The sequence below is a fragment of the Nelumbo lutea genome, chromosome 6 (assembly GCF_056320005.1).
Source record: "Nelumbo lutea isolate HS-2025 chromosome 6, American lotus-T2T, whole genome shotgun sequence".
Taxonomy (NCBI): Eukaryota; Viridiplantae; Streptophyta; class Magnoliopsida; order Proteales; family Nelumbonaceae; genus Nelumbo; species Nelumbo lutea.
In genome coordinates, this window is record NC_142689.1 from 25,978,115 (window position 1) to 26,039,062 (window position 60,948).

General features: G+C 37.9%; 3 protein-coding genes across 4 annotated transcripts; 2 read left to right on the plus strand and 1 right to left on the minus strand.

Annotated features, from left to right (window-relative positions):
- The first annotated feature begins 9,420 nt into the window (after positions 1-9,420).
- LOC148848058 (sulfate transporter 3.1-like) lies at positions 9,421-17,492 on the plus strand. Its single transcript, XM_088952578.1, has 12 exons — positions 9,421-10,082; positions 10,200-10,407; positions 10,778-10,949; positions 11,593-11,658; positions 12,678-12,791; positions 13,052-13,168; positions 13,655-13,781; positions 15,824-16,110; positions 16,269-16,459; positions 16,561-16,646; positions 16,766-16,842; positions 16,956-17,492. Exons 1-12 carry the CDS (start codon positions 9,749-9,751, stop codon positions 17,121-17,123), a joined length of 1,947 nt encoding a protein of 648 aa, XP_088808704.1. The 5' UTR covers positions 9,421-9,748; the 3' UTR covers positions 17,124-17,492.
- Positions 17,493-24,278: 6,786 nt separating this feature from the next.
- On the minus strand, positions 24,279-46,229 carry TPR3 (Tetratricopeptide repeat (TPR)-like superfamily protein). Its single transcript, XM_088950282.1, has 8 exons — positions 45,967-46,229; positions 27,129-27,222; positions 27,000-27,050; positions 26,735-26,908; positions 26,356-26,535; positions 26,018-26,137; positions 25,124-25,257; positions 24,279-24,797 (listed from the first exon to the last, which is right to left on the minus strand). The coding sequence occupies exons 1-8, from the start codon at positions 46,119-46,121 to the stop codon at positions 24,719-24,721; spliced, it is 987 nt and encodes a 328-aa protein (XP_088806408.1). The 5' UTR covers positions 46,122-46,229; the 3' UTR covers positions 24,279-24,718.
- A 12,197-nt stretch (positions 46,230-58,426) lies between these two features.
- On the plus strand, positions 58,427-60,494 carry LOC148848060 (leucine-rich repeat extensin-like protein 6). Of its 2 annotated transcripts, none has more exons than XM_088951935.1 (2): positions 58,427-59,887; positions 59,985-60,494. In XM_088951935.1, exon 1 carries the CDS (start codon positions 58,721-58,723, stop codon positions 59,849-59,851), a length of 1,131 nt encoding a protein of 376 aa, XP_088808061.1. In that variant the 5' UTR covers positions 58,427-58,720; the 3' UTR covers positions 59,852-59,887; positions 59,985-60,494. The 2 variants fall into 2 exon arrangements, with proteins under 2 accessions (XP_088808061.1, XP_088808062.1); XM_088951936.1 differs by having other exon boundaries at positions 58,427-59,850; positions 59,985-60,462.
- Positions 60,495-60,948: the final 454 nt, after the last annotated feature.

The following is a 60,948-nucleotide window of genomic DNA, read 5'->3' on the forward strand; positions in this document are numbered from 1 at the left end:
GGGCCATAGGCATAGTGGTGTCCTTCTTAAGTTGACAATGAAGCCTGTCCACTGTCCATTGTCCATTGTCCATTACATTGACGGTTTAAACTGGTGGAGCGGATTAGAATCAATTGAATACTTTTCATAATTCTGCTTGTGAGATTGATTAATACATTATAACTCAAACTCTTGTTAATTATCATATATATAGATAATGGGGAACTTGCTAGTGAAAGAGGATAATCAGATAGGAATAATTGAATGTATTACTGATTGATCAGGGGTTTAAATATAAGGATGTTAGTTTATAGGATAAGTACAATAGTTAAGACAATTCTATCTGAGGTAGAGTTAGAGATGATCTATGACTCTACAGGACAATCACCTTAGAGGATAACCATTATCAAGAATTACAGGCCATGCAAGGATATAGGATAATACATGCGAAGGTGACGTGAGTACGTGGGGTTTTAACTTTGCTAAACAGCTATCAATTAACTGACTGATTCTCATTTGCTTCAGATGGGGATTGATATTAGGTTGGCTCCACTGAGAATACATCTGCTCTCTCTCTCTTTCTCTATTATATATAGATGGATAGAATTTGGAATATTTGCTCCAACTCCACAGAATTCAAATGAGTAGACACTCTAGAAACTCGAAGTTCTAAAAATTGTGAAAATGGAATCCTATATAAAATCTGGATAAATTGTTAAAAAACAGCACTAGATTGAAAGAAAATTTTGATAAACTTGATGCGTAGAGGTAGAGGGGCCTGTTTGAGTGATGAATAGGAACCCCCATTAATTAAAATAAATATTTGATAAAAATTCTTTTGAACCACTGATCTTATATCTTCTATTGGGGGAATGGGATCTTCTGTCCAATCTTTGCAATGCAGCATAAAATTGGATTGGTTAAAGACACTTAAGTAGAAAATGACACCTAGCTATCATTAGGTATTGAGGTAAAAAAATTGATACTTTCAACCTGGAAACGTTTGCAATTGGGCAATTGAAAATTCCAGCATTCAAACGTTCTAGCTAGTAGTAACAGTAGTAGCCCATCTATCAATTATTCAATCCAGCTAACACAAGCAACCAAGTTTTTAATTTGGAGTTTTCAATAATAATCTGAATTCTCAAATGAAATGGATAGAGACACTTGTGTCTACATGTAAAAAGGTTTCCTCTAGAAAACTAATTAATTAATTAATTATAACAAGTTGATGGACATAATTAAATGAGCTACCTAATATCAGGAGAAAACAAATTCAAGCCTCTTTTTCTTGGATTTCCACATGTGTGTACATGTAAATAGATTGAATCGAATTCAGATAGGGGTATAAGAATCCCAGCAGATATCCAGATTTGATTTGATATGCAGTGAATATTTAAAATGTAGATTTGAATTCGATTCATTTACGTAATTGTATATCCATTTTGAATTAATTATTGGATTCATTCATATTCTCTCCCCTCCTTCCTTCTTTCTTCTTTTTGTTTTAATAAATTTATTTTACTATAAAAAAGTAATTCCAAATAAAAATACTGAGATAAATTTACAAAATTAAACATCAAACGAAAAATATACTATGAGTGAAAAGAAAAGGGGACATGCATGTAATGAGAACATGTATATAACTTATAAGTAGAAAGTAGAAACCAAGGTTTAAAAAATCAGACCGGAAGCAGAATCATTTTAGTTACTGATTTTTGGGTCAAATGGTCCGACCATCCGATTAAAAAAGGCTAAAACTGTTGCCAGGTCGATGGTTCGACTGCTTAAGTCAGTAATGATTAAATCAATGGTTTTTGGCCCAAGAAAAGTTTTAAGGTGAAATGGAATCGGTTGTCTAACTGATTTCCGAATCAACTGATCCGACCATCCGATCCTTTCCGATTTTCAAAATCATTCTACAAACTTTTGTACCGATATCCATATGTATTGAATCAAAACGATATCCCGACATAGCAATTCAATCGGGCTGGCACGGTACAGTGTGAATCACCCACTTTACAAGGTGCCCATCAATCGTTACTTGTCGTTGCTCTATCATCAGTAGGGGGCGAATAAGCCTTATGAGTTTTCCTAGTTTTGTCTTCAAGTATAAAGCTCGGTGGCGTGACGGTTCAACAGACGAAAAAAGAAATAAATAAATCACAAACACCGGGATGTGTCGCATCAGTTCTAAATCAGTCACAACCATTTAGTTGCAGGATCGATCAATTCATGGATTAGCAGCTGATACCAGACTCGATGAGACATTGAATCTTATCCATGTCTCTGCACCCCCGTTTCTACATATATGTCCGTAGGGGAGACGGAACTGATACTTGTGTTTTATTTGTTCCTTTGTCACCTCTCTTTTGTTCCCTTCTAGATTGACTATTCTTCAAATGTGGCCACCTTCAATTACTATATATACAGACATAACTGTGTTCTTCAATTAGTCAATATATGGGCTTCAGTCACCGATCAGGGACCAAGTCAGGAACTGATTCCGATATTCATGCTTCTCATCAATTCCATATTTCATCAGTAAATATATATATATCAGAAATAAATCCATATTTCAACTCAATCTCTGACGTGAAATGCTCTATTTTATATGTCCTAACAAGCATTTTTTTTAGCCCCAAACTACAAACTTTACTCCAAGTAAAGGAGAAGCCACCTTGAATTATATTAACCATCGTCAAAGGGAAATAAACAAAAACAAGGGAGGATATTTATGTAGCTCCCCTTACCCTAGAGCCGAAATGCAAAACTCTCTCCCTGGAGCACTCAACCCCACCCACAACAAAACGAAATAAAATAGAATAATTAACTAGCTATTGACTACCCCATATTATACGAAATCACACCCATTATTTGAAAGATTAAGGTCCAAAACACTTACTATAAGTAGACCCCCATACCCATACAAGGACCCATTAATTACATTAAACCCATTAAGAGGGACAAGAACCTGCATTTTCTCTCTCTCCCTTCTTTGAACCATCAACATCTACAACCACTGTCATCTTCCTTTCAATTTTCAGAATTGGACCACCCTCATCCCATTACCGGGCTTATAGCACTAATAAGATCTGCCAGTTAGTTGTTCGAGTTAATGGTTCAACCACTCAAGCATTAATTGTTTGAAAACAATGCCTTTTATATCACCATTTTTTAGCCAACTTTCATGGACACCCCTCAAGATAAAGAGCAGTGACCTTGTACCATGCCATTTGAATGGTTCCACTACAGAAAGATAAAAAATCTGCTGCAACTGTGATCGCATGCGACCTCCAATGAATGGCAAGCACACCATTATTGAAAAAAAAAAAAAAAAAATTCAGTTGATGTGATGCCTTAAACCGATGTGTTCATCATTCATTAGAGGTTACACGCGACCATGGTGCAAGCAGATTTTTCTCCAAAAAAGGGGTGGTACCATAAAAAAAAAAAAAAAAAAAAAAAAAAAAAAAAAAAAAGCTGATAACCACTTAACTGGTATTCATCCAAATTATCCAATTAATCTTTTCTTTTATAAAATCTATTACTAAATTAGGCCATATAATACTTGATAGCCATTTAGTTACCAATTTCCATCCCAGCGAGGTTTAGCTGAACCCTTTAGCTGTTCAGCGGGCTGTGGAACGTGGAACTAATGATAAGATTCTACATCAACATTAAATACATAGAGCCTACATTTTTTACAGTTGAGTTTATGAATTTATTACTGATGTAAAACCTCATCATTGGTTTCAGTCTGCTGAACAGAAAAAGAGTTCAGCTAATCCGAATTCTCTTCCTCACTAACTAGCAGAGAGAAAGGCTTCTCACAAGTCATGCATTTATAAATAGTAGTGAAGAATTCGTTTTTAACTTTTCTTCTAAATTTTGTGGTTTGAATTACTTTCTGCCACTGATAAGGATTTCCCGTTAGACCGAGAATGTAGGTTGATTCTCTACTGAAACAATGGACAAGTTAGATTAGCTACATCTCTCCATGCGCCGCCGACAAAGGAAGGTCCAACTAGCCAGGCCTTACTTGCTAGAGTTATAGCACATAGTGATCACCATTTGTACTCAATGTGGGTTTAATAACGTTCTGCTGCGGTTGAAGGTTCCCTATTATTAATTAGATGAACAATCTAGCTAGGTTGATTCCTCTGTTAGATGAAGGACAAACTAGCTAGCTAGCTAAATTAATCACGTCAGTATCGATATATTGAAGCCCTGGTTGGGAAGGTGAAACTGGCCAGGCCCAACTGGGCAGAAGAAATCCGAGTTCCCAGCTGATACATAGGTGTTTCTGCAGGTTGTGGAAACGATGAGCTTCCCTTCATCTGCATGTAAAAACTACTTGGGGCATGCAATAATAAGTTCAAATCGTCTAAGCATTTGGCGTATATAGCGACTTGACAGTAATACAAGTTAAAGACTGGAATGTGACACTTTAAACATACAAGCGGACTGGACTCTGTCACTCTGCTGGTTTTATTTGGTTTGGGTAGTCAATCAAGGCAACCAAGCTACCAGTTGATGAGTTGTTAATGGATCAGTGACCACTGACGGGACGAGACGTGACTTTGATGTATGGAAAATCATTGGCCGTCGTGTGGTGGCTCAGAAAAAAAAGATTGAGAGAGAGAGAGCCGCCTCCCTGCTGCCTGCTGAGCGGGACATCATGAATCCGGCCATGCATGCTCTAGCTAGCTTGGACAGTCAATCAGGGCATACGAGGCCATAAGCAGGCCACTAATTAGCTGAGCCGAACACGGCTCAATTTTGACACTCGGCCTAAACTAATGAGCTCAATCAAGGAGGTCCTACAACAAGCTGGCTTGGTCGAATAGACTAGACACCAGAGCCCGTTAGTCGTAATTAGTCTCAACTCTCAAGCGCCTATCATCTTGCCACCCGTATCTTATATTTCCAGCATTGGAATCCCCAGCAGATTTATTGCTTTGTCTTTTTTTAGGCCTTATCCTTGTCCCAATTATACGAGGTTCATCATATATATATATATATAAATATATTGTTTTTTGAAAAATAAAATAATTAATAAAATACTGGAGGGTGTAAGTGTAATATTAAATACAACTGGTAAATTGATACATAAGATTCGACAGCCTAGGCTGTCAATTGGGCTGCCCCAACACCTATAGGCTATAGTTTCACCCCTGCGATGGAATTTCCAGTTCCAGCACCAATTAATAATGTTTACAAGGAATATTAACCGATGTGTCATCGAGGGAAGTGCCCCTGTTATTTACAGCCCAAGCTGTTGAATTTAGATTGCCAAATATTCTTGCTCCCAACTTATTGTTATTTCATTGCTGATACTGGCCTGATACACCATGTCAGCCACGAAGACGTTTGTCCCATATGTCAGCATGATGTGAATTCATGTCGTGTTTAGCCCAGAATGGTCCAGCTCTGATAGAGAAATTCACTGACTTCACTAGTTGAGTCACCTTCAAATTTTCTTATTAGGTTAAGCCTCTTGAGTTACACAGCAGAAGCATGTCAGAACATTGATACCTGGAGTGGAACTTTGGAAACTAACAAGTAGGAAATGTGGAAATAATTTGGGTTTTCCAGTTTTAGCAGCCAAGGTCCCAAGGACCAAAAACCAGAAAATAACCAAATGGCCCTTCCTGACCAGTTAACTCTATTATGTTGTCCTCAAATTAATTTTATTCCGATTAACTGACCATGATGGCTGTGTAGACAAATGATAATATCAGTAATAAAATACATGTGCCCATAATTAGAGGTTGAAATGTTGAATTGTTGTATATATGTCCCATGTATTAAAAGACTTGGTGTGGGCCATCTTCAGGTAATTATAGCATTTGATCCGTTTTAGCAATTACAATGTTGAGGAACGGAGAATTAATATCAATCTAAAGTTTAAAGGTTCATGAAATGAAGTTCATCCAGAATTAATTGCTATATCTGTGCTGGATTTCTGGATATGTTCATTAACGTGAACTTTCTTCTTGTTTCCTTGAAATGGGTCTAACCCTCCCAGGTTGAGCTATTCATGAGTGGATACAATTTCTGAAGGATCAAATTCAAACGCAACCTCAAATCCAAACGCCCACAAGACAAAGAAAGTAAGACAACTTGGTGTTGGTGGGCTCGCCTGCTTGACCCAATTTTTGAAACTCTGATTTGCAATCTACATAGAACACAGTCAAGATCAAACTACTGTATTACTGTGTGCATTGCAAGAGCTGAGCTAACCATAAGCATGCCATTGCTTACTATTAACAACATTTAAATTTATGTATATAGCGTTGGGGAGTAAAGCCTGAGATTTCATCACCTTAATTATCTTAAGACAATGATTTTTGAAACGTGATTGTAGTGGACAAAGTCTCAACTTTGTTGGAGTTATAGGTGATAAAATGAGGTAATAGCTAGAGTGGCTGAACTAAGGCCCAGTTTGCTTCATGGGAATAGGGGTCTGGAATTAGAATTGGAATGGGCTATTCCGATTCCAATTGTTTGATTGGGCAGAATTGGAATCCTATTCTCATTCCTGCTGGAATGGCCATTCCCTGCCCCTCCCTTGGGAATGAAATCTCATTCCTGTTCAATTCTCATTCTCATTCCTGTTTGAACCAAATTCCAAAAGATTTAGATTCTGATTCTGGTTTCAGTTTTAACTGGGAACCAAATAGATCCTAAATGAAATTGTTAGGGTCCATTTGGTTCACAGTCGGAATCGAAATCGAAATCCTCCAGAATTGGAATCAGAATGGTCAATTCCCATAATCTGTTTGGTTTAGACAGGAATGGGAATGGGAATTAGAATCAGCAAGAATGGAATTTCATTCCCAAAGGAGGGGGAGGGAAGGGCTATTCCTTCAAATGTGGGAAAATCATTCAAGAAGGAATGGGAATAGGACTCTAATTCCACCCAACCAAACAATTGGAATCAAATAGCCTTTTCGATTCTGATTCTAGACCCCTATTCCTGCAAACCAAACAGGGCCTTAGTTTTTCTTTAGTGAACAAAGTTATTAAGGAAGTTGTGAACTCAATAAGTGATGAAATGAAATTGGACTAATCAATATAACTTCAATATTTTATTATGGGTTCAATTATGATATTGGAATCATGGTTCAAAGTATCGATACACCTCTATGTATCAACTGAGGTGTATTGACACTTTGAACAATACTCCCCCCTCCCCCTTTTTCTTTTTTTTCTTTTTAAGTTTTAGTTTTAAATATAATTTTATATATTATTTTAAAAAATGAATGGGTTCCCAAAACTACCTATAAACAGATTTATCAGAAACCAAAAGATACAATACAATACATCCCATACAGAACAATCGTATTGAAATTTTGATCATTACTTGTAACCACTGAAAGGATATAATAAAAGTCGCAACCAATCAGGTGGCATTTATCAAAATTCACCCATCTGTTGATTGCTCATCAAGTTCCTTTTGGTATTGTGTTTTTCAAGCAGAATGGATTTTTACCTTTATTATTTAATTATTTTATTCATTAAAAGACAAAACAATATATATAAATCATTTAATTCAGCTACTTCAACAATTACTAGACAACTCTTAAGATGGTTTGATCACATATAGAGAACTAGTGAGAGGGAATGATTTATGGTATAAGTTGAAGGGTTTAGAAGAGCTAAAGGCAAACCAAAAATGAGATAGTGCAATAAAAAATCATTTAAAGGCCCATAATTTAAGAATGGATATGGCACCGAATAGAGCAACATGGCATAACAGGATTCATGTAGCCTACCTCACATGATTGGGACAAGGCTTGATAGAATTGAGGTCAAGCCGCTTTGAGCTGACAAGTGTGAGAATGTGCATTCAAGTCTGAGAGTTCCATTTTAGAAGAAAAAAAAATGGAGGTAATCATGTTGGTATCCAATATACCCTCCCAAAAGATTCCATATATGGTTGGAGCAACATTGAATGATGGTTTTTTTAACTTTCTAGATGAGTTACTCCATATATCTTTAATTCGAAAAAAAAAAAGGAATATAATAACCGAAAATATATGATTTGATTTCGAAAGTGAAGATAGTGTAGAAAACTATTTGAACTAATTTTCCTTATTTCTAAAGTTATGCCCACTAAGTCCTATAAACCCCATTCGTGTTCAATATGCTACAAATTATGAAAAAAAAAGCTAAAAGAAAAAGAATGTTTATCTATATTCCTTCTATCTACTAATAGGAAAGAAACTTGGTCTTTTAGAATTATATGTTGTCCATTATTCAAACAGATAAATGATTAATTAAATTAAAGTATAAAGGTAAAAAAGTATATTTATCTTCATAAAGCATTGCAAAAAGTAAAGGAAAAAATAAAAGAAAAAGCTACTTAAGATTTTGTGCAATCCTCCAAAATAATAATGGCATTCAATAGAATGCTATTCAATGCTTGAAAAGCCATTTTAGGAGTAACTGGGGTAGAGATGTGGGAACAGTTTGTTGGTAGGAGCAAGGTTTAAAGTAGCAATATGATTATTTAAAGGGAGTTTTGAGAAATATTTTTTAATAAATAAAATATACAAATATTATAGTTTTATGAGATTTTTGAAAAGAAAACTAAGAAAATGTAAATATAGAAGGATCAAAATCAAAATATCCATACACCCCTTACTTATGCCATATCTAGGTGTATCGATACCTTCAACCTTGGGTAGGATATCAAAACACCCTTTATTGCGAGTGAAAATTTAGAAATATACCCATACCAATAGTTTTCAAAAAAAAATTAAAAGACTAATTTTATCTTTTATTTTTTCTTATTGGCCTATAGGAAGGAGAAGATCAGATGATGAGGAGAAGAAGAATAGCCCATGGAATTAAGAAGAGCACATAGAGAAAGCATGGTTAATGTGTGGTCGTCCTCCAAATCCCAACCATTCCGTGGAATATTTGCATACTTAGGTGGCGTCAGGTAAAAAGGAAGGAAAATCATTAAATACATCAATAATTTTTATTTTTATTTGAAAATCTCCTTTTATTATATCATAAATAAAGCTAGGAGGCAACAATAATACAGAGAAGACTGTTTTTCAAGATTCTCGCTGAACTATAACGACCAATCAGAACTTACCAGGTGGTCAGGGGTGCATTTCAATTAATCCAAGGATGCTGGGCCAATCACCATTCGCCACGTCGCACATAAAATGTGGGGCCTGAAGCCACGAATCTGACGTGTTATATCATGATTGGCCCTGTATTATAACGAAACTGTAGAGTATTTGAACTAGACCCCTGATATTTAATGTACGTAAACCTGATTGGTCCATTGTTTCTTTTTACCACACGTGTCTTCTCAAAGTATCAGCCTCAGCCCATTCATTCGGAGGACCCACAACGCACTTAGATTAGATTAAACCCCCACCACTTCTCTATATAAACCCCAATTCCTCTCCCCCTCGGTCTCGCTCCACCCCTCCCTCCCTCCGGCGGATTTCTCCACCTTGGGCCGCCACCGCCTCCTTCAATTCTGCTCCTAGTTTGGCAGAATAGATCGATAGAACTCTTCTCTATACTTTCTGCTATCGTAGAAGGTAGAACAAGAAGACCACACCACAGCCATAAGCCATCACATTTGGAACCACTCTACTTTACGAGCCTTTTTTCTACATTTAGTGCAAATCGTCAACCTCTCCGACCGGCCGAGAAAAGAGAGCCACTAAGTTTGGCAACACCGCCTCTAAATTTTGTAGCAATAAACGTCAGAGCCCCAGTGTAACTTGGCCCAGAAATGGGTAACGCCGACTACGTATTCCCCTCGAGCGGCGACTGTGGGCATCGCGTGGCGATACCACCGTCACAGCCATTTTACAAATCACTGAAGAAATCCTTGAAGGAGACCTTTTTTCCCGACGACCCAGTTCGGCAATTCAAGAACCAACCACCCTCTCGGAAGTTCATATTGGGCTTGCAGTACTTCCTACCCATTCTCGAATGGGCTCCTCGCTACACTTTCCAGTACTTCAAAGCCGACCTTATCGCCGGGATTACTATCACCAGCCTCGCTATCCCCCAGGGGATAAGCTATGCCAAGCTAGCCAACTTACCACCGATCCTTGGCCTATGTGAGTATTCGAATGTCGGGGAACGAAGATAATTCATAATCTTAAGTAACAGAAAAAGTTTATTAATATTGTTACTATTATTCTTAAAATTAAGTTTTGTCATCATGAGCAATGCAGACTCGAGCTTTGTCCCGCCGTTGGTGTACGCCATGATGGGGAGTTCCAGGGATTTGGCCGTGGGGACTGTAGCTGTTGCATCACTCCTTACGGCTTCTATGTTGGGGAAGGAGGTGAATGCTAATGAGCATCCGACGCTTTATCTTCACCTTGCTTTCACGGCTACATTCTTCGCCGGAGCTCTACAAGCTACCTTGGGAATCTTAAGGTTGGTATGATGAAATAAGATGAGAAACTTGGAATGCGAAGAGGGTCCCTATTCCCATATCCAACATTTCAGTTGATATCTGGTTCTTCCACTGTAGGCCGGTTTGATACAGACTTAAGAAAGTAAAACATATATAGATCAATGTTACGCTTTCTGTCAAAGCTAGCTCTCTCTGGGTGGGCTGGTGGAGTGGATAAGGTTTTCTTAGGTTTTTTCATTTTGCATGTTTAACTAACGACACTGGTAGCTAAAAAGACATGAGTTGGGAAAAGAAATGGATAGATATTGACTCCAAAAACAATGATGAGAGAAAACTGATGAGTATTTTCCTTAACTTTGTCTGAAACTTTTGGCGTGTAACTCTGCACAGGCTTGGGTTTATCGTGGATTTTCTGTCACACGCAACAATAGTCGGTTTCATGGCCGGAGCAGCCACGGTTGTTTGTCTACAACAGCTGAAGGGGATCCTTGGGTTGGAACATTTCACCCATGCCACTGATGTTGTTTCTGTCATGCGTTCTGTCTTCACCCAAACACATCAGGTTATAATCAAATTTCTCCTTCATTCAAGACCCAAAAACAATAGTCACTGAGTACGAGCATAACCTCTAATAAATTATGGGTTTATTGGTTGCTTTAATTTTAGGGTGGCCTTTTCTTTAAAGGAGATATTAAAAAAAAAAATTTTTCTTTTCTCCTATTAACAGTCAACCATGATTCCATACTGATAGTTTTCCAGTTTTTAAGAAGACCACCCAATTTTTCTTCGTCTGTTTTGGTAAAAAGAAACTTCACCCAACTTAAAATTTAATCTAGCATGACAGAGACAGAGGATATATACTATGGCTTTTCTTTCTGTATTTTTTTTTATCTCTTCTTTATTTACAAAAAATGAGAGAGAGAGAGAGAGAGAGAGAGAGGTTGCTCAAGAAAATAAAAAACCAGGACTTTTAGGTGTATTACAATGAAACATGAATTAAGGACTAACCCCAAATCTTATTCGGCCACAGATTAAAAGAAAATCACCCATAAGGACAATTTTCTGGTTTTATTTTTTTGAAACACGAGAATTAATTTAGCCATTGAAATATATGAATTAACTTCTATTTCTTCACTTTTTTTCTCTTAATTTTGTTGGTTTCTCCAACTCATTGCTGATGATGATGATTGTTGTTGTTGTTACAGTGGAGATGGGAAAGTGCTGTACTGGGCTGCTGCTTCCTCTTCTTTCTCATGCTCACTAGATACTTTGTAAGTAAATCTAGTAACTATTTTTGTTGTTCATCAAACTAGTGTAGGACAGCACGCTTTTAAAGTAAATACAATACAACAAAATACAACTATGCCCACTTCTATTTTAGTTGCCCAAAAGTGATAACAAACAGCAATAATTTGAACTTTCATATGAGTATGTCTGCAAGAAACCAAAATGGGTTTTTTGTTTTCAACATAGTTATGTTTATAAGAAATATCCTTTTCTCAATTGAACCCTGGTTAATCTTTCCTCATTTGCTAGGGTTACAAAGCTTAGTGAATTCAACTGTAGAAGAAAAAGTTGCTACACTTTTTATAAGATTCCCAAAAAGCTCACCAACTTAGGGGCGGAAATGGGTCGGGTTAGAAAGTGACCTCGCCCGACCATGAGAATGTATCCTAATGACCATTACACTTTAGAATTAACAAAAGAAAATTAAAATGGAACAAGTCTCTATTTTCTAATCTAAGCAATGGGGTTCATTAAGTAATTACAAATGAGCCTGTTTCTTGCCATATTTGTTAAGAATCTTAAGAAACCAATTTTTTTATTGATTAGGTGGTAGTTTGGGATTACTTATTGGGTAAACATGATTATCATAATAAGTGTAGGTATTTTGAAAATTACGTGAAGGGCCAAAACTGGACAGAAACCCAATAAGTGCTTTTTTCAAAAAGCGCTTGAAAAAATAAAGGGCAAAATTGTGGATTATTCAAAAATGGGTTTTTTTCTAAAAAAGTGCTTATTCGGGTTTATTTTCCAAACAGATACAACAAATAAATGTTTATTGGTGTAGTACGTCCCGGCCTAAAATAAGTATTTTTTCAGTAAGTGCTTAAAAATAAGTACTCCTAAACAGGGACTGGGCAAGTTTTTAGCAAGCAGATGGGCCCGTTTTTGTTCCTTCCTTTCTTTTATTTCTCTAATACTCAATTTGAGGTCCATTAGGTTAAATTCTTACTTCTCAGTCTTTAATATAGAGTTGAAACTCTGTTTTGTTTTTGACGGGGAGCAGAGTAAGAGACGGCCAAGGTTCTTTTGGATATCTGCCCTAGCGCCACTTACGTCCGTTATTCTGGGAAGCCTCCTCGTTTACTTCACTCATGCTGAAAATCATGGCGTTCAAGTGGTGAGGACTGTTGACTGAGGAATCCTATCTCACTCCTTCTTCTGCTGTTTTATATTCCTTGTATATATATATATATATAACAATTCATCGACGCCCTTCTATATGCATGGTCCCACCAAGCTTGATGAAGCAGTTGGTGGGACAAAACAAATGGTTCTGATCGATGTGAAGTTACAATCGAATTGATTTATAATATCTTTCGCTGCACTGCTACGTAAAGGTGTTTGACACGGTGTATTCTCTCGTCATGTTTTGTACAGATAGGACACTTGAAGAAAGGGCTCAACCCCCCGTCCTTGACCCACTTGACTTTTGGGTCCCAGTATCTGACGGTGGTCATGAAAACCGGAATCATCACCGGCGTGATCGCTCTCGCTGTAAGTCTGGGTCAAATTATTCCCTTCGCGTCATCGATATTTAACCAGAGGTCCAGAGCCCACCAAGCTCCAGCGCTCGATGATAACGTCTTTGACTCTTCTCAGACCACGAATGCCTCCGCATACTTTAATAATTCTTGAGTCGTCCGGTCGGGCCATGCCACGTTGTTTGGTGGGTAGGTCCCGCAGCTGAGGGAGCTGCACGTGACCAAAAGGTTCAATCACGTGGTTAGAGAATGGATGACTGAGGAGCATAGTCGTAATGTGGGGGGTGGGTTGGTGTTGGAGGTTGCTCTGCCCCGTCACCCATGTGACCATTTTTATTCTTATTCCCACTGAATTAAAACCCTAGATCTCACCAAAGTGGAAAGGCTGGATCTGGTGGCTGGGTGACTGTTAACGAGGGAACAGTAGTGGCTCAAATTAGCATTTGGTGGTGTATTTTTACCTTGTAAACTAAAGAGCAGTGCGCTTGTTAAAACACAGGAAGGGATCGCAGTGGGGAGAAGCTTTGCTATGTTTAAGAACTATCACATCGACGGAAACAAAGAGATGATTGCTTTCGGCATGATGAACATAGCCGGTTCCTGCACTTCTTGCTACTTGACTACAGGTTATTTTCATTTATTTATCATCAATATGTCAAAATGCAATGCCCTTCTCACCCTCTATATATGTCTATGCGCAACTCTGATTAAAAAGTTAGGGGTTTCATGGTTTTTAAAATCGGACTGGACCGGATAGTCAGGACCAGGAAAACTGAAAAACGGTTTCGTTCCATCCGAAAACCTATTTTATGGTCAAAATTTGTTAATTTGGTTAGCAAATAGCTGATTCGGGTGATTGAACCATTGACCTATATAATGATTTTTGGCTGGTTTTTATTTTTTTTTAAGTTAAAACGGTTCATCCATTTGAACTGGACGATCGAACCATTCAACCTAGGTACTGGTCCCTAGAATGATTTCCCATCCAGTCTAGTTTTAAAAACCTTGGGACTGTCCAGTTGAGCCAGCCGGTTGGATCCCGTCAGTTCCTCCTAGGCAATCCACCCTGATGCTGTATTAAATCCTGGATCTTAAGCCATCCATGGTCTGGAAGGGAAAAAAATAGTTAAATACACTGCAACCCAATGCAGAATTCTGAAATGACAACCCCCCATAGTCTATTAGTAGCCCCCCCCCCCCCAAGTTGCATCCTGCCCGTGACTTTGGCATCAATTCACGGTCAGAATTCATCCCCCCTGTACGGTGGGGCTAGAAAATTCTGACCTAGACTGATCAGTCATTCTCCCTAAAAAAGAAATCCTAAACTTCAAGGCTATAGGGTTAAAAAGGCATCTAAAAAAAGCTATAGAGTTAAAAAGTCATTGTAAATACAAAAGGGGTTTTTACCGTTCAGTCCACCCCTAGGTGGAGCTACTAGTAGACTAGGGGTGGACTGAATCCTGCCCGTAGATTGATGCCAAATTTACGGGCAGGATGCGGTATATAGGAGGGCTACTAGGAGATTAGGAGGGGACTGCAAATTAGATTTCTGAGGGGGATTGCAGTCCAAAAATCCCAATACAAAAATACCCTCTATATGTGTAGGGGTACCAGCCAAAACCCAAACCTAACTCTAGTAAAAGAATCAAAACCCTGACCCTACACCTAAATAAACCTGACCCCAACCTAGCCTTATAAAATCAGGTCAAACCGGACTTATCTTTTAACCCGACCCATTGATATCGCTAAATGCATCCATCATCAATACTGTTACAACAGGGTGAGCTAGCCCTGTTTACAACGCCAAAATTTTCCTAATCCAGCCCGACCTTTAACTGCATCTTCTATTGTTCTATATATAACCCTAACACTAACACAATTGGGTTAATTAAGTAATTAATTAATTTAATTGGATTGGGTTTGAGAAGGGAATAAGTTCGTAAATATGCATATGATATGGGTATTTTTGTATTTTTAACTAAAAATGCATTTGATGTTAAATTATTTATTCAAAGACTGAGGCATAATAATATGAATAGATATGGCCCTGACATAATAAAATGACAGAATAAAATAGGATTCATGTAACCAATAATCCTGTATGGTTGGCAATGCATAGATGCTGATTGAAACTTTTCTCCTCCCCCTCGTCTCTCATACACACTGCCTAAATGCACATATACACTCCTAGGTAAAGGATCTAAGGGTTTAAAAACTGGAACTTTTTGGAGATTGGTTCTTAGGTCGAATGGTCTGATCATTTGGTTTGAATAGATGGTTCGTTTTGACTTAAAAAATAAATAAAATAGAAAAACGGTCAAAACTATTATTTGGATTGACGGTTTGATTGCCTTGGTCTATGAGTTTCTGATAAAATCAATAATTTTGGCCAAAAAACAAGTTTTAGGGTGAAACAGAACCGATTACCTGACCGTTCCTGAGTCAACCAGTCCAACCGTCCGGTCTGATCCGGTTTTTAAAACCATGAAAGTTCATGATCTATATATTGGCATTTCCCATTCCCAACCCAATTAATACTACAGTTTCAACCCCCAATTTTTTTTTTAATATTAGCTAGCTATGCTTAGTTAGAAATAAGAAAAGCAGTAGTGGTGTATTTTGTCATTTACTAAGTAATTAATAAAATAGAGTGTAATTGGAATTGCAGGGCCATTCTCGAGGTCAGCAGTAAACTTCAACGCAGGCTGCAAGACGGCAGTTTCCAACATTGTGATGGCAACCGCAGTGATGATAACACTGCTGTTCCTAACGCCATTGTTCCACTACACTCCTCTGGTGGTGCTCTCTTCCATTATTATTTCTGCAATGCTTGGCTTGATCGACTATGAAGCCGCCGTCCATCTGTGGCAGGTCGACAAGTTCGACTTCATCGTCTGCATCGGTGCATACATCGGTGTAGTTTTTGGCAGTGTCGAGATCGGCTTAGTAATAGCGGTACGTATACCTGCTGTGTGCTACTGCTGAGGGTTGTCAATAAGCTCCCTACCTCCTCTGGTACAGTCGACACTAGAGAGGCGCTCTCACTTACTCTCATCGATCTTCTTATTAAATGATTCGTTATTTTACGTGAACGAATGAATGGATGAATGCAGGTCTCTTTATCAATACTTAGAGTGCTTCTGTTCGTGGCAAGGCCAAGGACCAGTGCTCTTGGCAACATTCCCAACTCCATGACTTATCGAAGTTTCGATCAGTACCCAGTAGCTAATAACATCTCTGGAATCTTCATACTTCGAGTCGATGCGCCCATCTACTTTGCCAATGCAAACTACTTGAGAGAAAGGTATGTATATAATATTAATTAATAGTTACTTCTGTTGAGACCCCAGTACTTAAAATCGAACAAACAAACGCATAAAATTAATTTTGTTCTTAAATTAAAAGGATCTCGAGATGGATCAATGAGGAGGAAGAGAAGCTAAAATCAACAGGAGAAACCAGCTTACAGTACATTATTCTGGACATGGGCTGTATGTATCCATATCCTTCTCGATCAGTTCTCACTGATGTTGATGTTTCAGTTTTACCATAAAAATTAATCTGTGACTCCTAGCTACCTCATAACTAAAACAAAAAAGCTATTTGACAGGCGTAGCTAGCATAGATACAAGCGGGATCAGCATGCTGGAAGAGGTGAAGAAGAACATCGACAGAAGAGGGCTAAAGGTAAAAGATATTATATGATCTTAACTAGGCTACTACGTACTGCAAATTTCAACCAATCTACTGAAAACATTTTCTTTATTAATTTGCTGCTTTGTCGACCCACCACCCACCAGCTCGCCCTAGTCAACCCAGGAAGCGAAGTGATGAAGAAGCTAGACAAATCCAAGTTCCTTGAGGACATTGGCCAGGAATGGGTCTATCTGACGGTTGCAGAGGCAGTGGGAGCATGCAACTTCATGCTACATACGTGCAAGTCAGCCCCTGCAAGAGAGATTGTATGAGCTTAATTAATTTATAGTAAATTAAGCATTAAGAGAGCGAATCGCTATGCTTGTATGAGCTTTTATGTACGTAATCTAGCTACTATATCCTACTAATATTGAAGGAGGACTCGCACATATTTTGCAAATCCAGTGAACCAGAGCGGGTTTTGCCTCCTTTAAGTGAAACTTGGGAGGCTTTTCTCTGCTGACCTTTTGTATTCTGTAGAAAATTTTATATATATGTTCATTAAGAATTAATCAAGCTTTATTTTCTTAAATGTACTGTTTGTAAGGCTGCGCTTGGAAACCATGCAAATAAGTGCGAATGTAAATATAGAGTGTAACAGTTCATACAAATTTACTTTTTTACCAGACTTTTAGCTGTAATGGATGCAAACATGAATTTTAATAAAGCATATGCTTTTTTTATCAAAAGCCCACTTGAATGCACATTTAATTCTTTTTTATTAATGTACTTTTATATCTTATTGTCAATATAAATATGTATTGTCATGTCATTTGTCAATGCATAATTGTAATGTTGCCAAAACACAAGCAAAAGTGAACCAGAGTGCAAATTTACCCTGAACCGGGATTTACACTCTATTTGCATCGTTTCCGAACACAACCTAATTTACCTCAGCCATCAACAATTTCATGTTTAATTTAATTTATACTAAGAGGACTGATGCAATCTTGACCCCATCAAAAGAAGAAAATAAAAACAAATTGACAAGCCAATAACTGCAATTTCAATCAGGAAAGGAACTTATAAAGAAAAGTTACAATGAGCCTAGGGCTTTGAAAGGGTCAGGCAGACCCAAAGGAATGGATGACCGATTATATAGGGTCATTATCATCAGCACCTATGCCTCGTCCCAATTATATGGAGTCAGTTACATGAATCCTGTTTCACCATTCTGTTGAATGTTCGTATCCTTCATTAATTATCGTTGCTTAAATCATTTGTTAAATCTACGGTTCTACTCAAGTCCTTTTCCATCTGTTCCTAGCTCTTCTAGTCCTTCAACATGTATCAAATCACTTTTCCTAGGTGATCTTTTATGCAACCCTAGTATACAGGGTCTAGTAAATGGATCAGGATTTGTTCAAACGAATTAACACCCAACCACCATATATACATATATTGACATTATTAGAAAATACCCCCAATTCAATTTTGATAGATTACAAGTTTTTCTGGTATCATAGTCAAACCCATAATATTATGTGTGCCAATTTAACAAAAAAAATAGTTATTATCAAATTAATTCCTATTAGAGACCCTATAGTGGCAACTGGTTCTTCGCATTGACTTACAGGGTCGGGTCTACCCTGACCTGAACCAGACCCGACCCAGTGACAGAACCTAGATGAGCACTTGCAGAACCTAAAGGTCGTCTACATAAGAGTTCTCGATGGCCTCATCTTCTTTAGTCTTAGTTGGACCCATTTTAAGTTATATAAGCCAGGTTCAGGTACGAGTGTTATATAAGCCAGGTTCAAATCATATTTTCCATTCTTTGCCTTTAATCTATATCACATACGGGGAAATAGAAAAATGACATTTGGAGATACAATAATAAATTATGTTATATTTTTTTAAATAGAATACCTATAACTACACTATTACGAATAACAAATAACTATAGTAGGGCCCAATCTGGTTTAGAGTTGTCAATAAGTCAGGACTATGTAGAACCAATCTTGAACCAATTATTTAATTGGGATCAAATCATAAACCCGATTATATTGAAAACAATAGTTAAAATAATACTAATTTTTTTTATGTTAATAAGTTAAACATTTTTAACTAATACTATCTTATTTATTATTTATCAAATTTACTATTTTAAACATGAAACATGATAAAAATTACAAGAAAGATAAAAAAATTATATATTTCGTAAAATATTTTGTTTTGGACCTGAATCAATTCTGGACAGGTAAGAACAAAAATCAATCCAATAATTAATTAAGATAAAATCATGGAATCAAAACCATTATAATTATGTTCAATCAATTTAGCTCCATCATGATAAACCCAACCCATTGGTTTAGCCATAGTTTTTCTTAAATAAATTAATGTTTATATAATAATTTATTAAATTGAATAAAATAAATAAATAATAGTTTATTGGGATGGGACTGGTATAGGTTGTCTCAAACTAGGCTTGACTCATTAACAGCCCTAAATATTGGGCTGAAGGGGAGAGAATAATTTGGTAGTAAATTATTTCTAATTAAATAAATATATGTTTATTTATTTTATTAAAATAAAATAAATAATTCATTTTACTAAATTATTTTATTGATTTATTTTATTAAAATAAATAAATTATTAAAATTTATTAAATAAATAAATATTTAGATAATAGTAATAATAAAATAAATAAATAAATAAATATTGAGATAGAGAATAGGAGGAGAGAGGGAATTGAGAAAGAAGAGGGATGGCATAATCTTAAATAATTGTATGTGACACTCCTGTAATTTTCGAATGTCATAGAATCAATTACATAAGGAGGTTTGTCTTATATGTGGCACTCCTCTAATTTTTGAATATCATGGAAGTAATTAAATGGCAAGGTAAAGAATGTGTATTTGTCTTATATGTAGCATTTATGTAATTTTCAAATATTATAGAGTCAATTATATAGAGAGGGAGGTTTGTCTTATACTTGACATTCTTGTAATTTTTGAATGCCAACCAAAAGAGAAGTGAGAGAGAGAGAGAGAGAGAGAGTAAAGGAGTGAAGGGAGAGAAAAACACATGTGAAAATTTTAGAGCATGCCTATCAAGCCAAAAGCAAACCATGTGTCAACCTACACCTTCCCAATGTTTTAAGTATACTTTTATAGATTATAGATTCTCACTCTTACCAAAACAAGTCTTTTTTTTTTTGTTTCCTATATTGGTTTAGAAATCTGAGGCCGGTTGGAGCAGAGCTGGAGCTGCTAACTGGCGAGGCTTTACCTAGGGCTAAGGTGCTGCTTAGGGCCCTAGAGAAGTCTACACTTGCAAAGAACAATGGACTAGGCCGTCCATACATAGCCCATCAACTAACAAACAAACAGTCAGAATAACACCAGATGATACCTGCGTACCCCACCAATGAAGTCTTGATGCATCGTATTCCAGACCTGATTCTGGATCTTGATTACATCATGTGCTTACCAACCCAAAAAGGCTAACAAAATTAATTGTACATGGACCAGCTTGCTACCATTGACAGTGGAACACCACACAGAACTCACTTGGTTAGAGAGAGACCTTTGTGGGCTGTGGGCACCACACATAAAACAGCCAATTTCCCTGAGAAACTAAGCCAAGCACAGCTTAGAAAGAACCTCCTCCTCTGTCTGATTTAGCCAAGCCTAGCCCTAACAATAATTATCTTGGCCAGGAAATGAATTGGATCCCTTTGATTTGCAGTTAGATTCGGAATTCGAATCAGAATCAAAATCTTTTGGAGTCAGAATCTGAACCGAAATGATCTATTCCCACAGTCTGTTTGGTTCAAACAGAAATCGCAATGGAAATTGAAATCAGTTTGAATGGGATTTTATTCCCAAGGAAGGGTGGAGAGAATGACCATTCCCTCAAATGGGGGAATGTCATTACATTAGGAATGGGAATGGAATTTTGATTCCATCCAACCAAACAGTTGGAATTAAAATGATCATTCCCATTCTGATTCTAGACCCCTATTCCCATGAACCCAACGGGCCCTAAAATTCTTTTCGAAATTCCTAACAAGAAATAGCCTGAGGACATCATGACTATGAAACATTTTAATAAACAAACAATTACATAAGTAGATAAATTATTAGAGGATGGATTGAAAAGCTAGACCCATAATGAATTGAAAATGTGGCAGAAAAGACCAAACGACAAGACAATGAAAACCCATTTTTCTAATTTTTGCATAGGCTCCCATAGAAGATCTCCTTGGTCAATAGTGCAAATAGAACGCTCTAAAAGGGGCAAGAGGAACTCCAAAACATGGATCTTACATGGAGACAACGTGAGGATATTTTCAATACTGTTGTGCCTTTGCCTCTTTAGAAGCTAACAGGACAGCTTTCATTAAAAAGTATACTAAAGCTCTCTTATGTCAAGGAGTTGTAATTAGTAGAAAGTAGAAACGTAGAGTAGAAAATAGAAGCTAACATTACAGTTCTCACCAACTGTTAACAGGAGATCCTCCTTAAAACATGAACAGAGAATTGAGAGTTGCATTCATGGTGGCATGTCCTTAGGTGAAGCACTCCATGATTCTTTGAGCAGGAGCCATCATTTGGCTCAGTAAAGCACTAGAAATGATTCTGGCCAATTCATTCTGGATCATAACACCAAAGAAAAAAAGCGGGAAGGGGGTCCTTAACTGGGCTAGAAGTGCTGGACTGCAGCAGAATTATTTCTACTTTATTAGTGCTTTTGGGAACATTAATGGACACAACGGTTTCATAAAAAAACCTCATGGGGGCAGAAAGTTGAGTCAGATTAGTGGAGGTTCCTTTTTTCTAAGGGATTGGAATCGAAACTGCACAGAGATGTGACATGCGAGAAAGCTAGGTTGAGTGGGAGACTAGGTGCCCAACTCTTTAACTAGTTGGACCCAAACAGCATCAAATGCCCCTAGCTAAGTTTGGTGACAAACATGCTGGTCTAAGTTTGCACCAAAGTGTTTCCATATACAGAGAGAGTTGTTTGAACATGATCCAATTGAATCATCAACTGTCTTCCACTACATATTTTGCTCAAGGTAGTAAGTAGTGAAAGGTAATCGGGGCCCAATCAATTAATTTAACAGTCACTTTTAATCAATAATTCAATGTAGTTCATGAGCCTAGCTTTAGCGTAGATCATGAAACCAACAAAAGTTAGCGGTGCTTACGGTTCAGTTAACCAAGGGCTTATTTTTCAAATCAAACCGGTATTATTGGTTTTTGGAAATTCATGAACCAAAATTAATTGGTTAATTAATTGATTGGTTCGGTTTTTGATCAGTTTGGTTATTCAATTTTTTGGTTTTTTGATATTTATAATATATTAAATATATATATATATAAATATATCATATAAATACTAGAAATACATATAATATATTATATTATAAATATATATTTATATATAATGTATATATGTTTTTTTATAATATATAGATAATATAAAATGTATATAAAAATAGATATAATATATATGGAAAGCGTACATAATATACATGTGTATGTATATATGTATGTATGTAGGTTAATCAAACTGGTTGATTCAGTTAATCACAATTTTCAATTCCATTTCATCGGTTCGGTTTGATTTTTTTTGTTTATTCAGTTTTCTATGAGCATCCCTAATAAAAGCAAGACAAGCAAACTTAGAGTTGAGGTTCTATGTTACATCCATTTTTTTATGGAGAAGTAAGCGCAGAAGTAAAAAAAACAAGGTATCAATTAAATTCTCTTAAATTCCTAGCAAAAAAAATAAATAAATTCTCCATCCTGTGTCTTCACCTACTACTAAGAAATCTTCAGAAGAAAAGTTTTGAAAGCTTGCTTGGAAAAATGAATATTTATGTATCCATTGTGTTAAGATCATTCACTACTTGGGCATGCCTAGATATTCTTCCGAATTTATTGTTTTAGACCAAATGGTTAACCAAGATTAAGGATCGACTCTATTGCGCATGTATCATGTCATGCATATACAAGGCCAAGACTAGATAGAACCAAGATGTCACCAATTGAACGTTCTTGCTCATCTTTTCAATTCACATCATAGTCTATTCTTTTTCTTTGCTTCCATGAAGAACCCAATTTAATCCAAATGCTGTTGACAATTCGGATCAACCAGAATTCCTCTGGCAAAAACAGGTGGAATTGTTGTCTAGCGAGCTTCCCCAATTTAGGGTCCATTTGATTATTGGGAATAGGGATCTAGAATTAGAACCCATTCCGATTCCAATGGTTGGATGGTATCAAAATCTGATTCCCATTCATGGTGCGATGCCATTTCTCCATTTGAGAGAATAGTCATTCCTTTCCTCTTTATTGGGAATCAGAATTCATTCCAGCCAATTCTGATTCTGATTCCAATTCCAGCCAAAACTAAGCAGACAGTGGGGAATAGACTATTTTAATTCGCATTCCAAAAGATTTATAATTCCAATTCTGACTGTGAATCAAAACTCAGTCTCATTCATGCCACCACAGGCACCAACATGAAAGAACTGAGAATGGAGACTTGATTAATAATGTTGTAATTCAAAATTTAAAAATATTATAAACCATTTTTAGCTCGGAATCTTTGCATCAATACGCTTTGACCACCTATTTCAGCAGTTATCACTCTATCAGATGGCCCCTGAAGTCTCCTGTCACATGCGTAGTCCGTACTAACACCATTGTAGGAAAACGTTGAATCATGGTGTTCGGTTGCTGGCTTGCTGCAAAACTAATGCACTAACACCGTTGTAAGGCCAATGGATTGTGTATTGGGCCACTTGGCCCTTCCTGTTATCATGATTTGCGGATATCTTGGATGATATTGCATCCATATATCGGTTTGGGCGATTGATTTTCTGCCAGATTTGTCTCTGAAACACTGCTCCAATAAATCTCTCATCTAATAATCTGGAATAAAGTGCCTCAGAAATCAGAATGACCCTGTCATGCTAAAAGGGCAATAGTACAATACCAATATGGGCTAGTAATCTTGAATTCTTGATTGTTTGAACTTTGAACTGCATTCTTTTGGGATTGCTATGCCTAACATGCCCTAAGACAGTGATTTACCGGCATAATCAATCTTACACCTCCATTTTGAGGGGCTCTCCAATACCGAAACGCCCCATTATTCTGCAAGACATTGCAAAGTACACCTAGAAAAATTTTGACGATGAGATGAACAAAGCAACCTAACTTGCTTTGGGCACTCAAAACTGATCACACAGAAACGAGACGAGGCTAAAAGTGATTTGCACCAGTAATCTGCAAGGGCCAAATTCCGGAGGGCGCATCTGCTGATTAACATAAATACATCCATCTGATTAAAAAAAGGGGCATAAAACTCGATGCCCTTTTTGCATAACGAGTGAAGTTTTTTTTTTTGTAAGCAATAAATAAAGCTATGTTCATAAATCACAACAGTAACCTTGCTGTACTCTAAACACATGATTGTAATATGATATTTTTTTGGTAATGATTGTAATATGATTTGACACACCATCAGTTATGCTTGTTGCTCAGGGTCTCAGAAACAAGAATAAAGGTTACGCACTCAGGTGATGGCAAATCCATCCAACCCCAAACAGAAAAAATAAGGGAAATCAAAACACTTGAAACAAGACTATGATAACCGTACACTAACGCCACAGGGACCAGATGCTCCTCTCACAAAACCACCACATGGAATTCAGAAATCACAATGCCATTGGGGTATGGGTTGGTGCATATCTCTGAAAGGCACTCTTTGCAAACCATCAAAATCCAAGCAGGAAACTGAGACAAGGAAAAACTTGATAACTTGATACTGTTTCCAACTTCTATTACAAGGCCTTCCATTTAAGAGGTGCCTGCCATTTTTCTCCAATAGGACCCAACCAGTGAAGAGGCTATTGGGAATTAGAGAATGTTTGCTTGAAGAGGCGAGGAAGTACTTCATGGGCGTTGACATCCAAAACCTCAGGGTCCCTGAAAATAAATTAAGCTTAGAAACCTATTTCAATGAGATTGTTGAGAAATAATTATCTCTTCAACTTATACATTAAAAATCGTCCAGAACATTCACCTAGGCAACTCAGGTTATTCGAGTGTAATAGTTTATAAAGAGGAAACTCAAAGATTTTATTATCCGTTTTGATGGCACAAACTAATTACAATTGCCATATAGATAAGTCTACATTCTATAAAACCTTCTACAAGACATGAATCAAAAACCCCCCAACATGCACACGCACACACACACACACACACACAGTGAGAGTGAGAGAGAGAGAGAGAGAGAGGGAGGGAGAGACCTGCACAGTGTGAGCCCCTTTTCACTTGAACTAGGAATAAACCACAACTTCCGCAGAACAGGCGACTCAAATTGGACAAAGAAACCATCACTTTGCCCATGTCTCCACTTCCTTGAACCTTGTCCTTTCCATACCTGCAGACAGCCTTTTACCATGAGATATTGTTCTTGGCAACTCTGCCTAAAAACAATGTTGTTGTAAGCTTCCCTTTATGGAAGAACATGCATACAGATGAATTCCTACTATAGGCTACGTTTGAATGTTGACAAGGCACCAATTTCTTGCAAGTATACCTAGGTTCTCCAATGTTGACAAGGCACCAATCAAAAAAAATAAAAGAACATGCAGCATTTTAGGAAATACTGAAATGGAGAGCTCCTAAAATGGCCCAACAAGCTACCCAAAAGAGAAGCTATCAAAAAAAGAAGCTACCTAAAAGAGCAAAAAGTATAGAATGGTACAGGGAACACATATTATTCATAAAATGAAGACCATGATAAAATAATTAGCATTAATAAGAAGAGAGAAATTTCTGCTCCACTTCTACTATAAAACATGGTGTACATGCTAGCTTCTGATTCTACCAATTGTTGGCTTAAGCAAAAAAAAAAAAAAAAAAACTCAGTCCTATTAAGGTAATTGAATTTATTCTGATGTGTAGACAACATTCTAAACCTGCAAGTATAATTTTTTTCCAGGACAACAAAATGAATGGCATGACTAACATGGCCAATAAACACCTTCAAGTCCGTCTTCAAGAGAGACTAAATTTCAAATAGAACTAAGAATGGGACTTATCATCTTTTCAACACAAGCCTAACTTAATGTTACTAAATATAAGATCCAGAAAAAAACAAAAAAAAAAAAACAGAAAAGGAAAAAAGAATTTGTTACCTGTGGATAAGATATAATACTTTTAGGTGCCACTAAGCAAGCTGCTCTAGAGAAAGAATCTTCTGCATACTGCCTTAGAAATGAAAAACAGCTGCTATGTGTATGGGGTGACTCAAATGCCTGGCATGGTTGATAGGACAATTCATTAGCAATTAAAAGGAATAGAGATAGAGTTTAGCATAAAACAATTCATCTGCTGGAATAGGTTTCTACCATCTCCAAATAAAAGGGTAGGTGCAGTCACAAAATCAAATACATTACAAAATTCAAAAACAAAAAAACAAAAACACGGAGGAAATGAAGTAGGGTGGAGTTAACAAAGATATGTGATTTAATACCTTATCAATAGTGACAACTGGAGCATACTTATCAGTCTGTGTCTTTTCCTTGTCAAGAAGGAGATGAACTCTTGCATCAACTTTAGATGTCTCATGCCATGATTTTATATTAGTCTCCATGGTCTCGACAAGGAAAGAGAAGATGTCTCTCCAACATTCTTCAGTTCCATATTTTTCAGACTGCAAATTAAAAGGATACGATCAATTTCAGGCATCACAAAATGTAGGAGTAACATATTAGTCTTTATTTTCTCAAAATCAGTTGAGAACACAATAGCAATAGCTTGGCCGTTGTGAATGTGTTCAAATAAGTGAATGAGGACAAACATGTACATTCATGGACAGCAGAAACAAGTTCTGTTAAAGACACCACACCCACCAGTTCAGATTTCAAGGAATCTAAGTGTTTTCCTACATCAATGTTGGATCGGATGCTTTCCACCTCTTGAGCTCGTTTTTTTTCTCTTGCCAATTGTGCAAGCCTCTTGATTTTTCTTGAAACTTCTGTATTCTTTGGATTGTACTGCAAAGCTATTTGGAAAGCAGCAGTAGCCTAAATTACACAGATAATGAGTACCATCACCAAAGAAGACATCTGGTGAAAGCAAGAACACTGAACAAAGTGAAATAACATTTTGACTTACATCATCATATCGCTCCATAGCCTCTAGCGTGCATCCTTTCCTGAAATAGCCCTACAAGCACATCAAACCAGCCAGTTGTTTAAGGATGGAAACTCAACAACCAATATGGGCAACAGAGAACAATAATACCTTTTCCCACTGAGGATTCAATGTGATTGTGGTCTCAGCATCAGCAAGTGCTTTTGTAAGCTTGACCAAATGTAGAAATGCTGCAGCTCGATTGCTGTAAAACAGTAACAGGAAAAATGGAAAATGATAATCCACCAAGTGAGAAAAAAAAAATGCTGCAGTCATACAGATGTATGTCCAATTTCAAAAAAAAAATCACAGGGTAGTTCCTTGTACAATAGAAGGGAAAACAACACAACCCAAGAAACCTCAAAAAACAAAAATGTCACAGAACCAAGAACTAAACTGGTGTTGGAGGGTCCAAGCCCCAATAAAGGACTTCTCCCAACCCCTTCCCTCACCAAAGCATCAGCCACATAATTCGCAAATTGAGTTACCTGTCTGAACAAGATGTTCACTCTGGATGCTAATGATCTAGCCTCCCTGATGTGATGATGCACAACCTAAAGACCACCAAACACCATTCATCATCCACCCAATGACAAATGCAAGCCGTCTTCTTATAGTTTGGGTCTTTGCTCTTAAAGATTTTTTTCTTCCAAGAGAAGGGATTTTGTACTCAAGTGATTTTCTACTTCGGGTGTAGAGAGTGGCATATTATAAAGCTTAGACGTTTATCATGTAGAAAGCGTAATAAAATATTTTTCTTACTTTCAAAAAATTTAAAAAATTGTTTGCTTGTTTCCATGAAGGGGTAGAATCACTTCTCTCCCTCCTTTTTGGCCTAGATCATTTTTTGTCTAGTAACATTACTCAAATATTAACAGGAGAAAAACTAGCCATAGTGGTTTACACTCAACACAGACTTAGCTGGCAAATCAACTAGCACAGTAATTTTTTTTATGAATAACTAGCACAGTAATTTTTCAATTTTACAATGTCCCATGGCCCTGGTTCACCCCAACAGAAAGTATTATTTGACATACCAGATCATGCTAGTGAGTCAGCCATGCAATTTGCTGGCCTTGGCACCCACCTAGACAAGTAGTTCAAGTTGGCACTCAATGCATTTGCATGTCTTACCAAATACCGCAAGGCCCATGGTACTTATTTCCCAAATTTCAACCAGTTTATCACTATTCATTACTTGATAATCTCCCTCTACTTCAGAACCTGTCCAGCCATCTATTGAGTTTTTTTTTCTGAAGAGTAAATAGAGAAATTTCATTTAACAAAAGAAAGGAATACAATCCAAGAGGTAACAAGTTGGCACCTCACCATACACGGCAACTTTAAAAACTACAGCAATGAAAACTGAAAGGAATTACATCTGAATTTCAAGAACATTCCAAAAGTTTCCCCCATATCTGATTTACTGATTTTGGAAAATTCTGGGAGCACCCAAGACCAATCTGCCACTAGTTTCCTAACCACAGTCACTAGTGATTCAATATTCTTAGACTTATTTCAAATAGTCTTCTATTTCTTACATTCCAGAGGGCCCAGCAAACAGCAAAAGGAATGCAGCTCCATATTATCTTTGCTTTCCTGTTGCTTCTGAGACTTGGCCAGGCTAAGAAGAGTTCAGCTGTTGATCTTGGCTAAAAGACTCTGACTCCAAACAATGAAGTATAGAATTTCCAAATAAAGATTACAACCTTACAGGTGTAAAACAGATGGAGAACTGTCTCCATCCGAACTGCATAAAACACAGTAGTTAGCCAAGCTAAAACCTCTTCTCTTTAAGTAATCTGCAGATAATATGCCGTCCAATGCAACCAACCAAGCAAAGGCTTCCACTCTAGGAGGAACAGGATTCCCCCAGACCCCTTCCACTTGATCTGAATCCGTTTGATCATTCACCAAAGCCGGATAGAAAGACTTCACGGTAAACCTTCCATTTCTGCATTCTTTCCACCATAGCCCATCCCTCAAGGAGGTTGAAACCAATATCTTCTATAACTTTTCTAACAACTGAATGCACTCTTCTATCTCCTGGTCCAACAGAGGCCTTCTAAATTTAGGTTAGGACACCAAATTACCTGGTCACCCCTGAGTTCAAAGCATTGGTCAATCTTGACTTGATGATCAGTTAACCTGTATAACTGTGGGCACACCTCATATAACTTCCTGCTTCACACCACTCATCCTCCCAAAACCTTATTCTTGATCCATCTCCTACATTGAATCTTACTAAGGTTTTGAAGTCTTGGTTAAACTGCATTATTCCTTTCCAGACACTCACTCCATAAGAGCTTGATACCTCCTTGAATTCCCACCCAAACTTCACCAACCCATGCTTTCCAACTATAACCCTTCTCCATAGAGATTCCCTATCCTTGTCCAACCCAAACCTCCATAGCCACATACCCAATAGAGCCTTATTGAATATTCTGACTGTTCTAAATTCCCAATCGACCCTTTTCTTTTGGCCAGCATACCTTGTCCCATTTTACCAGATTCTCCCCCTACCCCTTCCCACAAAATATATATATATAGAAATAAAAAAACTCTGAAGTTTCTCAATTCTTTTCTGACACCTTTGCTGGTATCTTCAACAAGGAGAGGTAATATGCCAATAAGCTTTACAGAACACTCCTAATCAAAGTGATCTCCCCCCCCCCCGAATGAGCGGTATTTTTCTTTCCAACTCTCCAGTTTGGCATTCAAACACCGCAGCATAATGTTCCAGCTCCTCCCTCCCTACTTCCCCCCACCCCAATCAACATACTCTTGGCCAGATTGACCTTCAAACCTGTGAGCAATTCAAAATTAACCAGTAAGGCCCTTAGGTTTGACACCTGGTCCACTGAAGCATCCAGGAAAATAAGAGTGTCTTGAGTGTCATCAACATACTGGAGATGAGAAATATAAGGACCTTCTGAGCCCACTTTAAAACCTTCAATCCCACCCAACTATGCAGACTTAACCATGAGCATATTCAGCACTCCAAGAACCCCCACTTCACATGGCCATAAGCCTTCTCAATATCAATTTTACACACCAGTCCGGTCTCCCACTCCTTATTCTAGAATCAATTTATTCGCTAGCCACCAGTACCCCATCCAAAATCTGCCTTCCTTTTACAAATGTCATCTGAGCTTCTCCCACCACCTCATGGATTATACCTCTCAATCTCCTAGACATGCCTAACTTGTAAGGGATACAAATCAAGCTTATTGGCCTGAAGTCTTTAATATTCACTTCTCCATCTTTCTTTTGTATCAGTGAAATAAAGGTGGCATTAATTCTTCTGTCAAGCTCTTTCAAGTCATAAAACTCATCAATCATTTGTACAGTCTTCTTCCAAAAAAAATCCAAACAGCCTTGATAAAGTTGAAGTTAAACCCATCCGGACTTGGGGCTCTATCCCCATTTATCTTCTTCAAAGCTTCTCTTATTTCCTCAATCTTGAACTCCCCTTTCCAACCAATTTGTAGAAAAATCACTCAACTTCCTAGGCTCCAAAGGAAGTTGCAACTAACTCCACTTTTTGTGAATTTCCAACCCCTGCAGGCCCTTAGAAACTTAAAACAATGCCTCCCTTATCATCCCTTGCCACAGCCCTATGCCTGAAACACCTAAACTCTTCTGGGCTAGATTGAAGGATGCAACTATGACTTGATATGCAGTCTACCAGCTTCTCTTTTAGACTCCTACATCAATTGTCTTGTTTGTGCAATTCATGAATGAGCCATTTAGACATTTGCCAAAAGATCCTCCATCACAATGAAGTATATTGCTTGCTAATGGCATAGTACTAATTTATGAGACTAGAATGAGGCAAATGCAAAGTTGGAACTAAGGACACATAATTTAGAATAACAATTGTTTTATTGAAAACGGTAACTTTCATTCAAAAACAAAACACAAGTACAATACAGTCACCCCATATAAGTCCAATATTATGATGCACCCCAAAAATATTCTTCCCTCATTGACCCTTGTTTAGCTAATTGATGTAGGATGAGTAGGGGTCCCCTACTAAATTAGAATCTGGTGGAGGGCTTTATGAGATGGATGAGGGACTGTGGGTGGTTAAAGATGAAAATGGATGAAAAGTAGGATGCTTGCTACTTGCTTTTCTTCTTACTAAAGAAAAGTAAGAGAGGGGGGAAGAGAAAATTTTCTGGCAACAACCAGAATTCACTAAGCCAATCTTTATTTCATCAAGTCACTCTTCTTCAACTCCAATTACAATGAGTCTATTTATAGACTCAATTTACTAACTTGGATGTCCCCTTTCATACTCCAATTTGAACTAGGAAATTGACCTAAAACAACTCCTAATTGCTTTAGAACTGAGACAAATCAATAAGTAACACATAAGGACACTTAAATAAGGACTCTAACTCCTAAACAACCCTAATAATACTTTCCTAATCCCACTAAAACTACTTTAATTAAAAGACATCAAAATTACTAAAAATTGTAAACTGCAAGGTTACTAAAAATAGTAATTGTGAGAATTAAATTACTATAAATAATAAGTCCAAGAGTTATCATAAATAGCAATGAAAATATTAAAAAAACAGAACTCTATTCTTAAGATACCCACAATTAGAAAATAAAGAACTGAAAATATACCAATATCCTATAACCCAAAAATTCTGAAATTGGTTTAGGAACAAGAAAATTGGTTTGTTTCCCCATGAATTCTTTCCTTGCTTCTGCATCTGCATCATTCCCCCCCCCCCCAAGTTCAAAAAAAAAAAAACTATGCCCTTGAGTTTTGAAGCGACCAAAATTTGGATTCTTATCTTCGAAAATCACCATCTCAATATGATGAATCTTTTCTTCTTCAAGCACATGGTGAACATTATAGGAAACTTCTTCAAGCACATGATGAATCTCCAAATTTGGTTCTTGATCTACAATAAGCTTTGGTTCTAAACCTAACTGTTCTTCCCCATCAACTGTTTCTATAGTTGCAGCCTTTGCAGTAAGAACATTAAGGACAATTTCAAAGCTGAAATTGTTGCTGCATAGTAGGTGGGCAGCATAGGAACAATGATCTGAGAGTTTGCTACCAAAAAAATAGGTTTAGACACTCCATTAGATGTGTGGCATTTGAAAAACTTTCACCCATAACAATACCCTTCTCCAACTTGGCATTTAAAATGTTGAGTTTGTGATCTATTTCAGCAAATTTCTACTCAAATTTGCCATCCATTCATCCATTGCAGCAACTTTCTGCTCCAAAGAAGTGACTTTAGATGTAATAGAGCCATTTTTTTGATAAATAAGCAAGATTTCATTAATCAATAGAATAAGTCAGTTACAAGCTTCCCATGGAAAGGCGCAAGCTGTGTCCTCTCCTAACTACATGAATAATAGAGTCAATTTGATCATGGAGTTGACCCTCTTTTATCAGCAGAGTTGACCCTTCTCTTCTTCATAGCTATGATCCAAATCATCAAGTTTAGCATTGACTTCTTTCATTGTAGGGTTTATCATGATCACCTCTAGATATGACTCTGATACCTCTTGATATGGATCTAATGTCCTGGGATTTGGCTCTGATACTAAACTGATGTAGGACAGACGTGGTCGGCTTTATGGGAAGGATGAGGGACTGTGGGTTGTTAAAGATGAAGAATATGGATGAAAAAGTAAGTAGGATGCTTGCTGTCCACAAAGGAATATACAAGAAATCAGAAGAGAGAGAACTCTTGCCAGTAGGGCAAACAACAAAGAGACAGATCACTTATAAAAAGAAATGAGAGAGAGAGAGAGAGATTTCTGGCAACAACCAGAATTCACTAAACCAAGCTTCTTTCATCAAATCACTCTTCTTCAACTCCAATTACAATGAGTCTATTTATAGACTCAACTTACTAACACAGATGTCCCCTTTCATGCTCCAATTTGGACTAGGAAATTGACCCAAAACAACCCCCAGTTGCTTTAGAACAAAGACAAATCCATAAGTAACCAAGTGGCACTGTTCACACCAAGAGACTTTTCATTTCTTCTTCACAAGCAAAATTACAAAGGTGCCCTTGAATACGCACCCAAATAAAAAAATAAAAAAATAAAAAAACACAAGAGGACAAAATTCCCTCACACTCTTAACACTCCCCCTCAAGCTAAGCATAGATATTTATCATGCCTAGCTTGTTCAAATTGTTGTCGAGCTTTGATTTGGGAATACCTTTAGTAAGACAATCAGCCAACTGGTCTTCAGACCTCACATAAGGTAGACAAATCTCTCCACTGGCAACTTTTTCTCTAATGAAATGTCAATGAACCTCTATATGCTTTGTACAATCATGTTGAACAGGGTTGTGGGTTATGTTTATGAAAGCTTGATTGTCACAATATAATATCATTGGAGTATCAATTTGCACTCCCATTTCTGTCAACAAGTTCTTCAACCACAACAATTCAAAACTCCATGTGCCATAGCTTTGTACCCTGCCTCTGCACTACATCGAGCCACAATTGATTGCTTTTTACTTCTCCGAGATACAACATTACCACCCACCAATGTACAATAGCCAGAAGTAGACCGCCTATCATCAATAGAACTTGCCTAGTCAACATCAAAATAGGCCTCTACCTTCAAATAACCATGATTAGAATACAATATCCCCTTTCATGGACATCCCTTCAAATAGGCAAGTATTCTATTCACTGCTTGCATATGAAATAATTTAGGCTTGTGCATGTATTGGCTAACCACACTCACAGCATATGATATATCTGGTCTAGTCAAACACAAGTAGAGAAGGTGACCAACAAGTCTCTAATACACACCTTTGTCAGTAAGGACATCTCCATCATCAACTCCCAGCTTATGATTGGGATCAATTGGAGTTGCAGCCGGTTTACAATCCAATTTTCCTACCTCCTGAAGCAAATCAATGACATATTTCCTCTGAGAAATATAAATGCCCCTCTTTGACCTTGCTACCTCAATCCCAAGGAAATACCGGAGATTTCCAAGATCCTTAATTTCGAATTCAGTAGCAAGGAAAGACTTCAGTTCAACAATCCCAGAGATATCATCCCCTGTGATAACAATATCAATGACATACACTACCAACATAGTTATTTTTCCATTTGCTCTCCTAATAAACAGGGTATGGTCAACTTGTGATTGTGAGAAGCCAATTTTTAAGACAGCCTTCCTGAATCTGTCAAACCAAGCTCGAGGGAACTGCTTAAGGCCATAACTCCCAAGGATGTTCACTCCTAGAGGAAGTTCCATGTAAACTTCTTCCTGAATGCCTCCATTAAGGAAGGAGTTCTTAACATCCATTTGATACAAAGGCCAAGAATATTGGGCAGCAAGAGACAATGATAACTCGAATTGAATTCATCTTGGCTACTGGTGCATACGTTTCCTGGTAATCAATGCTATAAGACTGGGTGTACCCTTTTGCCACAAGTCGAGCTTTATACCTTTCAATTGAGCCATCAGCTTTATGCTTCACTGTGTAAACCCACTTGCATCGAACAGGAATTTTGCCTTCTGAAAGAGAAACAATTTCCCATGTCTGGTTTTTTTTAGTGCCTCCATTTCCTGGTTCATAGCATCCTTCCAATGAGGGAACTGCACTGCCTCAGTAACACTGTGGGGATAAAAACGGAAGCAAAAGAAGAGATATAAGCACAATAAGAGGGTGACAAAGTATCATAAGAGACATAGTTTGAGATAGGATACTTAACACATGACCATCTTGCTTTACCAATTGCAATAGGAAGGTTGAGGTTAGAATCTACAAGAGGAGGCTCAACAATAGATTCAACACAGGGATCGGAAACAGGAAGATGTTCAAAATCCAAATTACCTGAGTTCAAGAGGTCAAATTGTAATGGACATTCAATCTCTGGAGTCGCCCTCTTTGTTCATCTGACGAACCACTAATGCCAAGACCGAGGAATAGGCACAGGAAGGAGAAGACTACTACAACCACAAGAGGATGAGAAGAAGTATTAACAGTATCAGTTGCGGGAATCAGCATACAAAAGGGAGTTCGATCTTCACTAACACCCTCCCCCTAAAGAGAAGGACGAGAGACAGAGAAGAAGGGAGTAGACTAAAAAATGTGACATCTTTGGACACATACCTTTTTTCCAGAGCAAGGGTCATAACAACGATACCCCTTTTGGACTGAAGAACAACCCAAGAAGACACACTTGATAGACGTTGGATCAAATTTCAGCCTAGAAGGATTCATGTCATGGACGAAGCAAACACACCCAAAAACCTTGGGAGGAAGATGGGATATATCCTCATCAAGAAAAAGAAGCTGATTAGGAGACTGGAGATGCAAGGTCTGCAAGGGAAGTCTATTAATAAGATATACAGCTGTTTAAGCAACATCCCCCCAAAACCGAGTTGGAACATGCATATGGAATAATAAGCCTCTAGCAACTTCAATCACATGTCTGTTTTTCCTCTCCGACACCCCATTTTTTTGGGGAGTATGAGGGCAAGAACTTTAGTGAATCACTCCTTTTTCTTCAAGAAAGGTTTGTAAGTGCTTCTCAAAGTACTCCTTGGCGTTGTCAGATCTAATAATCTTAATCTTTTTCTCAAACTATGTCTCCAACATACTAAAGAAGCCTTTCACAATTGAAGGAACTTCATCTCGGCTCTTCATCAAATACAACCAAGTATACCGCGAGTAGTCATCAACAAAGAGAATGAAATATTTGTAGCCACCCACATGGAATAGAATAAGGTCCCCAAACATCAGTATGTATTAAATGAAAAGCAACATTACTTCTTTTGTTACTTGCAAAAAAGGTTGTTCTACATTGCTTTGATAGTTGACAGACTTCACATTGCAGACCAAAACTAGACAAGGACTCAAACAAACTAGGAAAGAAAAACTTCAAAGGAACCAAAAGGCACATGCCCAAGACGATGATGACACAATTTCAATTGACTTAGTTTCTCATCATGACAAGACACAGACTGACACATCAACGCTAACATTGGAGACTGATCAAGAAAATAAACTCCACCAGCTTCATGTCCACTGCCAATCATCTTCCCGTACTCAAGTCTTGAAAGACACAATGAGATGGAAAGAAGGTTATAGAGCAATTATGAGACTTTGTAAGAGAACTAATAGATAAGAGATTTTTATGCAATTATGGAACATGGAGTACAGAGTTCAAAGAAAGGCTATTGGTAAGTTTAACTTCACCCCAACCCAATATTGGGGTATGGGATCCATCGGCAATGGTAATCGTACATTTCCTTGAAAAAAGTCTATAAGTGGTAAAGTAGGAAGGCATACCAGTCATATGATCACTGGCTCCAGTGTCAATTATCCAAGAGCTAGAGGGTGGAACATGACATGCAAGTGCAGTACCTGATTTTGCAAAGCCACTAGAAGAAGCATTTGAACCAGTAGATGTAGGTAACCCACTCTTTTCAAAATGGAGTAAGATGCCTCTCACTTTTTCCATCACATCAGAGGTGTCATGAGTAGATGCTAGAGCAGGAGGATTTCCCTCAAGCATATGAGTCTGAGAATCATGACTTGTAGTAGCAACATGAGAATTTACTTTCTTTCCAGTTTTAAACTTCTCAGGTTTCATGTGGGGATTTAGTTTCTAGCATTTATCCTTGGTATGCTTCGGCTTCTTACAATATTCACAAAATACCTCTTCATGTTTACCAAAACTCTACTTAGGCTTTGTGGACACAAGAGCAGTGTTCTCACCTACGAACACTTGCATCATAGCATTCCTCCTACTCTCTTCATTTTGTACAAGAGAATATGTTGTGAAAAGTGAAAAAATATCAACACTAAGGATGTGTTGCCTAGTGAAGTCATAATCAGCATTTAGCCTAGCAAGAAAATCAAAAAGTCGAGTTTTTTCAAGGTACTTCTTGGATTTTCAACATCAACAGGATCTTTCCACTCCAAAGCCTCAAGATGATCAATTTCTTCTCAAATTGATTGTGAGGAGAAATACATGGCCACTGATTTCTCCCCCCGTCACATAATACATGCTTCTCTCCGCAACTGATAGACTCTAGCAATGTTTTTTGCTTGAGAATAAGTTGTAATTAGTCTGTCCCAAATATCTTTAGTTGTTGAAAGGAACATATAGTTACGGGTGATGTGTGGCTGCATAAAGCACACAAGCCATGACATAACCAATAGATTATCCTGCTCCCATTTGGAATAGTGTGGATCTTCAGGCTTCAACTTAGTTTCCTTACCGGTAATAAACCCGAGCTTACCTCTTCCACCAATTGTAAGCTTGGCTAATTGAGACCATTCAAGAAAATTTGTCCCATCAAGTTTTACAGTAGTAATCTGTCCTCCGGCATTGTCATTGCTTCCTGGGAGAACATAGGTAGGTACGCAAACGTCTTTGTGTGAGTCCATTGATCACAACCCCTCCAAAAAAAATTTCTCACCAGCACCAGTCTTCCAACAACAGCTGAACTCCCAAACACCTTTTCCACAAGGTTAGACACGAGTTACAACAAAAAGCCTAGGAAAAATAACTACTGGGGACAAAATATGGGAAGAAAAAAATTCCCAAAAAATGTTTTAGGGCTCTAAAAAATTCAGGACTACTTCCTACAGTCCCAGGGGTTTACCACGACTCAAACACAAAAGGTTTCAGCAGCAACCAATCCACCATACGAGCATGCAAGCCCTAAATTCCAGATCTGGATTTTTCGCCAATTTTCATCCGAAAAATCCAAAACAACTTCAAACCACCATGAAACTTATACCAAAATTCCCCTAAAATCAGGGTAAATCAGTGACCATCAAAAGACCATGAAGATGTCGCCGACTGTAAGGACTGCTGACGTCAACCGGCAGTGTGCTGATGTCAGCGGATCTATCTGTGAGTCACAACCAGCAGCAGAGTTTTCTTGATCGTCCATAGCTCTGATACCAAGTTGTAAAGTTTAGAGATGTTGAAGAGAGAAGAAAAGAAGAAGTGTCAAGATGCTTGGTGTGGCACTGTTCACACCAAGAGACTTTTCATTTCTTCTTCACAAGCAAAATTACAAAGGTGCCCTTGAATAGGTGCCCAAATATTAAAAAAAAAAAACACAAGAGGACAGAAATGACCTCACACTCTTAACAGTTTCCTAATCCCACTAGAACTACTATAAAGAATAAGTCTGAGAGTTACCATAAATAGTAATTTTAAAATAGCAATAAAAATATAAAAAACAAAACCCTATTCATAAAATACCTGCAACTAGAAAATAAAAAACTGAAAATGTACCAATATCCTATAACCCAAAAATTCTAAAATTGGCATAGGAATTGGAAAATTGGTTTGTTTCCCCATAAATTCTTCTCCTGCTTCTGCATCTGCCTGCATCACTAATCCATCAGCCAAACCATTGGCTGTCCTTCTAACCCATCTAAAACTTACATCAATTTCCCTTGCAAGACATCATATTTCTCTCATAGTTTGCCTATGGGTCCAAATTCCCAAATTTCCCACCTGCATCCATCCTATTACCATCCTTCAGTCCCCTTTCACTTCAATCTAATGGTGGCATTATTGTTTAGACAATCTCAAACCTTGTAGAGAGACCAACACTTCAGCTGTTAGCAAGTCTCCCATCCCTATAGGTCCCCTTTAGAATTTAAAAAAAAAAAAAATTAAGATAAATAGGATTGAGGAATTCAATGCAATTATCAATAAGAGTAAGAATGAAGCAATTAGGACTGGTGAACAAGACAAACCTCAATTTGACCATTTTGTACCCCAGTCTGAAGACCCATGATCAGAGACAGATTGAAATGTATATTCTCCATGGAAAACAACAGACTTTATAAAGTGGATAGTTACATCTAGAATGCTCTCTAATGTGTCTCTCGGGTGATTTCTTATTTCTTTTATGAATTTAATTATTATTCTTCAAAAAAAAAGCATCTAGAATGTGATGTAATCAGATAATACCAATTAGGTTGAAAAGAAAATTCTTTGAGATGGTTGTAAGGCCAATAGAGCACTCAACTATGAAACTAAGAAGTAGCATGCCCATAAACAGTTGCAGGAACTATCCTAAATGGATGATGTGCCATGTCAGACGTGTCCAAGTCCAACACTCCACTGATTCTTGAGGGTACTTCTACAAAACATCTCCTAGCTTATTTGGCATAAATGAACAGATAATCTACAAGATGAACCCATTTTTTGTACTAAATGTCACTTACCAATAAAGGCAACATCTTTTGTAGGTATATAATGTTAGAATTCAAAAAAAAAAAAGAATTATTTTAATAGTATATAGCTTTCCATAGACATGTCCACAAGTCCATGTTTTCTCATCTTGCCCAGTTAGACTCTTAGACAAGCATCCAATCCAACAACCATGTTTGTGTCTACGCAACACTGCCTATAAAAAGACAGTAGCAGAGACAAAGATATAGTGATGGATGAGTGGAAAGACTGGAAAGGACATAATTAGAACTGAATGCATTTGTAAGAATCTAAGATTAGCTCCAACAGCTGAGATGTAAACTAAGATTATCTAGGCATGTGCAGATAAGACAAGTGATAGTGCATAGCTTTATGCTGAAAACAGAGAGATGGTAGGCTAAAACGTTGAAGAAGTTTCAGATAAAATAGATGAAAGGAGATAGGTTTGTAGAGAAGGCTTCAGATCTCAAACATGTGTAATAATGCTGTTGGAAAGTAATGATTTAGTTAAAGGATTCAAGATAGCAGTTAGCATAATTACAGAGAGAGAGAGAATACAATAAGCTGCAGACATCTAGATGGAGGAAAAGAAGGAGGAAGGGGGAGTGCACCTCAGTGAAAAAGGGAAAAATCTTCGGTTAGGATAAATGGCGGTTTTAGAAGTTGTGCTTATATTTAAAACCAAACTGGCCAATTAGGATAACTGGTGATTTTTCAAAAGAGAATACAAGACAAGTATAAGGTTATAAGCACATCTTCATAAATCTCTTGTCCAAGCCTTCAACCACTGTAAAACCATTCTACTCTCCCTTTTTCAAAAACCAGACAACTCTCTCTAAAAAGATTTCCTTCAGTTAGATAAACATAAATCATTGGATTCCACAACAAGTGACACTCATACGAAATATTTAACTCAAGTCAATTGATTTCCCCAACAAATCAAGAACTTGTTTTTTAATTGAAGCATATTCATTGTTTTGTTTTGTTTTGTTTTTTTTCTGATAACTGGAAGCATATTCATTGTATTGTTGTTGTCAAAGCTATCTGTATGTCTACAACCCTGACAACGACAACTACCAAGGAGCAAACCTTCACTTTACTAATTAGTACCTTCAGTGGTGAGGCTAGAATTTATGGAGTTCTTTCCTGATCTGGATGTAAGACACTAGGATCCATCTCTTATTTGGCTTGGTGGAGAAGCCATGGGTTGCAGTGTGCCCATCTTCTTTTCAACTATTTGATGGTAATGCTCACCACTGCCTTTGTCAAATAAAAGAAGAAAAACATTGGTTCCATCCTTTTGGCGTTTGCTCCCCCTTTCCTTGTCTACCAAACTACCTCTAGAGTCTAGATCCCTATTTTTCTTTTTCCCGAAATAGATTGTTAATTAATACAAGTCTAGGATCCCAAGACAGTGCACATAAAACGATTCCATGGATTAATAAAATCTGAGTTAACATGAAGCTTCAATGTCCAAACAAATCAAGACCTATGGACATAAACTTCAGGGCAAATTTCCTCAGTGCAACGCCCATGTAACTCTGCACTGAAAGTCTGAAACCTGATATGCCCCTCCTAAGATGGTAAATTAGTAATAAGTTCTTGTTCTGGTGAGATACAAGGTAGTAACTCATAATTGTCACCACGTATTAGTCAGTATATGTCTTTATAATTTGTGGAATGTTACAGCCTATATCATGCTATACTATATGAAAGTGAAAATTATAGGAGTGACCTCTTAACAATGACCAAATCATCATTCGACAAATAGAACCTCCTTAAACAGGTTGACAAACATATGCAATCGAAAAGCTCCTTCTCTAAAACATTTTCAGTAACTAAACATATAAATTTAAAGAAGTGGATCTACTAATTAATACAACGATCATATTTATTTTGTTATTTGATGTAGCATGATCTGGTAGCTCCCTACTGGAGGACAGCTCGAACGTCGGGCTAGTGATGTCGCCTGGTCGAGCTGCAAAACAAGGCTGACAGAGTGTCTGGGGTGCTTTACCCAATGTGGACACTCCGATGCTTAAGTTAGCGATGTGGAGATTTGAGAGAGCTGAGAGCTTAATTGTAAGGGAATTCGAGAACTAAATCGCACGTACCCTATGAGGCTGGAGGCGAGACCTTTATATAAGCAAGTTGTCGTGGGCCTCACAATGTGTGTTCGAAATCGTCAGCCCATCTAGTCCAGAGTTAGTTTCGCACCCAAAGATGGACTCCAAGTAACTTGATAAGGCTTATCCAGGTCCATCCGAATCAAGCGGGGAAAGATACGATCTGTTGGCGTATGTCGTGATCCCGAGGAGATCGGAGACAATCGGCTTGCTTCTAGAAGGAGGTTATGTTGCACCTTGGCATGTCGGTGCATGTAGCTGAACTACCCGGGCCTCGGTCTACTGGGTTACCTGAGGTGCCTGAGGTGACTGGGATCGCTGAGGTGTCACCACATCATTTCGTCGCTCCATGTGTCATCACATCATTGGACTAGCCAAATTACCCCTCATCAATTGCCCCCCACTCCCAAGCCCGACGTGGTCAAGTCAGGGCATGAGTATCATCATGCTAAATAGATTTGGCCCAGTCTTCAGTTCAATCGTGGTTCAACCAATGGTTCAGACCTGATTGACTCAACTGGTTCCGACCTTAGGAGGCGAGGTCACGTCTCGGGCACGCACGGACGTCACATGAAGATTAAGCTCCCCGGATGTCAAAAAACACTCAACTGTTTTCACCTCAAATACGAACAATCACACCCCTAGGAATCGTGGGATCTGTTCGATCTAGACCGTTCATGCTCAGCTTAGGCGGTTATAAATAGGGCCCTTGGGGACCCATTTCTTTCGTCCCTTCTAAGCTCTCGTGCGCATTGAGGTCGTAAAGCATGATGTCATCAGTGTCTTCAATCAGAACGGCGAGGTTGGTCATTTTGTTCCTTAGGTGAGCCACCTTCCTTTGCTTTCTTTCCTTGTTCTTTTCCATTATGTCGAGTGGTAAGTCCGATGAGGAGAGAGGGCAGCCCGGTCAAGCCAAGGTGGGGTCCTCAGTCCAAGACTAACGAGACTATCATAAAGGGGCTTCGTCTTCCCGTCGGCCACCTAGGGCCAAGGTGCCAGACCACTTTGGTCCTACTGAACTGTTTGTTGAGGAGATTCATGGTCTCGCGGCTAAATATAGGATCCTTGACCACTTCGGTTACTTCCTATTGGGGCTTTCCCTTGGGAGCATGACGAGGACAAGGTTGTCGTCTTCGAGGAGGCTCTGAAGGCGGTTCTCCGGTTTCTGCTCCATCCTTTCATTCCCGAAGTCTTGAAGTATTGTAATGTCAACCTTGATCAGTTGCACCCAAACTCCATCCGCACCTTGATCGATACAATATCCCTTTGCTTCAATACCGGCCTTCCTCTAGATATTAAGACCTTTTCCAGCCTCTACCAAATAAAGCAAAACCTTACTAGCACCCCGAGCAAGATTAGTCACTACCTTACTGGCCCGAGTACAAACTTCTGCATGGCTTTCCATCTAAAGTCCCGACCTAGAAGAGTAAGTACTTCTTCCTTGAGTTGTCCAATGGGTGGTCCTTCCCGATGCATTGGAGAAAGGGGGTGAGAGACAATGGGGAAGATCTGAGCAAGCAAGTGCAGGCCAAAGTGTGGAACCTTGTAGACCACCAACTGATGCTGAGTGACTTTCTGGCTGAGGAGAAGCTGATTGAAGCCGGGTTGAGTCCTCCTGGTAGGTCATTGTCTTAGGTTCGGGTGTTCACTTTTATTACTTCGTTTTGGCTTGACTAACTCTTAGTCTTCTTGTGCATGAGACATGTCAAGCATTCTGACTATCAAATTTCTTCAGAGCATGAGGAAGAGGAAGAAGAGAAAGGTGGCCCACAAGGAAGCACCTCGAGCGTCGTCTCTTGAGCTCGTAGCGCTATGTGTTGCCGAGGCGGTCCCGGTGGTCGACCTGGTCAAAGAAGATCAAGCAAAGAAGACCTCATTGAAGACTGTGGCAGCCCAGACATCTGAGGCGCCCTCTACCACCCAAGGCCCCGACGACCGGTAGTTCGGGCACTGAGGACATTCCTAAGGGGAGGCAGACTATCATGGACTTTAGGACCACCCTAATCAAGAGCAAGGAGTCCGTCTTCCTCGAGGTCTCTGATCTTTTTGAGGTGCGCGCTGGCGAGCTCGGCGACAAGGTCATGTGCTCCTTCATGATGGTAAGTTTCCAACCTCCTCCTCGTGCTATTCTCGATCTGCATTCTATACTTAGCTCCTGCTTTCCTTTGTAGACGAACACCCTGACCTACTCCCTTGTCAAGCAATCTGAGCGGCATCTGGCGAGGGTTGAAACTACTGAGGCAGTAGCGAGTGAGTACCAGTCTCAGGTTGAACGGGTTGTGTCCTTCATCGACGAGCTAAAAGACGAGTTGGTCACTAATCGGAACCAAAACAGTGAACTAGAGATTCACGTCAAGAAGCTCAAGCAGGAGTTGTAGGAGAAGGACGCTCTCCTCACTGAACGCGAGGCACAACTCCTCAACGTGGTCCAGGCTTCCAAGGTCTGACTTGTCGAGGAATTCAAAGTTTCACCAGACTTCCTATATAAGAGGGAGGAATTCGGCACCGACGCTTTTCGTCAAGGCTCCAAACTATGCCAAATGCTAGTGAGGTCAATGTACCCCGAGCTTGATCTTTCCTCAATCAAGTCCTTGGCATGTACAAATGATATGACAGATCGGGTCGATCTGGAGCCTGACAAGAAGACGAGATCGACAAGGGAGTTGTAGTTGGAGCCAATGTGGATGTTTTCGAAGTGGATGCTACTGATGTGGTTGGTGATGGGGATGAGGAGCCCCGAGACGTCTGAATCATCTTTGCCTCTTTTCTTGGACCCCCCCCTTTATATATGTAAAGTGCCAAGCCTCCAAGCTCAACCTCAAAAAACTTTTTCTTTTTTTTTTATAACGATGTAACTATTGTTTATCATCAATGAAGTTTCCTTTTTGCACACCTCTTGTCTTTCTTCTTTAAAACTGAAACTTCACAAAAATATACTCAATATGGGATTATAACCCAAGGTACCTAGGTGCTGAAGCAACTAGGCATAGTATGGGATAATAACCTAAAGTGCCTGGGCATACCGAATTGCCGACATCCTTACTAGGTCGACACAGGGGGGCCTTTAGGCTAAGAGCGACTTGGCATCCCCTTTCAGATGTAGTTTAGCCGACGTGCTCCATAATGCAGGTCAGCTCAACCAGGTCATCGAGGCGGGTGGTCTCTTTTACACTTAGTGAAAGTTTGAGAAGTTTGTGAAGTTGCGTACGCCGAACTCTCAAGCTCAAAGGTAGTATCTCCTTAAGTTATTCACGTTCCAGGCACGGGGTATCTACTTCCCCTCAAACATCTCGAGCTCATACGTTCCTTCACCGAGTACCCTTAGTACTCTGTAGGGACCTTCCCAATTCGGTCCTACCTTATCTACACAGGGCTCAGGTACCATCACTTTCCGAAGTACTAGGTCGCTAACTCGGAAGTGGTGCCTCCTGACTTGGGCATTATAGTACCGAGCTACTCGTTGTTGGTAGGCTGCGGTCCGGATATAGGCCAAGTCCCAGACTTCTTCCACTAGGTCAAGGTTGGTCTACAGCTCGTTGTCATTGGTCTCCTCGTCGTATGCCTTAAACCGTAAGGTGGGCACTTCGATCTCGATAGGGATGACAGCCTCCCTCCCATATGTCAGACTGAAAGGGAGTCTCTCCGATCGTCGTTTTGGTGGTAGTTCGATAGGCCCAAAGAATGCTGGGCAACTCATCTACCCATAAACCCTTAGCTCGAGAAAGCCAAGCTTTAAGTCTGCAAAGGATTGCCCTATTCATTACCTTGGCCTATCTGTTTGCTTGGGGATGAGCTACCTAGATGTCTACTGGATTATTTCCAACGTACATCTCTCTCTCATTATTCTAGTAGCGCCTTGTAGGAGGATAGGTCGGACGTCGAGCTAGTGATGTCGCCTGGTCGAGCAACAAAACAAGATTGTCAGTGTCCGAGGTGCTTTACCTGGTGTGAGCACTCTAATGCTTAAGTTAGCGATGTGAAGGTTGTAAGGGAATTCTAGAGCTAAATCGCACATACCTTGTGAGGCTGGAGGGTAGACCTTTATATAGGCAAGCTGCTTTGGGCCTCACGATGCGTGTCCAAAATCGTCAACCCATCTAGTCCAGAGTTAGTTTCACACCCAAAGATGACTCCGAGTAAGTTGATAAGACTTATCCAGGTCCATCCGAATTGAGCGGGTAAAAGATAAAATCCGTTGACATATGCCATGATCCCGAGGAGATGAGAGACAACTTGCTTTCTTCCATAAGGAGGTTACGTGGCACTTCCCAAATTACCTGCAAAAAAGTTGAACGCAAACTGCATTCCAACTCCCAACAGATTTTAACAAAAGATGTTCTACCTTACAACGAAGACAAGAATAAAAGTAAAAACAACGTAATCACTGTGAACAGAGACCAAAAGGTTAATCAAACTAAGAAAATAAAAAAACATTATATCCATTTGAATCAGACCAATGTTCCACTTTCGAAACGGATTATCACCACTTACATTTGAACCAAATTGAGCTTCGACCTTTGAAATAAAAACAAGTGCGTAGAACCCAAGTTCGAAATTTGTGAAAGATAAAAGGAAATTTTCATTTCTATTAATTTACTCAATTAGATGGGATGAAGAACCTGTAGAGGGTAGCGTTCGAGGGATCCTTTTTAATAGCCTGGGTGTAAAGAGCAGCGGCTTTGAGATAGTTCCCGGCTTTGAAGAATTCGTTGCCCTGATCTTTCAGAGACAACCCACCCCGTTCTTCTCCTTCTGATTTCACTGCTTCAGCCATTCAGATGCTATGGTAGTTCTGTGACGCGTTCGTGTTGAGGAGTGAGAGCTTCAAGTAGGGAATGAAAAGAAAGCAACCCCCAACCCAACAAACCATCGTTTTAACTTCGACGGTATACCGCGCTTTTGGGTCTATCTAAGACGAGATCTTAACCGTTCGTTTTGACGGTTGGGAGTCGGGTATCATTGTATGATCGTTTGTATCAAAGGGAAAGGCTTGGGCGGGCGCACGATGCAATTGCTAGGGTGAACATGGGCCGGGCCGGTCCGGGCTTAGCACCACGCCACCAAACCAATGATAAGCGTCATAGACCGGGCCTGGGACATAAAACCCCATTACACCAAGCCTGAAGTGCTTGGGACCGGGCCGGCTCTATGCAGGTCGGGGACAAGCTTTAGGCCTATATCACTTTATAGACTAAATTTAATACATATACACAAATATAAAATATTATTATATAATGTATATTGTCATTTTATAACTCACTAACAAATATGCAATTACATTGTATGTGGCAATTTTAGTATCCTTACCAAAACCCGTTAAAAAAGGTAAATAACCAAAGCATAGTGTATTTGTGGATTTAAATTTTATATTTCCTGTTCATCGTTAATAAAAAAAATGCTTCTTAATTGTCATATTTTATTTTTTTTAATATGATAAATATCTAATATTAGAAATGTACATATTTTTTGTTGTGTTTTCTATAGCTTTTATTTATCTCTATTTTTGTGACATCATTTGTTGACCTATTTGACTTGAAAGAAAAACTATCTCATTTTTTGGCAAGTTTAAGTTTTCTATACCATTTTCATAATTAATTCTAGAAGTAACTCTTGCTTTTCATGCTTATCTTTGTTTTAATATGATATATTTAAAATATTTTAGATATATCAAAATTTTTTATAACTTTTATATGTTTTGTGATTTCAATTTCTATCTATTTAAAATTTGTTATTATTTAATTATGACATTATTGGATGATTCATTTACCCAAACAATTGGACTATTATGGTGCAAGTCATGTACGTAGGGTCAAGTTTAAGCTCAAACCAAGACCAACCCTATGCATTGGGCCTAAGGCTCAAGCACAAAGTCAAGCCTGATCTATCCACTCTAGGGCCAAACTACATTGAAATTTGATGCACTTGGGTTGGGTTGGGTTTGGACTTGCCGACTTGGTTTTGTCAACCAGCTCCACGACAAAATTGATATAAAAGTATGTGTATGTATATGTATGTGCATCCATGTTTGCAAATATGTATCTATATATGCATATATTATAGTTAAGCGTGGCAAGAGCTACCAAAGGACCACCCTTGGGGCTCAATCCAAAAAATAGAAAAGCCCAAACTTTTTGGTCTACAAGATGGGTCAATTTGGGCTCAAGTTAAACTTTCCCAAGTTGCACCCCTATGGATCATTGGCCATCAATTAGATGCAAAAGTAGTTTCCCTTTCAAGTTAGTTTAATTTTTTAGTCCATTTCCACCACTACTAAAAATAACTCCCATTCATCACTTTTCTTTTGTGTTTAATATGATGAATACATATATAATAAGAGATGGACTCAAATGTATTTTGCAAAATTTATACTTTTTTAATATTTTTGTGTATTTATCATTTTTAAAATTTTTATTATTTAATTATGACATCATGGATTGACCCATTTGGCTTAAAAGGTCAAATTATTGACCCACCACTTGAATAGGAAAATGGCATCGTTTCTAGGTCAATTTTTAATTTTGTATTTCATTCCCATCACTAATAAAAATATTTCTTATTTATCATACTTATTTTTATTTTATATGAAAAAATATATAATACTAGAGATGTGGCTATTTTTAGTCATTTTTATATTTTTATTATTTAACTATGAGACTATTGGTGACCCATAGGAGGCAAATGCTTGAACTACTTACTCACTACCTAACTGAAAGGGCAGTTTAGTTTCCATGTTGGTTTTGAATACATAAGTACTATATTATTAAAATTAGGCCAAGGTTCCAGTGGCCAATATGCTTCATTTGGCATAGGTCTGAACATATCCGCTCTGAGAGCTAACAAACCGAATGGATGTGCTCTGAGAGCTTTTATCTCTCTCTGATATACACTGAAGATCCAAACAAAAGGGTGTTTTATGGATTTTTGAAAAATATATTAATCATGTGATGTTATATGTGACGGAATGTGACGAAAAGTTAACAACAGGGGAAGTTTTAAACAATTATCGAAAAATTTAGAGAGTACTTTAAGACGATGTATAACAATTTTCTAAACTTTAAGGTACTTTAAGAAATTTGCCCTAAGTTTTATAAGTGAAATGATTTATTCCTAATAATCCCTTTAACTGTTGCAGATGCAAGTTTGCAACACCTCCCATGAACCCAAAAATGGTAGCATGTGAGAGGAAATCCACAAGAAAACCAACCTACAGAAACCCAAACAAAGTAATTTATATATTCCTGGATAAAAATGGTGGCATAGGACTCTCAAGATAAACTACATGATCAAGAATGCTGTACGAACAATTCCAAAAACTGTTTGAAAGATACTGCAAAGAAAGTTGAAGTGAAAACAAGGTTTCTATAAACAATAGGATTGACCATGGGATCTACAAATTTTGGAATCATAGAGGAAATTAACAAGGAAACCGCTGCCACTGTTTGATGGCTCTCTCTCTTGAACTCCTCATGAGTGTAAATAAGAGGTGGGACAACACTTGTATCTAAAAAGACAAGATCCAAATCATACAATCATATTGAACCCAATCAGATGGGTTTGGGGAAGGTTTCATAAATCTAGACCCTCTTCACCTCCCTAAACCTCTCAATGCAAACCCTCTCGAAAAACCCACAGTAGTTTTAATTTTGCACTGAGGGTGGGCAGGTCAGGTCCAAAACCTACATCTAATTTCTTATTAGGATAAAATATAAAAACCTCCCCTGAGGTTATTGACAATTATAAAAGCCTCCTTTGATATTTCATTTTAACAAAACTCTTTCATGTAGTTTTGAAAAAAAAAAAACCTGCATCACCTCCCTTCTATCATTGTTATGGACCGGGAACATTGGCTTAATGCATTAGTTTTTTAAAAAAATTATCTATTTTACCCTTATACTTATCAATTCATTTGAAGATTATTAAAATACCCCCAAAATCTTTCGCTGGGCCATATTAAAAGGAGCAAAGTAATTGTATTTTGTAAATTCATCAACTAGAGTGAGGTCTAGAAGGACAAATCTGACATTTTAAATCATGTAGAAAGATGCCCTTACAAGTAATAAGGGCAATTTAGTAAATTTTAGGTCTCTATTACTGGAAGTCTAGAACAATGACCCAGGGAGGTAACTGCAGGTTTTTTCAAAACTAAGGGATGCTTTTATTAAAGTGAATTCTTAGGAGAGGTTTTTATATTTTACCTTTTCTATTATTTATATAAATAATAAATAAGTAAAATAATATAAATAAACATTAAAATTTCTAATATTTGACTAAAACAAGTAAAAAATATATAAACTATCAATTATCTTTTAAATAATATTCAAACAAAATACACATGAGAAAGGGTTGAATTTAGCCTAATATTAAACCCTACCTGTACTCCCATGCGTTGTAAAATCCCTAAACCCATTTTCCAAACAAAAATGCCTGTCCCATCGAAGTGAATAAGGGCGAATACCTGCCGCGTAAAGGAAAATTGCCATCATTTATTTTAATAAAATAGATAATAAAATTATAAATTACAAGCATAGGAAGATGTTTATTTGAATTCCCTCCACTACCAAGGAGGGCCCACCTGGAGAAATTTGTCAACTATGAACATGAACAAAGAACAATTGGCTGGTTCCTTCAAGTTTGGCTCCACTCCCAATTCCGCTGATCTATCATCTATGCATGACCAAGGGCCGACAGGAACTCATTTGAACATTGACCCAAGCACTTGCCGAACATAAATGGCATTCTGCAAGATAAATAAGGGCATTTTGGGATTTGATCAATCCTATTCAAACCTGATTGCATGTTATTTACATGAGATTCTTCTTTCTTATTCTTAAGCAAGCCCCCGAGAGGACTTAGTTGATCCATCATTTATGTTTCATCTTTCGTTTGTTTCGAGAAAGATATAGATCAATTTTGATTCGTTCTTTTTCTATTGATCTATGTGTCTATATAAATCCTGTTCATGGATTAACGAAAATGTGCAAAAATTATATTTGCCTCTGCCATTCTATAAGTCTTCCGTTTTGTGTATGGCATCGCCACTCCCTTTGGCAACATCCACTAATTTGGAAAAAAAAAAGGGATAATAGCATATAAGGAAAATTTTTGGCCCTAATATCAATAAAAATAATATTTAAAAAAATTAAAAACAGGTTAACTTTTGAAAAATAATATCAACAAAAGGCAACATCATTGTTCATCTTCTTCATCTTGCAATCTATTCACCAGCACCACTGCTTGCCGCCGTCCGCCTATCTCCGCCCACCTCCGCCTCTGCCTCCGAAAACGTTGCCAGAGGTGGGCGGAGACAGAGGCAGCGGCGGCGCTGGTGGTTATTCCTCTGCCCAACGCCGTAGCCTCCGCCCACTAGCGCCGTCGCCACCTCTTTCTCCACCCACGTCTGACAACATTGCCGGAGGCAGAGGTGGCGACGTTGGGCAAAGGAATGACCACCAACGCTATCACCGCCGTTTCTACCTCCGCCCACCTCCAGCAATGTTGCCAGAGGCGGAGGCGGAGGTAGGCGGAGATAGGCGGAGGCATTGCCAGAAGCGGTGGCGAACAGTGGCAGGTGGCGGCGCTAATGAATAGATTGCAAGAGGAAGAAGATTAACGGTGATTTTGCCCTTTATTGATATTATTTTTCAAAAGTTAACTTATTTTTGAATTTTTATTAAAAATTTTACTTTTTCTCATATTAGGGCCCAAAAGTTGCCCTTATATGCTATTATCCCAATTAAAAAAGTAATTTATTAGAACATCCTTATAATTTCACCAATTTATTTAAACCAACCATATTATATTCATTTTACTAAAACACCTCTATAGTTTGCAATATATTTACTTAATCAACCTTTTCACTGAGGTGTATTTGTTTTGCCATGATCACCTAAACTGAATGAAATATGTTCAGAGGGCATGGGCTCATGATTGTTTATTTCAAAAATACCACTAACACTTATTCGTACAAAAAAAAAGACCAAATAGAGTAATTGCTCATGTTTTATTAAGGGCAAAAATGGTATTTTTCATTTTTATTTTCTTTTAATTAAATTTATTCAAATGGAAATTAGGGTCAAAACTGTCATTTTCCACTATCATCTAATGCAAGGTCGATTAAGTATATATTTGGCATTGATGCTACAGATACAACACTGTTTTCTCAGATAACAGTGCTACTGATGTGTGGGTTGGAAGTATCGTTTTTTGAGAAAATGGTGTCTTTTTTTTGGGAATAGTGCTACCAAGTAGGACGTTTCCTGGAGCAACAACAACTTTTTCTATTTGGTACTAATGCTCTAGGAAATGTTTTCAGCACTGGTATCCATTATCTAGTACCACATCACTGCCACCTCACATCCTTATTGGCAGCAATGAGTTGTAGCTCTAGGAAATGCCAAATTCGGTGTTGTTCCAAGCCATACCTTCCCAATTTCTAAGGCATGGCTTGGAGCACCATTTTTTATGAAAAAATGGTTTCAAACAAATGCCCATTTCCTGGAGCACCGTTTTTTCCGACGTGGCGCTGATGTAATGTCGTTTTTTGGAGCAACGGCAATGATGCCAAACTGATGCTAAGTAAATCAGTTGTAAACTATAAAGGTGTTTTTGTAAAACAGAAACTATGGGATATGCTTTAGTGAATCCATGAAACTATATGAATATTTTAGTAAATGACCCAAAAAACCATCTTAGTCAAGTCATTAATTATAAAATAGAAGACAAAGGCGTATCATATATTTTTTTTTAACTAGCTTAACTTTAAAGCCAATGAGTGATAGATATGGCTTGGTAGTCAACAAAGGTGCTTCCATGGATAGATTTTTCCTTTTTTGTAATTATTCTAATAGTAGTCTCATCATTCATAGAGTTCGGATTCAATTTTCACAAAACCGGTATTACACCGTGCTCACAGCCTTGTACGTCTGTGCACTTGGAACATCACATAGTTGTATGCTTATTTTCATGAGAGATATAACCAAGTACCAAATCTGATTTTTCATTCAAATAGTAGGGGTGGTTGGTAAATGAGGTTTCTAAAAATTGGAAGAGAAGTTCTGAGACGTGTCTGAAGATACTGTTTTTAGAATATTATTTGCCCCCATTCAGTTTTATTGAGTTTGCTGTTGGATTACAAATAAATTCATTATCAGGATATAACAGAGCCTTGGGCGAGAATACCCTTGATAAGAAAATAACCCTGACCCACCAGTCCACCTTTACCTAATTTTATGTGATAAGAATACCCTTGATATGTTCACCTCACAACCCACCAACACCTCAATTCAGCCACCCATTGTTCAATTTAAGTGAATGGATGAGGTTATTTTTTATATTGTGATAGAGAGGAATCATCGTAATCTTGTAGATGACATTTGTTTTAGGAATGGCAATTGGACCCTCTCTCTTTAGGGCTCCGCCCAATCCCGAATTCGGCTTGTGTCAGAGCAAGTTGGTGTTAGTACCATTTGAGCAGTCCCTTGCAGTCTTGCATTAAGAATATCTCTCATGAAATAAACCACATTAGTATAGAGATATTCCTAATATAAGGCAGTAAATGCTGTTGGAACGGGCTTTGCTTTGACTGAAACTGAACTTTCCAATCCCACCTAGTTGGAGTGGTTTTTTCAAACTGTTGACCAGGGTCAGACAAGTTTTGGGGAAATCCTTAATTCAGGTGACTGGGGAGAGATCCACTTCAGTCACAGCAAGGCTCATTCGAACACTGTTCAAACAGCTTTTACAGCCTTGCATGGGAAACATCTACGTACTTCAATACTTTATTTCATGAGGAAATATTCCCAATACATGAGAAGATATTCCCATTTAGACTGAGAACAGAGTAGCGGTGGTATTTGTCCACCTCGCTCCAAGCCCGGCTCCGAACCCAATCACCTGAGTTACTGGATAAAACAAATCACCACATACACAAATACACAAAAGAAAAAAGAAAAAAAATGGTCAAGTTTCGATACGATAAATTATTAAAAACGTAGGAAATAGTTAACTTGAAATAAATGAATGAAACCATGGCTAAAAATGGCTGAGATGGGATGGGACAGTTTCAGGGATCCCTATTTTCCACGCAGACAGAGATGGGGCTAGGATTTCCAGCCCCATTGGGATATGGGGGGTAAAGATATTGAGGGTCAGGGATGAGATATACAAGCCCTGCCCATGCCAGCCTAGTTGCCCCATTGGGATAAGAGGGTCTCTAGAGGTATTGAAAAGTCAGGATAAATTTAAGGAAAAATAAGTGTGAAAGGGGACGAGGTTTCAGACGATATCCTTTTTGTTATCTATTTTCATTTTCAACTATGACTTCATCAAATGGCTATTTGTTTCCAGATTCTTTAAACTTATTTTTTTATAACCTTCAAATTCATAGCAAAAATAAATTTCCCTCTAGTCAATGGAAAATTGTTGTGCAGCATACATAGAGCCTCACATCAATGAATAGCAAGGTTGCTGTACACATGGGAGTGAGAGTACTAATTAATTAAGTCATTTAGGCCCAGTTTGTAATAAGTATAAATACAAATATATAGAGTATAAAACCTTGTATTTTGTATTATTTTTTATATATTTATATTGTATATATTTGTATTTATTTATTTTTTAAAGTTTAAATTATATTTCATTCATTCAAGAAATTGATACAAAGAAATGACAACAAGGCCAATTAAAGTTTAGATACAATCCTCAAGAAGAATAAAATAAAGAAATTGATGTAGGAGAATCGAAATAACCTTTTTTTTAATTCCATACTTTACTCCAGGTGGAGGGGTGGCCACCTTAAAATTTTATTAATCAATATCAAAAAAAGATATTACAGGGGAGAACATAGCTCGCCTTGCCCCAAATGCAAGACACAAATCTCTCAACCTAAGTCTCTTAGCCCAGCCCAAAAGGAAAATACAAAAAAGATTATCTAATTCTTAAATTGGGCAGACCTATAAGATCTTCAAAAGTTAACTTTCTTACTTGATCTGGGTATGTGAAATGGCATTGAAACTGGTGAATCCTTCTAGCAACTCGCTCATTTTAGCTAAGTAATCTGCTGATCAATTCGCTTCATGGTACACATGTTTTAAAGAGAAGTTTATCACATTCAATCTCAATATGAAGATAACCATGATTAATGCAAGTCTTAACTCAATCCCAAAGCGCCTTTATTTCTGCTTGAAAGGAGGTGCACATATCAAAAGAACTTTTGCAACCAAAGAAAATGGATAAGACATCTTTAAAACCACCATGTTTGTATTTATACTCTTTCCAAACTGAACATTATAGGAAATAATTCTAACTATAGGACATGACTTGACCTCTAAAAGGAGCCTGCTCGTTCCTCTTAATGACACAAATATCGGTTTAGAGGCCTTTTATAAAGAGACTCCATACTTGACCCAATTAAGAAGTATATATGCATGCATGTATCTACATGAATCTCTTACTAATAGTATTCACCAGGTGTTACTTACAATTTGTAAAGGCAAAATATGTGAAGCTCAACTCAGCCCCAACCCTAAGAATTGGCTTATAGTTCATGCCTAAGGTCATGTCCAGTCCAGGTCCAACCTGCACTGAAATTTAATGTGTTTGGGTTGGATTTAGGCTAGGGCCAGGCTCAGATTAATTAATTAGCCCACACTAATATTATATATATATATATATATATATATATATATATATATATATATATATATATATATTTGTGTGTGTACATATAAATGTATATATATATATATACATGTATAATCAGATCAGGCACGGATTACATAAGAGCTAGGCCAAAGCCAAGGCCAAAAAAAAAAAAAGGTCAAGCTTTGGGACAAAAATCCAAGCCCATCACATTTAAAATTGTTAAATCCAATGCAATCTATGATTTCCTATTTAGGACGAAATTTGTTATTTTTAGAGAGTTTGTTATTTCAAGAAAGAGTCGAATTAAGCGAGCCAAATATTTATAAATGTGGTAATGACTTGAATTGAATCATCTTAACAAGAATTTCATTATGACGAAGGTGATGATCTTGTTCTTGGTTCGCAACTTTTTTTTCATGTGAGCATGCATGGGATTCTGTAGCATATGTTGTGCATCCTTAAGCCATTGCTTCTTAAAACATTCGCAATACACATTTTCCTTTTCTTGTTCTAAGGCTCAAATTGGAGGAGCTAGGAACTGACTGAAGAACCTTGAAAACCGCAGAGCTTTGCTGGTTTCAAGCAATTTTCTTCCGTCCAGAATCCCCAGTCTGCTAAAGATCAATGTTTCAGTGGTTGCTATAGAGAATATAAAATCTATCTGCCCCACTGAGTTATAGACCTTGCTTAATCTTGTGTTCATGACTTATTAACAGCACAAACTATTGGATGTCCCTAAGTTAGCCAAAGAGCTCCGAAATGGGTTTGCCCCAAAACCCATCACCCTGGCACAGAGAGAGAGAGATTAAAATTTAGGGTTTTTTACCGTTCAGTCCACCCTTAGGTAGAGCTACTAGTAGACTAGGGGTGGACACAATCCTGCCCGTGGATTGATGTCAAATTTATGGGCAGGATACAGTTTATAGGGGAGGCTACTAGGAGACTAGTAGGGGCTGCAAATTCAATTTCTGAGGGGGATTGCAGTCCAAATATCCTTAAAATTTAAAAGGAGTAGCAATTAGACCCACTCATGGGTCTAGTACTTCGGCCAATTTGAGATTTTGTAAATAAGTCTGATCTAATAATATTATATAATAAAATATATATTAATAAAAAGAAAGGTTTAAAATATTGATACATATCGTATTGGGGTTTCTCGATACGCCCCTATAGGGGATTTTTGGGTCTCGACCGGTTCAGAGGGTGGATGGATCTTAAACCGACCCTTCTAAACCAGATTTAAAAAAAAATAAAAAAAAAAGTATTGATACTGTTTAATATCGGATGTATCAATGTTTTGAACCTTGATAAAAAATAATATATAATAATATTATTTATTAATAATATATAATAAATTTTTCTTGTTCCTATTCGGATCGGGTTTGGATCTCAATATTTTCTATTAATAAAGATGTAAAGCCCGACCGTAAACAGGCTTATGGGAATATGCAATTCTTAATTAATTTGCCAAGCATATGTCTTCTTATGTTGAACCTTGAGAATCAAGAAAGCAAAATAAAGCAAATAATTTACCATCATCAATTATAAAAGGTACATAGTGAAGAGTCCCAATCTGGTAATGGATTCTTTGTCAACATTTCATTTCTCCAAACCCCCGTCGGAATAATGTAAAAACGAAATACGATAATATATATCTAGAGAATACAGAATGCCAACGAACAAAAAAGGTATCCTTTAGTCCAAATAGAGGAGAAAAGATTAATGCTCAGTGCCTATTAAACAACTTTCTGATGTCGAACCTGTACCTAAATTGGTCGGCACGCATAGCCTCAACTGTGAGGCTCGTTTGGTTTGAAGTTTGAACTTCAATCTCGTCTCACCTAATTAGGAAATTAAAATAAAATATAGCGAATATTAAAAGCAATAAACCATGCTAAATAGTTTTGTTTGTTGATAGTTTTTCTTTCTTCCCTGCAATCCCAACATTCTAAAATTAATTTAACATTTATTTCTTGAATAAAAACATAACTAATTTAATGATTAACATGCGATTTAATTAAGGTTCAAAGTATTGACACGTATCGGTCGATACATATCATTCTGGGATCCCTCCGGTACTCCCCTACAGTAAATGTATCGGGAGTCTGACCGGTTCAGGGGGTGAAGGAGCCCTAAACCAATTGCGGAAAAAAAAAAGACATGAAAAGTTGTATCAATTTGCAATGTATCTATATTTTGAACCTTGGATTTAATTGCTATATATGTGTACTCTCTCTACTCTCTAATCTATCATTATACCATATTCTTTTCTTAGCTTCACTTGTTTGCTTTTATTCATCTTTTGCTACATTCTTTTTTTAGACATTAATTATTGTCATTATTATTTTGTTTTCTTGTTTCATTTGGTTTCATCTTTCTTGTTCTCCTTTTTTGGTTAAAGCCTATCCTTTATTATTTGATTTTCTTACTTCACCTTCTCTAAAACAAACCTCACTATGCAAGTGGGTTTTAAATTAAACAAGTGACTTTTTTGTTTTTCAACAAAGACTCTGTATTTCTAAATTCCAGCATTTTTCCCCAGATGGTTTGATGGGGTTAACGATAAAAAATGAAATTATGAAATTGTTCATTCAAGATTCAAAGGATGGACAACAATAATATAGTACATTTGCTGCACTTGTAGCAAAAGACATAATTAGACTTTAACATGATTGATGGGAAAATCTATGATTTCAGATAAACAAGGTGTGGTAAAAGTAACCAATCAAAGCACCCTCTTGAATTTTGATTAATGCAACCTAATTGATCACCTCTTTTATGATACCAATTGATTGATGGTAAAAATCTAACCAGATTGTTATATGGATTTAGCATTCAATTGATATTAGTGAATGCATCATAGTTGAACCCTAAATTTAAAGAAAGTTATCCATTGCAAAGCATAGTATTTAAAAATAAATCATTCATTAAAGGCATTGGAGATGAATGGTTCATTCATTATTCACTAATATTTCCATACAGGGTGTTAGTCAGCAAAATAGTGGTCTTAAAAATAATATAAAGTGTAGTTTGGGGTTTTAAAATTTGTATAAACACATGACAGTGACATGGAAATAAAAGAGTGCAGGAGTCTCTGTTGCAAAACAAAGTTAGCTAGGGGGTTAAGTGTCCCGACCCCTCTAAATTCATGGTGGGTATCTATATTAACCAAGAAAACAAGAAGAAGAAATTGTATAGAAGGATGCTTGAATGGACTACAGTGCCCGAGTGGTTGAGAATTGACATATTAACAGCTACTTAAAACCTGACTCTCCTTCGCCCCAAGACTTTGAAAGACCTGCTGCGGTTCCGGTCCCATCTTGCTCTCTTGCCCCAACAAATTAGATGAGGCATGTCAAGTGAGATCATACTCTCTCTCTCTCTCTCTCTCTCTCCCCCCTTATCTAAAAATCCATGTTAGTTGAAATACAGGTTTCCATTTCCGTGTCTTAGTTTTCAATTCATAAAATTAAGCTCTTTCCTGTGGGAGATTAATGATTCAAATGGTCAATCTGTGTCTTGTTCATCACATGTAAATCATAAATCAGATTCTAGGTTAATTAATTATTCCAATTACCCACCCAAAAGCCTTTCTGCCCCCCCAAGTCTTCATCTTTATCTTTTTTATTTTTTTTCTCTCTTCTTTAATATTAATTCATTAGTGACCAAGTAATCATGCCCATATAAATCTCCACTCAAACCTTTTCCCAGATATCAGGCCACCGAGGCAAAATGAGAAACAGATTTCTCAGTTCAGCCCTCTGTGGCTTCTTATCTGTCCTTGCATTCTTCTTTGAACCCTCTCATCATCAACCACTTCCACCTCTCCCAAACCCAAGACTCCTGATTGCCTACACAGCTCTCCAGGCATGGAAACATGCAATTCTGTCCGACCCAAAGAACTTCACTGCAAACTGGTGTGGTCCCCATGTCTGCAACTACACCGGAGTGTACTGTGCACCGGCCCCAGATGACCCTCATATAACAACGGTCGCCGGAATTGACTTGAACCATGCCGACATCTCTGGTTCCTTGCCGGAGGAGCTTGGACTCCTCACCGACCTGGCTGTCTTCCACATCAACTCCAATCGCTTTTGTGGAACCATCCCTGAAAGCTTTCGGAACTTTCACCTTCTTTACGAGCTCGATGTTAGCAATAACGGATTCACAGGCCCCTTCCCTTCTGTTGTCCTTTGCCTCCCTTCACTCAAATATCTTGACATCCGATACAATCAATTTGAAGGTGACGTTCCTACCCGCCTCTTCGACTTGAAGCTCGACGCACTCTTCATAAACAACAACAGGTTTAAATTCTCCCTGCCCAGAAATATCGGCAACTCCCCGGTGTCGGTGCTTGTCTTGGCAAATAACAAGCTCGGCGGCTGCCTGCCTTCAAGTTTGGCAAACATGGTTGGACTGAATGAAATTATTCTCATGAATGCCGGTCTAACATCGTGTGTGCCACCGGAGATTGGACTTCTGAAGAACGTAACGGTTTTCGACGTCAGCTTTAACAACTTGACGGGGCCGTTGCCGGATACAATGGGAGGAATGAAGAGCCTGGAGCAGCTGAACGTGGCTCATAACAAACTTACCGGTGAGATCCCAGAAAGTATATGCCATTTGCCGAGGTTGAAGAATTTCACGTACTCGTATAACTACTTCTGCGGAGAACCACCAATCTGTCTCAAGCTAAAGCACAAGAACGACCGGAAGAATTGTATCCCATATCGGCCGTCTCAACGGTCACCGGAGGAATGTGTAGCGTTCCTATCCCATCCTATACATTGCGATGCATTTGGGTGTTCTCCGAGTCCACCTCCGCCGCCGCCGCCACCACCGCCCCCACCGATTCATTACTAGTATATATATCCATGGCCATGACCAGTAAATTACTGTGTAATAAATCTTAATTTCTTTGTAACAACTGTTTCTAAATAGTATCAAACTATTATGTTTCTCAACGACGAATTTTTCTAATAATTTATCATGGCAGGTAAGGTGAGAGGCTGAGAGCATCGACGGATGATGGTTTGAGTTTGAACCATCAACCATGAACCTGAGAGACTGAGACGAGACGGCCTTTTGACTGTTGAGAGAATACGCGCTATACAGGACATATACCAGGAGCTCGACGTGCAATTTCATGACGTTGTAGGCTTTTTTCATTCCAATGGTTAACATTGCATCGGGTCGGGCCATGTTAAACCGAAAAAACCGACTGGGTGGCGGGGGGCTTAACGATCGAACCATGTGGTCCATTTGATGAAACGACCATAGCCAGGGTCCATGGATCCGGTCAAGCTGTCTGGGCCGCTGGACCACCGGTTTGAGCACCTATATATGCCAACCAGACAATCATGGTTTGAATCTGAATAATTTTGAGTCAAGATAAAAATTACCAAATGTGGGCATGTATAATTCTACGTTAATGACATAGGTGATAATATTCTAAGGTGTTATTTGCCTAAAGACCCTAAACTCTTGAATTGAAGGAATTCCAAATTTGCAACTTTTTTAAGTCATTTTTGCTTCTCTCTTCTGTCAAATCAAAGACAGCCTAAAAATAACAAAAAGAAAAAAAGAAAAGAAAAAAGAAAAAAAAGAAAATTAACCATGTTCTAGAAAAGGGATGTCAATGAATCGGGTTAAATGACAAATCTATGAGATCGAGTTAGAATCAGAAGACTTATTCAGGGTTAAGTTAGGGTTTTAGTTCTTCAATCTGAGTCTGATTCGAACTTTACTACCCTCACCACCATTCATCATACCGTCATGCCCCTACATATTACATATATATTGAGGGGTGTAACTCAATTGGGATGGCCTAAATTAACATTTTACACTGTTTTAGGCTTGGATGGTGAGACCTATTGAAAATTTGACAAAATTTCAGTCCTTATCTATCCAAATTGCACCCCTACTACTTCTAACCCTATAAGTTTAAAGTTTAGGGTTTC

What these genes read in the sequence shown, in the direction of transcription:
- LOC148848058 (XM_088952578.1), top strand. Translation starts at nt 9,749, where the DNA reads ATGGGTAACGCCGACTACGTATTCCCCTCGAGCGGCGACTGTGGGCAT. An exon ending in GCTACCTTGGGAATCTTAAG is followed by an intron (nt 10,408 to 10,777) that starts GTTGGTATGATG and finishes AACTCTGCACAG; the next exon opens with GCTTGGGTTTATCGTGGATT. An exon ending in TTCTTGCTACTTGACTACAG is followed by an intron (nt 13,782 to 15,823) that starts GTTATTTTCATT and finishes TTGGAATTGCAG; the next exon opens with GGCCATTCTCGAGGTCAGCA.
- TPR3 (XM_088950282.1), bottom strand. Translation starts at nt 46,121, where the DNA reads ATGGCTGAAGCAGTGAAATCAGAAGGAGAAGAACGGGGTGGGTTGTCT. An exon ending in GTATTATATCTTATCCACAG is followed by an intron (nt 25,258 to 26,017) that starts GTAACAAATTCT and finishes GGCTGTCTGCAG; the next exon opens with GTATGGAAAGGACAAGGTTC. An exon ending in AAGGGGCTCACACTGTGCAG is followed by an intron (nt 24,798 to 25,123) that starts GTCTCTCCCTCC and finishes ATTTATTTTCAG; the next exon opens with GGACCCTGAGGTTTTGGATG.
- LOC148848060 (XM_088951935.1), top strand. Translation starts at nt 58,721, where the DNA reads ATGAGAAACAGATTTCTCAGTTCAGCCCTCTGTGGCTTCTTATCTGTC.